This window comes from Poeciliopsis prolifica, unplaced genomic scaffold (genome assembly GCF_027474105.1).
Source record: "Poeciliopsis prolifica strain line A6 unplaced genomic scaffold, Auburn_PproV2 SCAFFOLD194, whole genome shotgun sequence".
Taxonomy (NCBI): Eukaryota; Metazoa; Chordata; class Actinopteri; order Cyprinodontiformes; family Poeciliidae; genus Poeciliopsis; species Poeciliopsis prolifica.
This window is the reverse complement of record NW_026562569.1, coordinates 1-56,263: the sequence shown is the minus strand read 5'-3', so window position 1 is coordinate 56,263 and position 56,263 is coordinate 1. Positions and strand designations below refer to the sequence as shown.

Below are 56,263 nucleotides of genomic sequence, written 5' to 3'. Positions count from 1 at the left end.
AACTGGATCTGGACTAGGAGTGCGAAGGTGGAGGATCTGTCGCTGTGAGTAACTGTTTGTGTTGTTGGTTAACTTTTCCAGATCCATAAGGAAACGTTTCTCTTTTATTTAACCTGATCGAGAAAAGAATCTGGTACATTTGCTTTGTTTCAAAGCGTTGCAGCGAACAGGGGCGGCTCTTTTATAACTGGTACCCTGGGTGGACAACCCCCCCACAAGCACTTTTTTGTTTGTTTTTGTTATTTCATTTGTTTTCTTACTGCTGCTCTCTCAAGTTAGTCTTAGAAATAACGTTTCATGAATTGCATTTATTTATTTGTTGTTTTGAATTCGCCGTAACTCATTTACAGACCCAATATCTAAATAACACTACTTTATTCTTTTCATTAAAACACACATGCTTATTGATGAGCAAGTAAAAAAAATGTTGATAAATATTTATGTTTTTTAATGAAGTATTTGTGTATTTTCACAAATTAAGGAAAAACTGAGCTGGAAACTGATGGGTAGATTGGTGTAACATCTGCTGTGATTCAGCTGCTGTGATGATCTATTGTGGTGGAGAGACAGTTTAGCCAAAAGGCAAATCTCTCAATTTACCAGCTGATTTACACGATCCTAGAATAAATAAAAGATGATAGAAAGATGGGTGTATAGGAATAATGATTAACGGGAATTTCTAATTAAGAACATGAAGCCATTTTGACATTCTGCACCGTTTGCTTTTGAAAAATTAGGTAATGCAATTATTTCACTGAGGAAGTTAATTATTGCAATGTTTTACTGCCATCTGCTCTTCAAGATTAGACATGAAATTCAGGTCTGGACTTGCCATTTGAACATGAAACGATGGTGCTTTAAATCTGTTTCTGATAAACACTCTGCAGAATCAGTCAGTGGGTTTCTCCGCTTTTCCTTTTGCTTCCAGCATAAAGCTATGTTGTTCGGTGGGGTGGTCAAGAAATCTTCCAAAACTGCACAACCATCTCCAAAAGCACAGGTAACATGTTCTTTATATAACTTTATCTTTCTTTTAGCTCTGCAAGCTTTAATAATTGCTGCCTTGAAGTTTTCACATTTTGTCACACATTTCTATGGGTTTTATTCAGATGATTTTGTATTTAAACTAGTGGTCATTAATTGCTTGGTCTGTAATCATTACTAAAGTTTCAATCAACAACTATTTAACAACATTTTCAACTCAGAAGACAATTTTTGCTGCTAAATTATTGAATAAATAGACAAATGAGCAATATTTATTGTTTTTAAATCTGTTGTTTGGGTTAATCTATTGTCAGATTGGTGCAAAGTGCTAAATGTGTTTCTGGAATCCTGATCATTCATGCAACTTCTTTGGGAAAATACTTAAGACACCTGGACTGTGGATATTAATATCATCCTCCACAGACCAGGATGAGGGAAACTTGTGAGCATTCAGATGCTACTTTAGGCTTGAAAAGCTTCGATGATATGCTAGCTCCTTTTAGCACAACGTGAACACAACAATAGTCTTTCCCAGCGTCCCGTCAGATAATTTTTGAGTCAAAAATTAACCCTCAGGTAGGTAAGAGAAGCGACTTTGTCTCACATCGCTATTTTGTTTGGGGATGCCGCTTGTGCGTCAGATTTACGGGCCTCCCGAAACACGTGATTATCAAGGTTCCGGATTGGAACTTTCGTATATTAAAAAATGCAAATACTTGTGTTAAAATTGTTAACATATTAAAATCTATGAAAATAATAAACACAAATAACAATATTAAAGTATGATTTCTTATTTAAAGCATTAAAAAGTAAAAAAATAAACTATTATGTCCATCCTGAAACCCATTGACGGCATTATGCTAACTCCAGCTAGCATCCTTCAACATTTAGCTGCATTATTTTTTGACAAATAAATGGCTCTACTAGATCTCTGAACATGCTGATGAGAAAACTAAGCGATAATTGTCTTCATAAATGTGAGACGTGTCACACAATTAAAATAGATGTAAAAGCTTGGCAGTTTTCTTGAAAAATATTTATTTTTTCTATTTAGATGTAGTTTTTATTAGATTGCACTCTGTTACAAGCACAAGAAAACGCCAAACAAGATGGAGACTTTTAACCCTTGTTTTTTTGCCAGAAGGCTTCAACTTCCTCACACCGCCCTGAGTTGTCTGCTAGCAGTGACAGCTTAACAGACAATAAATCATCAAAGGCACTGCTTTTGTTATATTTCATTTATTTTTATTAATTTATTTTTCATACTAGGCATATATCTTTTTCTATCTTTAAGGATAAATCAGGAATGTTTGGTGGGATATTGAAGCGATCGCCCCGACCAGAAAACACCCGCAGGCCGTCTCAGGTGAACCACTTTTACTTTTCATTAAAAGAAACAGTGATGATGATATTAACTCATTTCTGTGTGCAGTGAAATAATGCTATGTTGTCATCTTTTATCCAGGATCTCCTGGATATTTCAGCTCATGATGAAAACCACTCCGAAAGCACCAACACCAAGGTGAGTCTCATCCCATCGGACTGTGATTTTCTTTTCTGAATTTAGCATTTTTAATTAAACTTTTAAGACTACAAACTGTCCAAGCAGAAATTATATTTTCCCTAACTCATCAGTCATTTTAGAAGAGGAGTTTAACTAATTCAGTACACTCCTGTTTTATTGCTACTCACAGTTTTTTAATTTTGAGGAGTTCAGTGAAATACTATGCTAACATTAGCATGTTTTCACTCAATTTTTATATGCCCTGTTGATAATCTTGCTTATAAAGTATTATAAAGTATTTTGTTGTGGTTCATGCTAAAGGAAAAACATTGTATGTCTAAATTTTCATGTTGCTGCATCCATACTGAGATCATTAAGATAAATCCAGATTTATTAAGATTCTTGATGGTTTAACTTCACAGGACAGCTTATCAGCGAACGGTGAGCTCTCCGCAAGCAGCGACAGTCTCACAGAGAGCAGCAGCAGCAAGGTGAGCAATTTGAGCGTTTTAAAGTCTGAATCAAATCATTGTTTTTATAACTTAAATTGATGCAGTTGTTACTATTGCAGGAGAAAGGAGGAATGTTTAAAGGAATATTTAAGATGAACAAATCTACCAAAGACGAGGAGCCTCAGGTTTGTTTTCACCTTCTCAGTTTTTTTTCTCAGACCAGCAGTGCAGGCTGTTGATGATGACTAAATGTGTTGGTATTAACAGTCTTTTCATGTTGGTGAAGGTGAAAAATTTTGGCATCTTTTGCTTTTTAAATCTATTTTTAATAGATCCAGATCCAGATGCATGTAGCAGATATTTAACTTTTGTTTTTTCCCAGGAGGCTTCAATTTCCTCACAACACCCTGAATTATCTGCCAGCAATGACAGCTTAACAGACAATAAATCGTCAAAGGTTCTGCTTTTGTTATATTTATGTGATTTTCATGTGTTTATTTTCATACAAACAAGTTGGAAATGACGAACTTTTTTCCATTTAAGGATAAATCGGGAATGTTTGGTGGGATATTGAAGCGATCGCCCCGACCAGGAAACACCCGCAGGCCGTCTCATGTGAACAACTTTTACTTTTCATTAAAAGAAACAGTGATGATGATATTAACTCCATTTCTGTGTGCAGTGAAATAATGCTGTGTTATTATGTTTTATCCAGGATCTCCTGGATATTTCAGCTCATGATGAAAACCACTCCGAAAGCACCAACACCAAGGTGAGTCTCATCCCATCGGACTGTGATTTTATTTTTTGAATTTAGCATTTTTAATTAAATACAACACAAATTTTAAGACTAACACACAGCCAAAAGGGAACTGGTCGTTTCAGGAGAGGATTTTGACCAGTTCAATATGCTTCTTTTTTATGCTAAGGAATTTAGTGAAATGCTAGCCTAACATTAGCATGTATTCACTCAGTTTTGATATGACTCGTTGATTATTTGACTTCTAAAGTTTTTTTTGTCGTGATTTGTGGTTGTTTTCCTCAGTGATCAGTCAGTGTGATCAGTCCTAATCTGATACTTTAATATTAATTCTACCTAAAGTTTGAGAAGTAACCCAGTTTGTCAGTATTGTGATTGTGTCCTACGTGACACGCTCCACTGTAGCTGTGTTTCTATTGACCATGAAATAAAAATAAGAAAAAAATTAAGAAAATTCATTTGAACAGTGTTTCAGCAGCTCTCTAAAAAGGATATACAGGAATATTTGAGCGCACCTATGCACATCGTTATAAGGGTGAAAACCAGTTAAATCATTAGGGGAAGTGTAGATAATCAAAAAATGCCTTCACCAAGAAATCCATTACCTGTATGTACAATACAGCTAGATGAGAACATCACTGATTTCAGTTGTTTCCTGACGTTTCCGCTGCTTTCTTCGATCATCTACAGTGTTTTAAACCATTATATAGTCACATAATCTCACCAATATTAAGGTATCCAGATATATTTTGTTATCCAGCTGTGAGCGGCGCCTCTGAGCTTTTTGTTTTGGTGACTCAAATGTGCCAGCATCAGCGATTTGGAAGAAGCGCTGAATCAGCACATCTCTGCCCATCTATCCCACTGCTGCAACAGTTGGGGAAAAAAAAGTCTTTGTTATTTTCACTGTAAAACATAGCAACCGAAGCAAATGTTCTGGTTGTATTAACTCTTTTATGGTGTTTTTGTTCAAAGGAGTCAGCAGGGAAGGTGAAAAAGTTTCCTAAATTCAATGGGATGAGAGCAGCGTTAAAGGTACTTATTATGTATCTATTTTCTCTTCTAATGTTTTTCAGATTAATGTAGGCTGCTGAATTATTTTTAAAAATGTTCAATCTCTAGGAATATATGTCTGAATAAAGCGAGCTCTCGAAAAGCAACGACAGTCTTTCCAAGACAAAAGTAAGAATTATTTCAAATTAAAAGCAGATTAATTTAAATGTTCAGGATGTGTTAAAATCTAAATTTCTGTCTTCAGGAGTCAAGCGGGTTTGGTGCAATCTTTAAAAACCCTTTTGGAGCAAGAGCGCCATCTCAGGGGGAGCAGTAGCTATTAATGCATCTTGCTTTTGCAGTATTATTCCTAATAATAAGTCATTAATATTTCTGTCCTCAGGAGGATTTAACAGCAGCCAGTGAGGTTTCCGAAAGCAGTGAGAATCTGTCTGAAAACCACACAAAGGTGAAGTTTTTATCTGATAAATCCAGACTCAGACGCGTCAGTCTTTATCGGTCATAAAGCCGAGTGGCTGAGCATTGATTTAGTTTGTTGTTTTTCAGGAAAAAGGATTCTTTGGTGGCATGTTCAAGAAAAAAGTTGCAAGGTCTCAGTCTCAGGTAAATACAGTTCATTAGATGTGATATTATGTTCCAACTTTAGATCAGAGAAAACATTACTGATGCGTTCAGTTACCAAAAAATGTCAGAACTCTGATTTAAGAGCGACGCCCAGCTAAACGAGTCGCCAGTTATGAAACCAGTGGAGTCAGTTTGTTGATCTAGTGACCATTCAATCAGGTTACAGTGATGTAACCTGATGACTCTGTCATCCATTTTTCTCTCATGCACACTTGCACCTCTGAAGCCTTTAAATAAATAGTTTTTTATTAAACAAAGTCACCTAAATTTTCCCAGGTTGTTTTATGAATTTTAACTTGTTTTTCTTGGTGCAGGATGATTTGGATGAAGAACTCCGGTTAATCTCTCAGAGAAACTTTCCAAGGTAAATGATAAAATTTAAGTCATTATTCTTTTCTTGCTTCAGCAATGGATCAGATTTTTCCAACAAATGTGGAGAAATGTTTGAATTTTCAGAGTTTATTACTTGTTAAAAAAGCTTGAAGAAAAAAATTAAGCACTTTTTCCATTTATTTTGGTATTTAAATTATATTCTTATTGATTTACAACATCATAACTTTTTGTCTGATATTTTATTAATTTCACCTTAATTTTGTATCCAATGTATAAATGTGAAGTAATTAAAAACTCAAACAATGGTGTGGTTAGTTCCCAAAAAGAATGGTCACTTTTGTTTTTATTTCTGAAGTTTTATGAGCAAAATAAATTTGACACAAAAAGAAGCAACATTTAACATGTAAATCTATTCCACATTTTTCTATTTTAAGTATAAATTATGAAATTAAGTTGATTAAAGTTTGTTCAAATGTCAAAAAACTGTAAAAATATTTTATCACACATACAAAAGGTTAATGATTTACAGAACATAAAAAGTTGAGGGGAAAAAACAAGAAAATTTCAGTTTGGAAAATTGGGAAACTTGGAAAATTGATTCTTTTTTAAAACCTAAGTAGTAAATGGCCATTTAATAGTCTGTAAAACGCATCATCACTCATTTTCACTCATTATTTTGGATTTTGTTTTAGGAAAAGGGAAGAACGGAAAACGTTGGACACTCAGATGAAATCAGCTCTGCTGCACTGAAACCTAAAACAAAAAATGTAAGTTGTTTTTTTGTCTTGTATTTGATTTTAAAAGTATTGGTGAATAAATTCTTGATTTTTCCAGAGTGGTTTCAATGCGGTGATGAAGAGCACCTTCTACAGTGAGAAACAGGTGACACAGCATGTTTGAAACCCACAATAAAAACAAAATCCTGCACTACTTTTTACAAAATCCACTTTGAATTTGTAGTTTTATGAGGATAAAAAGTGTTGGAATACCTTCTAGCATCTCGTTTAAAGAGCGATCTACATTTTTTATTCTTGTTTGTGTTTGAAACTAAAATGGCCGCCTCTGCAGGAGAAAAGCTCAGAGACTGATGATGAGGAAACAGCAAAAGGAGATGGAGAAAATCAGCACAGTCACAAGCAGGTTTGTTAGGGAAATATGTAAATTTGAACTTATGTTTTTGGTCTTATACGCATTTCTCTTTTCTTTTTTAGAGCAAGCTGGTTGGGGCCATGACGAAGCTGAATCCATTCAGAGCTGCACAAAAAGTTTGAGATTTAAATTTCAGATTGTGTTTTATTTTTTTGTCTTGAAGTGTTTTTATTAAATGTTTTTATATTTTGTATTCAGCAGGAGAAACAGACAGGATCCGAGGATGAAGATCCAACTCTGAGCGGCGAGAAGTCATCAACTAACAAACAGGTGCATGTACATTTTCATTAGGGGTTTTTTCCAATAGAAAGTATTTATTATTAAAAATAATCCTTTTTATTTGTAAAACGATTAAAAACTTTAATCAACTTAATTTCATAATTTATACTTAAAATAGAAAAATATGGACTAGATTTACATGTTAAATGTTGGTTCATTATGTGTCAAATTTATTTTGCTTGTAAAACTTCAGAAATAAAAAATTGTGAAAAGATCTCATAAAGAAAAGAGATCTTTCTTGATGAGCTCATGGATCAACTGTTTTAAACTCCTCTGCTTTTCTAGGATAGCAGCTGTAAACAGGATGTCAGAGTAACATTTGTGCATCATTTTTAATGTTCCCTCCTTAGAGCTCCATGGTTGAAGCCATGAACAAACTGAATCCGTTCCGCTCTGCAGCTAAAGTAACTATCCTGACTGTGCCTAAATGTGCTGGTGGTGTTAAAGGTGGCGGTGAGGAAAAATCAGGGCTGGGAAAGTCTTGCTGATGACGATCGATGAAAGTTTTCCATCATAAAGCTGCTTCTTGCTTGTTTTCTTTTTTATTACGTGAATGTAAACATTAATAAAAGAAAAACCCTTTATGCAGGATAAGAGGCTCTTTTCTATGATGGAAGTTGGAAGGTGGAAGTTCCCAAGCTTCAGCCTCACAGAGCAACCCACACTCAACTCCTTCAGACTAGCCAGCTGCAATTAGCAAACATCTGGTGGAATTGCACATCTGCTGAGCTTTTTATAGTTACTTCTTGCTATAGAAATGCTGGTAAATGTTGCTAAAGGGTTAAGGCTAAAGAGGCTAAAGAGTCTCAGAAAGAAAATTAGTTTTTAAAGAGACAGAGGCCCAATTTCAAGGCATTAAAATACAAAGTCATATTTGATAGATGTAGCATTTTTCTAACATCTGAAAGTAAAATAGTTACTTGATTGTGCTATAAAATGGCAAAATGTTCATGCAAAATACAAAATACTGCCCCTTTAAAAAGGACTATTATATGCATATTCTATAGTAAGTACATAGAAAAAGACTTTGTGGCATAGCTCTTCAAATGGGAAATATAGCATTGATTTTATGTTCACTTTAGATCAGTAGAAAGTCTGGGAATCAATTTCTGTGCAGCTGAGAGAAATTAAATGTTTCTTCCTATTAAAAACAACAAAAAATGTCGAATTAAATGATAAATCACCAGCTTCAATAAAAGCTATGACAGCATTTCAGTGAAATGGAGTGGAAAAAAAACCCAACAAATGTCTTTTTGTCCTCTGCTCAGAAGGACACTGAGGACACTCAGACCTCTGCGGAGAACGGGAAGCAGTCGGAAAGCAAGGCGGATCTGGTGAGCCTATTTTTTCCTTTGGTCACAACTAATCAATGACCACAAACAGGCATGTGGAGCCGATCAACTTCTTACAAAAATACCCTCCAAACTGAAGCTCCTCCTCCTTCTCCACACTTTCTGCTGCGTCACTCGCGTTTCACTCCTGACGGCTATTAAATCTTCACCTCCTGTTCTGGACACAAAGCCATTTACTGTGTGTTTTTGCCCTTGGCAGGTCAAGAGTAATTTGATCCAGACAGAAAGGAAGGAAAAGGGTGAAACTCCTCCAGTCCTACGCAGACCAAGAGCAGAGGTTTGCTGCGGCCGTAAACATGTGGTTCTTATGAAAAACATTCTCGGTTCTGCTTTAAATCTGTGCTGGGACTCCAGGCAATGAAGACGACATCCCTGCATGAGATGGAAAAACCAAAACCAGAGGAGAAGGTGCTTTTTTTCCCTATCTAAACTTGTGCACTGCTCTTTTTTGAATAATGTAAGAGTTTCATTTTTCTCTGCAGAAAGAGAAACTCCCTAGAGAGAAGAAGGGAAAACCTTCAGACCCTCCCGTTGTTCCACCCAGACCATCCGAGGAGGTGAGAAACACGCTCTTATACTTTGGTGATATTTTTATTTTTTCTGTGCCATGTGTTGAAACTCCAGCTTATCTTGGTTTAAGAAAGTTGCTGTGGTTACATTTCAGGAAATGAGCAAAACTGTCAGACATTGCAAGAAAGATGAGCAAAAGGTTTGTAGAGAACGTAAAAATGTCTGATTATTTCTCTCTTTGGTTTCATTACAGTTTCATTCTGACTAGTTACATAAAACCAAGCTCCTTTTTACATTTATCTAACACTTTTGTGGGCATTTAACCTCATGCAAAAGCCTTTAGATAAACTTTACAATTAGTCTGCCCTTATAGATGCATAATAAATAGTTTATAGATGTGTTATTAAATCATCTCGGAACACTTTATGAAGCAATAATTAAAGCAGAGGAAGAGACAAAAATCTAGTTTTTTTTGCCAAATACTGAGCCAAATCTGTTCATTTATATATTTTTTCGTGTTATCTAAACATTTCAGACTACTTTGTAAGCACAGTAAGCATTGGTAAACAATTTTTAGCAATGCTTAATTAATGGAGAACAAACAGTTATTAATAATTTATGACGTGCTTATATTACATGAATAAACACTTTTTTCATCTGTATTATTTTGGGTTTTTTCATTGACTTAAAGATCTAATCTGTAGTTATAGATGGCTAGATATTAAAAGAAACTTTGCTCTATGACAATACTCTAAATTTCCAGTGAAGTACTTCTGCCCTGTGGATGCCTTCCAGCTCAAACACACCTGAATCAAACGGCTGAATTACCTCCTCTGCATATTAACTATGTATTTACTCAGGCTGGAAGAGAGAACAAGATTTTCAGCAGATAACAGGAAGGCTGAACACGATGCAGCAGAGTAGCTAATTTTCTCCTTATGAGCTTTTAACCACATGAAATACGATGGATAAGGAAATGTCTGGAGCTTTTTGGCAAATACACAAACTCCAACAGCCACATATTCACTCTGTTCAATATGAGACGCTAAAAACCGTGTAAATTGATAATGCTAAATTATTTTTGTTGATTTTTAAATCTACAAATAAAATAAACATCTGCTGAAGCTCCACTAATGAGACTATATTTTAGGAAGAGATGCATTTTTTTTATGTAAATTTATTTATTTTTTTTTTTAAATGAACAAAATTTCTTTTTATTTTATAAATTTACAGCAGAGCCAATCAGGAGAACAATCAAATGGGACCAAAGACAAACCAGTGAGTGAATCATCAGTTTCGGTTTGAACCTTGTTGCCCAAACAAATAAAATAATCCAAGACTTTTCTGAACTGAATAAAATATGTTTTTCTTCTGCAGTGTTCCTGCTGTCACTGTATGAAATGAATACATTGAGTATTTGCCATTGCCGTTCGGTTGTGTTCTAACTTTCTGGTTCCTGCTTCCTTATCGCCTGCGTCATGCCAAACCCATGCAAAACACATGTGACTCCCTCAGGTTGTTGTTGCTGCAAGCTCTTTGTCACACTGCAAAAACAAAATCTAACTGAGGATTATTGTGTAGGTTCCAGTAGTAATGTCTTAGGGCACTTGGAATAAGAGAAAACTAACTTACAAGTAACATTTCTGCAAGAAATAGGAGCTTGTTTTGAGTAAATAATTCCTTATATTGAATTTAAAAAAGACGCTACTTCCGCTAGCAGTTTTTTTCACTTACAAGGCATTTTACCACGTTAAAAGTAAAATAATCTGCCAATGTAACTAGTGTTTTCACACCAATATTCAGGAATTTGACTTAATGAAGCTCCTATTTTGATGAAGAGTTACTTACAAGTTAGTTGTTTTATTTCCAGTGTACCAAAATGTTTGCAGTGAAAACAAGACAAATACTTGGTAAGATTTATCTGTTCATATTAAGTTGCATGTTGAAAATCTTTGGACTTTTTGTTTTTGATTTTTCAAGCATGAACATGTGACTGTTCAGCTGATTTTTAATTGATATAATATGGATTTTAAAACCAGGAAATCTGAGTCAAAAGCAGAAAGTAGGACAGGACATTTGAGGGAATAAACAGGCGCATAATTGCATGTGAATGATGTTTTCTGATGAGTTTGTAGTCCAAGCTGAAAAACTGGAGCATGTTGGACTCGGATAGCAATCGTTCATTCAAGGGTAAACATCAGCAGTTTCAGTGAAATGCAGTTTTTTAGGTTTTGAGTGCGACTTGGACCAACATGTAATGGCTGTGAAAAAACAAAAGCATCATCATGGAAGAAGAAATAGATGTTAAAATAAAGATAAGAAATGTATCAATTGGCTGTAAACCAATTGATTTTCAATGCTGATTTAAAGGAAGCATCAGCTTCTGCATATCTCAGGTTTTCAGGGAGTTTGTTCAGTAGCTGAAAAGTAAATGTCAAACGTCAGACATTAAAAATCATGTTTTTGTTTTTTTAATTGTCAGGGTGCGTCTGATGATGAAGGGCTGAAGGAGGAAGATGAGTCTTCGTCTAAAGAGGAAATTAAAGATGACAAGGAAAAACCAGAAAAGGTCTGTTCTGTTTTGTTTTATGAGCAAATGTTAATGTTAATTCGACTAATAACTTGAGCATTTCTGTATTTCAGTTAAAAATAAAATAAAAACTTTATTTTTCTTCTAGCCCAAATTCAGAAAACACAATCCTTTCATGCCTCGGCCGACGGTGAATATCAAAATGTGACTTGTATAATTTGATCTCACAAATCCTCCCATCTGAAAATTATTTTAAAAATAATAAGGTGAGATGATTTTTCTTTCTGCTCAGAGAGTTTTTAGAAAACATTTTTCTGTAAATTTGCCATAATGGAAACATATCAATATGGTTTTCTTTTAGTTATTTTATTTTTTTTTTTACTAATTCTAGTCTAAACCTAAAATTGTCTCTTCATCAATTAATTTTACAAACACCATGTAGGTATCTGTTCAGGCCAGCAGCTAAATGTTTTGTTTTTGTAGCTAATTTTCTTTTTTATGTCAGGCTGCATCTGATGATGAAGGACTAAAAGATGAAGAAGAGTCTTCAATTAAAGAGGAAACTAAAGAAGATGGGAACAAGGAGAATATGGACACGGTGAGGTTTAAAATATTCATTTAACCCTAAAAGATGCAAAAGGAACTTTGTGTTTTAGTTTTACATTCACGGCCTGATCCTGTTTTTGTTTGTTTTTAGCCCAAAGTTAAGAAACCAAAGAAGCACAATCCTTTCATGCCTCGGATCAAGGTAAGAAAAACACCTGGGAGTTACTCAAACCTGTTTGTGTCCAATTCAAAAGTTTCATACACTTCTGATTAAAAATGATCCACTTTAGTTTTTATTGTTATTACTGGAGAGTGTATGTTTAAAAAGCCGTTCTGCACAACTCTAGGTAACTGTACTTCAGTAAGCTGATTCATCATCATGGCTTTCTTTCAGTTTCTTTGACTAGGCCGTGCCTGCATTTGGTCGAAAATAAAAGTAGGACACAACATTGCAGCATGTAGATTTCTCTGCAGCTTTTGTTTTGTGCCTTGTTAGCAGTGCATCTCAAGGTCTGTTAAAAGTTTGAGATAATCTATTTGCACCAATGCATCTGTAGGATGTAGTTCTGAAGAAACTGAGTGATATATTTGGTTTAAAACCACAGACAACAATTTTGGTTCAGTTTCAGTTGCATTTATAATTCAGACTCAAGAAATGTTCACAGAAGTTGGCAGTTGAAGATTAAAACCAAACAGAGAAGTAATTAACTTCATAATAAGTAGCATTTGTTTATGGAAAATGTGTTTTAGGTTTCCAGTAGTTGGCGTGTCATGTTTTTGAGGAGTTTTCATGTCAACTTTCCAGTAGATTGTCTGGTTTCCAGTGGCTTGAATGTGATGAATCCAGAAGGTTTATATCGGTTTATATGTGCAGTTTGTGTTTTAAGGTTTCTTTTACTGTTTTTCACATCAGGTTTAAGTTCTTCGCATGTTTCAAGTGTCCCTTGGTTATATGTAATTTGCCCAATTAACAACGATGTGTTTGTTTTCAGGCCAAAGTCATTCAGAAGAACAGACCAGACGGAGCTGCTGCAGAGGTGGAAAATATTTCCTTTATAAAATAAGCAGTTTTCAGTGTATCTTTTGTTTGTTTCTCTTTTTCCTATCTGCTGCATGAAACCCACATCTGAAGTACATGTATTTAGTACATGATATGTTTCTTTTCAGTCTAACTCTTTGTGTTTCAGTCACTTGACTCCCACCCTCCACCCTGAAAACAACCTCCTATTCTCCCATCACACTCTTCGCCTCCAGAGTAAACGCTCAGTTCCCAACAGACTATTGTTGTCAATGTGTTGTTTTTTTTTGGTTCCTCTCTGACACTGCTGACATGAAAAACCCCCACACCGTCATGCGTGTTTGTGCGTGCCCGCGAACATGGGAAGATGAGAAGATTAGGCTCAAATGTGCCCAGACTTGTTTCTCCACTTCTTGTTTTCAGCGGCTTCAGGGAAGCTTTTGGTCCTTTTTTTACTTCTGCAAACAGCCTAAAACTGTCTGCAGAGTTAAAATTGTTGTAACTCAAACTTCCTCCCTTTTCTCTGAACAGAAATAGCGAAACCATGAAAACATTATTCTTCACATGTTGATTTTTAAATTTACAAATGTCTACTTAGCATACACCTGTCACTGTTCTTCTGTGCAGAATTGTTTGTAAACTTATGCTTATTCCTGTGTTTTTAATTTGTTTTTGTCTTGTTTTCTCAGAATGAAGAACCCCAAAGGTCTTTATTTGCCCAGCTGGAGGATTTCCGTGTGGAGCCGTCAAGGCCAGATGAAGCCCAGGTTGGTTTCTAAATATGTTGACGACTCAGAGTCTGTTTGCCCCTTTTCCAGTTCCGTCCCAACAATACATCATTTTAATATCTGTAAACAAACCTGGTAGCCATTCCTACACTTGCAATTAGTTATTGTGTATTGATTTATGTCTCTTTTCAGTCAACTTTATTATGACTATAGAAGTTTCAAGAGATTCTGAAATCTTTGGTGTAAGTTTTGATTTTACTGAACATTTTGTGGTTGCAAGGAGGAACTGTGATTAGCACTGTTGCCTTGAAGCAAGGATTGAATCCCAGCTGGGCTCTTTCTGCATCGTGTATTTATGTTCCCTGCATGTATGTTTGGTCTCTCTGGGTTCGTTTGTGGAGGGGAGAATGCACAATCAAACTCTGGTTCACCTTAAAACCTTAAAATCCTTGGTCTCGGCACGGTTGAAGTGAACTCTGGTGGATTTCGAATGCATATCTGAACACCAAGCGGACAGGAGACCGCTCCAAAGACAGGAAGCACGCTACAGCGCAGGGCATTCTGGGTAAATACAACCAAAACAAACATAAGTCTAGCCAATGAAAGAAGAGGAATTCTAACATTGCTAAAATCTGACGCTACTCCATTTTTGTTTGCTTTTTGTGAATATGAAAGTTGTGCTCAGTGTCTTCAAAGGTTTTTATGTCATTTCCTTCTGTGCTCCTTGGCGCAGCGCCCCCACAGGCGAGGAGGTGAACAGGTTTTTCAATTGGTTTTGTCGTTTGACACAGTGCAGTGTAAAAGTGAACCACAGCAGCTGAAAATTTAGGAAATGTTGATCGCCAATCAAACCGGGTCTACTGGACTATTAGATGTGAAAAGATCCTTAAGTTAATTGATTAAATTGGCCTTAGGTGTGAGTGTTTATGTGCTGGCAACCTGCCCAATAACTATTGGATCTGAGCACCAGTTCACCTTCAACCATAAGCATGGCTGAATATTTAATCTTGTTTCAGCCTGTTGATCTCTAAATTATGAGAATAACTCCAGTCTCATTGTAGCATTGCAACTATGTCACATAATCATCTTGAGGCACCATGATGCGTTTGGAAGTGAGGAACAGAACGGCTGATATTGTTTTCTGAAGTTGTTTCTTTCCCATTAGCTTGTTCAAGTCAAGCTAATTTGTCAGGAAGTAGCTATATGTACCTCGTTGGGGTACATATAGATGGCGCTATTTACAAAAGTTGGAAACCGACCCAGACCTTCTCGCTCCTGACATGTTTGTTGAGTTGATCAAATTTGCCTGAATTCACACCACACAATTTCTACTAGTAAGTCATGAACGGTGTTTCCCATTAAAGCGGAGCAACATTAAAAACGTAGAAAAGTCTAGATGCTAATCAGTTTATTTCATTCATGGTTACTAATTTCTTCAAATTCAATATTTAACTGCATCTTCATGTGAAGTATATGAACCTTCATCTTCAAACCTTGTATAGAGTATTTGCTGCAAATCTGCAAATGCATGGAGGGTTGCCGGTTCTTATGGCTGCTGTCCATTGCCACCATCATTGAAAGTTGTCCAATAAATGGACCAGTTTGGTTTGTCTCCTGGTCTGTTTGTGCAGCATCCTGTGACCATTTTCACTGTGGAATAAACTAAATAAAGCGATTCTAGGTGACCAACTGTCTCTGTCTCTTTTAGGATGTGGAGGATCTCATGGACTGGTGGAACAATGTTGAATGTGAGTCTTTTTTCTATCTGTTTTAAAATCTTAAAATGTGAGGAAAAGTGTTTTAATACACTAGTATTGTTTCCATTTAAGTATTTAACTCACTTGAGTAAAATCAAAATACTTCCAGTTGTCCATTTGTAGAAAAGAGACAATTTCCTGCTTTAACAAACCAAAATCTTTTAATAAACCTGCTATAAAACCGTTACGTGTCCCTGGAAATGTTTGGGAACAAAAGGCTGACTTTGCTAATGTTCACCCAGTCCACTGGGAGCTATGGTCACATGCTGTTGTCTTTGTGCTACCCATGAAGTGACTCATAACATTACTCTTTATTGCTTTTTTTTGTAGCATGGGAGGACACGCCTCAAGATGATGACATGACAGAAAAGGAAGAGGCCAAGTAAGTTGAAGCAGAAATGGACGTCAATTAACTCTTTTATTCACTTACTATCTATAATCACGCCTATTAATAAACTGCTCCTGAATTTATTTACAGTCTGGAAGTTGATCACTTCCGTAGTTTCTACAAAACTTAAAAATCTGTCTTAGCATGTTCAGTCTTCATAGAACATCAGACCCGTCTGGCTCGCTGTATTTATTTTTTCTAACAAGAGAAACATCAAGTTGGTGGTTAACATCAAGTCCTGCAGCTTTTTAAATAAATAGAATAAATAACCTTTAACTACAGAGCAGCAGCTAACAAAACAGTTAACAGTTGTACAATTGAAAATGTGAAATTCACAACATTAATTATAAGTTAAATGAAACATGGCAAAATTAAAAATGCATAAAGTATCATACTAGTTTAGAAAACGCTGATCCTGTTGCATACCACAGAGAAAGGGGGCGGAGCTGGCGGGTACTGCTTGCTATGGTGACCACCAACCAGAACCGAACTGGTATCAGTAAAAATCAGGAGAAAATTATCTTCTGACTGAACAAAAAGAATTTGAAGAATAAGTGAACAATAAGTAAAGAGATTTGGATAAATTTCCCATCTTTAATATTAGAAATAAATTCTCACAGAAATTCGATGAAAGTTCTGTTGTCGTTCTCAGTCATCATCTTCCTCTTTTGTCAGAGCCTTCGCTGTCACTGCAGATAAGGTCCAGAAGGGAATCCGAGTTTTCAACAAGCTGTTCTCCGAGCGAGCCGAGAGCCTCTGGCAGCACGTCATCGACCTCAACGCCATCGCCGACGGCCTGGACAAATTCAAGAAGACAAAGATCGCACAGATCACCGGCGGCTCCACCAGCGCCATCGGGGGCGTCGCCACCATCACCGGCCTCGCCCTGGCTCCGGTCACCATGGGGACCTCTCTGATTGTCACGGCCGTCGGATTAGGTGTCGCCACGGCCGGTGGGTTGACCTCGGCCGGGGCCGGCATCTCCAACCAGGTCAACAACTCTTTGGACCGCAAGAAGGTGGAGAAGATCGTGGAGGACTACCAGGAAAAGATCGGCGACCTCAATAAGTGCCTGAAGTTCATCAAGCAGGGAATAGAGAACCTGCGCAAGTTCGACCTGATCAAGATGAAGAAAAGCGCATACAACCAGGACTTCCCCGCGCTCACCAGCCAGTTCTACGAGGACGGCGCCATGGCGGGGAAGGCCATCCTCATCAACGCCAACGAGATCATGCGCGTGGTGCAGATCGCCAACGTGGCGGGCAGCACGGCCGCCAGGGCGGTGCAGATCGCCAGCATGGCCACTGGCGTCCTCACGGGGCTCTTTGTCGGTATGGACATCTACTTTGTAGCTAAAGACTCTAAGGAGCTGAAGAAAGGGGCAAAATCAGAGTTTGCAGCCAAAATCAGGGAGGTGGCCACACAGCTGCACGACGGGCTGGTGGAGCTGAACACCATCCGGGAGGAGCTGCACAGCACCACACCAGAAGGCAACGCAGGCGGCAAAGAGGGCAAGGGCAAAGAGAAAGAGACAAGGGAGAAACATGATGAGACCGGATTAAAAAAGCTATAAAAAAGGACCTTGAGAACCGGGAATACGTCTGACTCCAGCAGGTTGTTATTGGGTGCTGCTTGTAAATGTTGCAGTAAGAAATTAATAACAATATTTTTGGTTTATTGAGCCTGTCATAGAGGAAACAAATCAGGGATTCAAAGTCATAATCCTGTAAAAATCCATTTTTTTCTGTGTGACAGACTAAATAAGCCAAAATATTGCTGTTAATTTTTATACTATGTAACTTTATAATCCGCTCCCCGTAGCAGACTGCGTTAAACGTTAAAGTTTCAACAGGACTCTTTAAACTTTACCCATTTAAAACTTCCTGCTGCTGTTTCCTTTCCGACTTTCACATTAAAACTGACTCGTTCGATCAAAACACTACATCAGTAGGAGACCAACCTGAAACTGCATTTTATTTTTCACCTCAATCTGGGATTTTTACGTTACAAGATGATGGCTGTCTTTTTTTAAAACTGTAAGTCAATGGGTGTAATTTTTATACTATCAGTAGTGAAATTATGTTTCATAGAAACTGGTGGATATGAATCTGAATTGATGAAAAATAGTTTCAGGCTTGCTAGTTGAAGATTTTGAATAATCTTCAACATTTTGCTGGGTTTTGCAACATCTAAATCTGCCTCCTTATTTCATTGGTTTTTAATTACATTTTAGGGTCAAAACCGTTAACAGATGAGGTCATATGTTGTTTCTTCACCAACAAATTCAGGATAAAGAAGTCAAAAACTTAACTGCTAATCATTTAATACAGATTATCGTTTTATTTTAACGCACTTTGTTAAAATATGAATCAGAGTTTAGAATTTTTACACCATTTATTTAGTTTAGTTCATGTTCTTAGCCTCTTCTTGTTCTCTGTTGTCATTTAACGAGGATAAATCTATAAACGTTTTTATCTCAGCAAAATCTTATTGATCCAGACTTTTTTATGAAAAGCTAGCCGGTAAATTTCACCCTGAATAAATGTCACTGGTTTCCATCATTGGATTCAAACCTGTGAGGTTTTTTAAAAATATAAATTCATCTTATTGAATTGTTTAATATCACTTAGCTGGTACATTTAACTAAGCTAATTTAAACCAAACAGACAATAGTATATCCACTATGCGAGGTATAGAAATCATGATATTTTCCTCTAATTATGCTGTTACTTAAGAGTAAAATGTCTTCTGGTGTCAGCTGCTCTGTTGTCTGTTGGAAGCAAATGTTTATTTATTGGTCTTCTTTGTTCTGTAAAGGCTGTTTTAGAAATACTTCTACGTGCAATAAACTGGCAATGTGAGTTCAAATACAATTTTATTATAAAATGAACAACTGGCAGCGCCACGACTGTACATTTTACAGGTTTTGCTATTGAACAAGCACTTTGATGCCTCATCTAGTTTAAGTCAGTCAGAAAAAGTGTATTAAGGGTTTTTTGAGTTTTTCTTTTTTTTTAAATTAATTACAGTAATTAAGCTGATCCTTGATCAGATACTGTGTGGCCCAAACCGAATGTCAATAATCTCTCGTCCAAAATTAGCTGCCTTATCGTCTGTTTTATAAAGATGTCTGCGAGGGAAGAAGTGCATGCAAAGTCCAAGATTTTTTTATTATTTACTGAAATTACATCATATGCATGTATTTTAATTTATGCAGTGGTTCAAGCTTTTTTGGGACTCTAAACATATTTTCATTTGGAACCTCCCTGACCAACATGTCAACACCAGATGCTTCATCAATCTTAAGCTACTTTAGTTGTGTGTAGCGTAACATGCTAGCATTAGCATCTTTAGCTCACATCACACCATTGTGATTGGTGTGATGCAAACACACCATTATACTATAGGTCTTCCATCTGTGTTTTATTTTTTAAATCTGTTGAACAAATTTTCCCTTTTCCTGCGGAGTGATAAATGGACGAATCCCAACTGATAAACATTTGTTTATCAGTTGGGATTTCCAAACAGTCATCAAAACTGGTTTTGTAAAAGATGAAGGAGGCTTAAAATATTCCCTCCACCTGATTACTGTAATAGTTTTGTGAATTATAAACTAAATATTAAAGCTGCAAGCAGCCTCGAACGGCCCTCGCAGCCAAGCGCCGCTCCGGCCTATTGCCACCGCGGGGTACTAGCAACCGTCGCCTCACGTCAGCCACCACAGAAGCTCTCACGCAGTTTTCAGCTCCTCCGCCCGCACCGCAGAAGCTGTTGCTCAGTTTCCATCAACGCTGGCCACGTGCTAAGACAGAAGTTGTTGCGCAGTTTCCGCGCCCGTCCTCCAGGCGGTACGCACTGATGCGTTCGGAGTCGCTCCTTGACAATGCAAAAAATGTGGTGCAGATTCATTGGTTTAGCGAGGAAATATAGCTGGCGGATTAATGTAGGACGCGCAGTGGAGTCAAAATATATTTCAATGCTGTTGTTCTTTTTAGAGGTCAACAAAGGTCATACGTATCCAATTTGGCGTCAGTCGGATGATCCACGTGTCATTTACAGCCGATCGTATGCACATGGCGAAGTACTACAGTTCGTCATTTTTCATCATTTTCAGCTGTGTTTCTAAAGCACTCTATTTCATTGTTGGAATAATACTTACTCAGAGTGGCAAATTACTGAAATGGTTTGGAAGAAGTAAGAAAACGCTACATTTACTGCATGATTTAATTCCACAAAAATTATCTGAGACATTTCTATCCTTTTAGAAATTTCATGGCAACGCTCTCAAAGTTTTCGCGCCCATCCGCCCGTGGATCTGTTTGTCATTGGTGGAGGAACACTGACACCTACTGGCGAAATACTGATATTGTTCTTCATCCTGTTTATCTGCTGTTTCATTTGTGGAGCAATACTGACCCCAAGTGGCAAATTACTGAAATGGTTTATAAACGCCAAAAATGGGATCAAAATCTGAACTTCAATCTAAAATGGCCGACTTCCTCTGGGGTTTAGACCATGGCTCCAAGAGACTTTTTTGTAAGTCCTGACATGGTACACGTGTACAAAGTTTCGTAATTGTAGGTTAAAGCATGGCTTGGGGCTGATAATTTAAAATTTTCTAGGGGGCGCTATAGAGAAATTAGGCCACACCCTACAAATATTGTGATGGATTCCTGTCGGGGAGTGGATGAAGATCCATCCTTGTGAGTTTGGAGCAGCTGCGGCCAAAAATGTGGAATTGAGAGCCAAACGTATGGCGATGGCGTTACAGGTCACTTCGCCACGCCGCCACGCCCAGCTGCTCCATCGAAGCTGGTCGGGGTTGGAATCCTCAACACACCAACATGTCTTCTGTGTCTGGGCACAGTTTCATGTTGATGAGGTCAAAGGGGTCAGATAGCGACCGTTGACAGTAAAACATGACACTTCCTGTTCTCATGGGGCGTGGCCTAAGTGATGTCATCATTCGACCATAGGGTATTGTAGGACACCCGATGATGATCAATCACAGAAACTTTGGTGCCTCTGTGAGTTTCTGTGTAGGAGATATAGCAGTTTATTTTTTTATGGCGAGTAGGTGATCTTTGACCCCTGCCAACCCCCCTTCAACATACTCAAAACTCACCGTTTTGATAACTTTAGATGGGACATGCCTTATGAACAGACTGACCGAGTTTGAAGCCGATCAATCGAAATCCCTAGGAGGAGTTCGATCAAATACGAAGGCTGTAAACGGCAAAAATGGGTCAAAATCCAAACTTTAATCCAAAATGGCTGACTTCCTGTGGGGTTTAGACCATGGCTCCAAGAGACTTTTTTGTAAGTCCTGACAAGGTACACACGTGTACAAAGTTTCGTAATTGTAGGTTAAAGCATGGCTTGGGGCTGATCATTTAAAGTGTTCTAGGGGGCGCTATAGAGAAATTAGGCCACACCCTACAAATATTGTGATGGATTCCTGTCGGGGAGTGGATGAAGATCCATCCTTGTGAGTTTGGAGCAGCTGCGCCCAAAAATGTGGAATTGAGAGCCAAACGTATGGCGATGGCGTTACAGGTCACTTCGCCACGCCGCCACGCCCAGCTGCTCCATCGAAGCTGGTCGGGGTTGGAATCCTCAATACACCAACATGTTTTCTGTGTCTGGGCACAGTTTCATGTTGATGAGGTCAAAGGGGTCAGATAGCGACAGTTCACAGTAAAACATTACACTTCCTGTTCTCAGGGGGCGTGGCCTAAGTGATGTCATCATTCGACCATAGGGTATTGTAGGACACCCGATGATGATCAATCACAGTAACTTTGGTGCCTCTGTGAGTTTCTGTGTAGGAGATATAGCAGTTTATTTTTTTACGGCGAGTAGGTGAACTTTGACCCCTGCTAACCCCCCTTCAGCATACTCAAAAACTCTCCGTTTTGATAACTTTAGATGGGACATGCCTTATGAACAGACTGACCGAGTTTGAAGCCGGTCAATGGAAATCCCTAGGAGGAGTTCGATCAAATACGAAGGCTGTAAACGGCAAAAATGGGGTGAAAATTTGACCTTCAATCCAAAATGGCTGACTTCCTGTGATACTTGCACTATGACATTAATTGTAAATTTTGAGCATCTTGGGGAGCTCTACAAGTGTACCAAATTTCATGTCTCTAGGATAAAGTAAGTGAATAGCAAAGGGTCCTTTGAAAATTTCTAGGTGGCGCTATTTAGCCATTTCTTATGGGATTTTTGCAATGACCTTAAAATACAAAATTTTGAAACTCCCTTTATGCGTCCGCCAAGTTTGGTGAGTTTTTGAAAATGATAAATCCCCCAAAAAGGCCCCTCTTTAGGGGGGCAGAATAATAATAATAAGAAACAGTAGGAAAACAATAGGCCTTCGCAGCGCTTAGCTGCTCGGGCCTAATAATTAAAGCTGCAAGCAGCCTCGAGCGGCCCTCGCAGCCAAGCGCCGCTCCGGCCTATTGCCACCGCAGGGTACTAGCAACCGCCGCCCGACGCCAGCCACCACAGATACTCTCAGCAGTTTTCAGCACCTCCGCCCGCACCGCGGAAACTGTTGCTCCGTTTCCATCAACGCTCCCCACGTTCTAACACAGAAGTCGTTGCGCGGTTTCCGCGCCCGTCCACCAGGCGGTACGCATCGATGCGTTCGGCGGCACTTCCTGACGACGCACAAAAAATGTGGTGCAGATTCGTTGATATAGCGAGGAGATATAGCTGGCGTATTAATGTAGTTGGCGCAGTGGAGTCAAAATACATTTCAATGTTGTTGGGGTGTTTAGAGGTCAACAAAGGTCATACATATCCAATTTGGCGCCAGTCGGATGATCAACGTATCATTTAGAGCCTATCATATGCACATGGTGAAGAACTGCAGTTCGCCATTTCTACACCCCAATGCGGTTTGGTCAGCAGCCAGCATTCACAGAGTTCATCATCTTGTCGTTTTAAGTCAGTGTTCACATGATGAAACCCATATATATGATAGAATAACAGTAAAACTCACAGGAGAAAAAACTGGTGATTGCCTTTGAAAAGTGGGCGGGGCTAGGGTGATTTCATCAAGTGACCATGGAAATGTGTTCAGGACTGTTCTATAGAGAAACACAGGAAGTGTGATGCAGCTGTGATCTTGCATTTGGAAGTTTTTTAATGTTTATGTTTCATGGCAAATAGTGAAAGTTTTACACTAAGCCACACCCACATGCTTTGATGTTAACTGCAACTGAGATCTAAATGCAGTGCAACTTTAACATTTTCCTAAAATGAGTCAGGAAAATGGTAAAGGTTAAGATGTATCATTTTAATAAACCCTTCTGGTCAGTAACAAACCAAGGGCAATGCACATTCAGAGAGCACAGTTAACTTTCAGTACATTAGAACAAAAGCACAGGTTTAATCTCTCTCAATAATTAGGTATTAATCACAGCAAGTGGTCCAAGTAAATATTACAACCCCAATGTATCAGTCTTAAGAACTCAGAACGTTGTAAGATTGTCGCTCTCAACAATCGTAACCGATCATCCTGTAGTGTGTGGTGTGTTACGACCGATCGGGTCCAGTCGGTGGAACATCGGGACCGCTTTGATCTAAAATCGGGGATATTGACTGTCTTTAATCATCTTTGCTCATTCATCCAATCTCTGTGGTGTTCCTCCGACTTTTTTTTAATCTTTTAATGAAAGATAATTATAAAATTATTGCACAGAGTACATCTGGTTGAGAAGCACATTCCAATCTTTGGTTGAAATGGCGCATTTGATTTTATTCTGCAGTCATAATACAATTTTAAACAATATAATAAGTTTCAATTAAAGGAGATGGAATAGGCTACGTTAAGCTTTCGCGGTCAGTTGGGGAGAAAGGATAACTCCCATTTGATTTTCTAAAAACATTGAAAACAGTATTTTTTATGAAAAAAAAAACTCACCTCCATGTTGCGATGCAACAAATATAATCCTTGCTTACGATATCTCCAGTTCTTAATCCAAGGCTTTGATTTTTGGTTACGTCTTTTTTGGGTTAAAATAAGTCCGCAAACTAAAGTTACCAATTCAACGTCATTGTCCATGTTTGTTTGTTTACTCCAAATTCAGCTGTGGTAGTGCAGAATTTTAATTTGAAGGTATTTCGTAGCTGGTATTAGAATGTGTTCGAGTGAAACCTCACACTCTTAGAACGAACCCGTTACACCTACGATTTTAAATAGGCTAGTGTGTGTTCTCTCACGTTTTCAGAATTGGCCGACTTTTCTAAAATCGTGTAGTGTGAACTGAGCTTCACTCACCGCATCTCCAGTTACCACTTTTAAGACGAACGGCAATAAAACTCGTCTCCAACAGACAGTTCCGGCTCATGAGCGTCATTCGGGTCTGCAGCTCCAAAACCGAAGCAAACGTTAGCGTGGTCCGGTTCTGTGGCTCCATAAACCAGGCATAATGTTCAGGAAAACTTAGCTGCTCCAACAGTTTAGCAAAAAAAATGTACAGTCCACAGCGTAATGCGCCGAACCTCAACCATGTACGATCTCCTGCCGACTGCCAGTACGTACAGTAAGTATTAGCACAGCTACAGTACGTGCAGTCCTTCTCAACCAATCAAATTGCTTAAATTTGTTTTTGCCCTTGACTGGCCATTAAGGCAGAGACGAGGGAAATGATGCATTTACTTGCGGTAGGAAATAACAGTCATTAACAAAACGCTACATTTACTCCGTGTTTTAAGCCAACAAAAATTATCTTAGGGCTTACATATAACATTTCAGGTTAAATGTAATCGCTGTCCTTTTGGAAATCTCACGGCAGACGCACTGGAAACGTTTTCACGGCCGTCCGAAAAAAACCGAACTTGATTTTGTTTTCTCATTGATGGAGTACCAGTGACTCCTGCTGGCGCAATAATGGTATTGCGCCAGCAGTACCAGTATTGCGCCACCAGGGGCCAGTCGTACTCCATCAACACTGACCAGAATGTGTTACTCAGCGGAGCTGAGTAACACAATAAAGGTTTTGCTGAATGACGATGTTTGTATTATTTCTAGCCAAAATTAATGAATGTTTGTACTCTAACCCACAAAACAAAATTATTTAAAAAAATAAAACTTTAAAAATAAAATTGAGAGCCAAACGTATGGCAATGGCGTTACAGGTCACTTCGCCACGCCGCCACGCCCACCTGCTCCATCGAAGCTGGTCGGGGTTGGAATCCTCAATACACCAACATGTCTTCTGTGACTGGGCACAGTTTCATGTTGATGAGGTCAAAGGGGTCAGATAGCGACCATTGACAGTAAAACATGACACTTCCTGTTCTCAGGGGCGTGGCCTAAGTGATGTCATCATTTGACCATAGGGTATTGTAGTAGACCCGATGATGATCAACAACAGTAATTTTGGTACCTGTGTGAGTTTCTGTGTAGGAGATATAACAGTTATTTTTTTACGGCGAGTAGGTGAACTTTGACCCCTGCTAACCCCCCTTCAGCATACTCAAAAACTCACCGTTTAGATAACTTTAGATGAGACATGCCTTATGAACAGACTGACCGAGTTTGAAGCCGATCAATCAAAATCCCTAGGAGGAGATAGATCAAATATGAAGGCTATAAACGGCAAAAATGGGGTCAAAAACCGAACTTGAATCCAAAATGGCCGACTTCCTGTGGGGTTTAGACCATGGCTCCAAGAGACTTTTTTGTACGTCCTGACAAGGTACACATGTGTACAAAGTTTCGTATTTGTAGGTTAAAGCATGGCTTGGGGCTGATCATTTAAAGTTTTCTAGAGGGCGCTATAGAGAAATTAGGCTACGCCCACCAAATATTGTGATGGATTCCTGTTGGGGAGTGGATGAGGGTCCATCCTTATGAGTTTGCAGCAGCTGGGCCCGAAAATGTGGAATTGAGAGCCAAACATATGGCGATGGCGTTACAGGTCACTTCGCCACGCCACCACGCCCACCTGCTCCATCGAAGCTGGTCGGGGTTGGAATCCTCAATACACCAACATGTTTTCTGTGTCTGGGCACAGTTTCATGTTGATGAGGTCAAAGGGGTCAGATAGCGACAGTTCACAGTAAAACATTACACTTCCTGTTCTCAGGGGGCGTGGCCTAAGTGATGTCATCATTTGACCATAGGGTATTGTAGTAGACCCGATGATGATCAACAACAGTAATTTTGGTACCTGTGTGAGTTTCTGTGTAGGAGATATAACAGTTATTTTTTTACGGCGAGTAGGTGAACTTTGACCCCTGCTAACCCCCCTTCAGCATACTCAAAAACTCACCGTTTAGATAACTTTAGATGAGACATGCCTTATGAACAGACTGACCGAGTTTGAAGCCGATCAATCAAAATCCCTAGGAGGAGATAGATCAAATATGAAGGCTATAAACGGCAAAAATGGGGTCAAAAACCGAACTTGAATCCAAAATGGCCGACTTCCTGTGGGGTTTAGACCATGGCTCCAAGAGACTTTTTTGTACGTCCTGACAAGGTACACATGTGTACAAAGTTTCGTATTTGTAGGTTAAAGCATGGCTTGGGGCTGATCATTTAAAGTTTTCTAGGGGGCGCTATAGAGAAATTAGGCTACGCCCACCAAATATTGTGATGGATTCCTGTTGGGGAGTGGATGAGGGTCCATCCTTATGAGTTTGCAGCAGCTGGGCCCGAAAATGTGGAATTGAGAGCCAAACATATGGCGATGGCGTTACAGGTCACTTCGCCACGCCACCATGCCCACCTGCTCTATCGTAGCTGGTCGGGGTTGGAATCCTCAATACACCAACATGTTTTCTGTGTCTGGGCACAGTTTCATGTTGATGAGGTCAAAGGGGTCAGATAGCGACAGTTCACAGTAAAACATTACACTTCCTGTTCTCAGGGGGCGTGGCCTAAGTGATGTCATCATTCGACCATAGGGTATTGTAGGACACCCGATGATGATCAATCACAGAAACTTTGATGCTTCTGTGAGTTTCTGTGTAGGAGATATAGCAGTTTATTTATTTATGGCGAGTAGGTGAACTTTGACCCCAGCTAACCCCCCTTCAGCATACTCAAAAACTCACCGTTTAGATAACTTTAGATGGGACATGCCTTATGAACAGACTGACCAAGTTTGACGTCGATCAATCAAAATCCATAGGAGGAGATAGATCAAATACAAAGGCTGTAAAAGGCAAAAATCGGCAAAAATGGGGTCAAAATGGGAACTTCAATCAAAAATGGTTGACTTCCTGTGATACTTGCACTATGACATTAATTATAAATTTTGAGCGTCTTGGGGAGTTCTACAAGTGTACCAAATTTCATGTCTCTACGATAAAGTAAGTGAATAGCAGAGGGTAAAAAAGGGTGTTTTTCCAATTTCTAGGTGGCGCCGTAGAGACATTTCTGTTGCAATTTTTGCGACGACTTTAAAATACGTAAATTTTAAACAGGCTTAAGGCCTCCGCCAAGTTTGGTGAGTTTTTGAATATGATAAAGCCCCCAAAAAGCCAATTCATTTGGGTGGAAGAATAATAATAATAATAATAATAATAATTAAAGCTGCAAGCAGCCTCGAACGGCCCTCGCAGCCAAGCGCCGCTCCGGCCTATTGCCACCGCGGGGTACTAGCAACCGGCGCCTCACGCCAGCCACCACAGAAGCTCTCACGCAGTTTCAGCTCTTCCGCCCGCACCGCGGAAGCTGTTGCTGAGTTTCCATCAACGCTGGCCACGTGCTAAGACAGAAGTTGTTGCGCAGTTTCCGCGCCCGTCCACCAGGCGGTACGCACTGATGCGTTCGGAGGCGCTCCTTGACGATGCAAAAAATGTGTTGCAGATTCATTGGTTTAGCGAGGAAATATAGCTGGCGGATTAATGTAGGACGCGCAGTGGAGTCAAAATATATTTCAATGCTGTTGTTCTTTTTAGAGGTCAACAAAGGTCATACATATCCAATTTGGCGTCAGTCGGATGATCCACGTGTCATTTACAGCCGATCGTATGCACATGGCGAAGTACTACAGTTCGTCATTTTTCATCATTTTCAGCTGTGTTTCTAAAGCACTCTATTTCATTGTTGGAGTAATACTTACTCAGAGTGGCGAATTACTGAAATGGTTTGGAAGAAGTAAGAAAACGCTACATTTACTGCATGATTTAATTCCACAAAAATTATCTGAGACATTTCTATCCTTTTAGAAATTTCATGGCAACGCTCTCACAAATTTTTCGTGCCCATCCGCCCGTGGATCTGTTTGTCATTGGTGGAGGAACACTGACACCTACTGGCGAAATACTGATATTGTTCTTCATCTGTTTATCTGCTGTTTCATTTGTGGAGCAATACTGACCCCAAGTGGCAAATTACTGAAATGGTTTATAAACGCCAAAAATGGGATCAAAATCTGAACTTCAATCTAAAATGGCCGACTTCCTCTGGGGTTTAGACCATGGCTCCAAGAGACTTTTTTGTAAGTCCTGACATGGTACACATGTGTACAAAGTTTCGTAATTGTAGGTTAAAGCATGGCTTGGGGCTTATCATTTAAAATTTTCTAGGGGGCGCTATAGAGAAATTAGGCCACACCCTACAAAATTGTGATGGATTCCTGTCGGGGAGTGGATGAAGATCCATCCTTGTGAGTTTGGAGAAGCTGCGCCCAAAAATGTGGAATTGAGAGCCAAACGTATGGCGATGGCGTTACAGGTCACTTCGCCACGCCGCCACGCCCAGCTGCTCCATCGAAGCTGGTCGGGGTTGGAATCCTCAACACACCAACATGTCTTCTGTGTCTGGGCACAGTTTCATGTTGATGAGGTCAAAGGTGTCAGATAGCGACCATTCAAAGTAAAACATGACACTTCCTTTTCTCAGGGGGCGTGGCCTAAGTGATGTCATCATTCGACCATAGGGTATTGTAGGACACCCGATGATGATCAATCACAGAAACTTTGGTGCCTCTGTGAGTTTCTGTGTAGGAGATATAGCAGTTTATTTTTTTACGGCGAGTAGGTGAACTTTGACCCCTGCTAACCCCCCTTCAGCATTCTCAAAAACTCACCGTTTTGATAACTTTAGATGGGACATGCCTTATGAGCAGACTGACCGAGTTTGAAGCGATCAATCGAAATCCCTAGGAGGAGTTCGATCAAATACAGAGGCTTTAAACGGCAAAAATGGAGTCAAAATCTGAACTTCAATCTAAAATGGCCGACTTCCTGTGGGGTTTAGACCATGGCTCCAAGAGACTTTTTTGTAAGTCCTGACATGGTACACACGTGTACAAAGTTTCGTAATTGTAGGTTAAAGCATGGCTTGGGGCTGATCATTTAAAATTTTCTAGGGGGCGCTATAGAGAAATTAGGCCACGCCCTACAAATATTGTGATGGATTCCTGTCGGGGAGTGGATGATAATCCATCCTTGTGAGTTTGGAGCAGCTGTGGCCAAAAATGTGGAATTGAGAGCCAAACGTATGGCGATGGCGTTACAGGTCACTTCGCCACGCCGCCACGCCCAGCTGCTCAATCGAAGCTGGTCGGGGTTGGAATCGTCAACACACCAACATGTCTTCTGTGTCTGGGCACAGTTTCATGTTGATGAGGTCAAAGGGGTCAGATAGCGACCGTCCACAGTAAAACATTACACTTCCTGTTCACATGGGGCGTGGCCTACGTGATGTCATCCTTCGACCATAGGGTATTGTGTAGACCCGATGATGATCAATCACAGAAACTTTGGTGCCTCTGTGAGTTTCTGTGTAGGAGATATAGCAGTTTATTTTTTTATGGCGAGTAGGTGAACTTTGACCCTGCTAACCCCCCTTCAGCATACTCAAAAACTCACCGTTTTGATAACTTTAGATGGGACATGCCTTATGAACAGACTGACTGAGTTTGAAGCCGATCAATCGAAATCCCTAGGAGGAGTTCGATCAAATACGGAGGCTGTAAACGGCAAAAATGGCCTCAAAATTGGACCTTCAATCCAAAATGCTGACTTCCTGTGATACTTGCACTATGACATTAATTGTAAATTTGAGCATCTTGGGGAGCTCTACAAGTGTACCAAATTTCATGTCTCTAGGATAAATTAAGTGAATAGCAAAGGGTCCTTTGAAAATTTGTAGGTGGCGCTATTGAGCCATTTTTTATGGGATTTTTGCAAAGACCTTAAAATACAAAATTTTGAAACTCCCTTTACGCGTCCGCCAAGTTTGGTGAGTTTTTGAAATGATAAAGCCCCCAAAAAGGCCCCTCTTTAGGGGGGCAGAATAATAATAATAATTAAAGCTGCAAGCAGCCTCGAACGGCCCTCGCAGCCAAGCGCCGCTCCGGCCTATTGCCACCGCGGGGTACGAGCAACCGCCGCCTCACGCCAGCCACCACAGAAGCTGTCACGCAGTTTTCAGGTCCTCCGCCCGCACCGCGGAAGCTGTTGCTCAGTTTCCATCAACGCTGGCCACGTGCTAACACAGAAGTTGTTGCGCAGTTTCCGCGCCCGTCCACCAGGCGGTACGCACTGATGCGTTGGGAGGCGCTCCTTGACGATGCAAAAAATGTGGTGCAGATTCATTGGTTTAGCGAGGAAATATAGCTGGCGGATTAATGTAGGACGCGCAGTGGAGTCAAAATATATTTCAATGCTGTTGTTCTCTTTAGAGGTCAACAAAGGTCATACGTATCCAATTTGTCGTCAGTCGGATGATCCACGTGTAATTTACAGCCGATCATATGCACATGGCGAAGTACTACAGTTCGTCATTTTTCATCATTTTCAGCTGTGTTTCTAAAGCACTCTTTCATTGTTGGAGTAATTCTTACTCAGAGTGGCGAATTACTGAAATGGTTTGTAAGAAGTAAGAAAACGCTACATTTACTGCATGATTTAATTCAACAAAAATTATCTGAGACATTTCTATCCTTTTAGAAATTTCATGGCAACGCTCTCACAAAGTTTTCGCGCCGATCCGCCCATGGATCTGTTTATCATCGGTGGAGGAACACTGACACCTACTGGCGAAATACTGATATTGTTCTTCATCCTGTTTATCTGCTGTTTCATTTGTGGAGCAATACTGACCCCAAGTGGCGAATTACTGAAATGGTTTATAAACACCAAAAATAGGATCAAAATCTGAACTTCAATCTAAAATGGCCGACTTCCTCTGGGGTTTAGACCATGGCTCCAAGAGACTTTTTTGTAAGTCCTGACATGGTACACACGTGTACAAAGTTTCGTAATTGTAGGCTAAAGCATGGCTTGGGGCTGATCATTTAAAATTTTCTAGGGGCGCTATAGAGAAATTAGGCCACACCCTACAAATATTGTGATGGATTCCTGTCGGGGAGTAGATGAGGGTCCATCCTTGTGAGTTTGGAGCAGCTGCGCCCAAAAATGTGGAATTGAGAGCCAAACGTATGGCGATGGCATTACAGGTCACTTCGCCACGCCGCCACGCCCAGCTGCTCCATCGAAGCTGGTCGGGGTTGGAATCCTCAACACACCAACATGTCTTCTGTGTCTGGGCACAGTTTCATGTTGATGAGGTCAAAGGGGTCAGATAGCGACAGTTCACAGTAAAACATGACACTTCCTTTTCTCAGGGGGCGTGGCCTAAGTGATGTCATCATTCGACCATAGGGTATTGTAGGACACCCGATGATGATCAATCACAGTAACTTTGGTGCCTCTGTGAGTTTCTGTGTAGGAAATATAGCAGTTTATGTTTTTATGGCGTGTAGGTGAACTTTGACCCCTGCTAACCCCCTTTCAGCATTCTCAAAAACTCACCGTTTTGATAACTTCAGATGGGACATGCCTTATTAACGGACTGACCGAGTTTGAAGACGATCAATCAAAATCCCTAGGAGGAGTTCGATCAAATACGGAGGCTGTAAACGGCAAAAATGGGGTCAAAATCTGAACTTCAATCTAAAATGGCCGACTTCCTGTGGGGTTTAGACCATGGCTCCAAGAGACTTTTTGTAAGTCCTGACAAGGTACACATGTGTACAACGTTTCGTAATTGTAGGTTAAAGCATGGCTTGGGGCTGATCATTTAAAATTTTCTAGGGGGCGCTATAGAGAAATTAGGCCACGCCCACCAAATATTGTGATGGATTCCTGTCAGGGAGTTTATGGCGATCCATCCTTGTGAGTTTGCAGCAGCTGTGCCCGAAAATGTGGAATTGAGAGCCAAATGTATGGCGATGGCGTTAGAGGTCACTTCGCCACGCCGCCACGCCCACCTGCTCCATCGAATCTGGTCGTGGTTGGAATCCTCAACACACCAACATGTCTTCTGTGTCTGGGCACAGTTTCATGTTGATGAGGTCAAAGGGGTCAGATAGCGACCGTCCACAGTAAAACATGACACTTCCTGTTCTCATGGGGCGTGGCCTAAGTGATGTCATCATTCGACCATAGGGTATTGTAGGAGACCCGATAATGATCAATCACAGAAACTTTGGTGCCTCTGTGAGTTTCTGTGTAGGAGATATAGCAGTTTATTTTTTTATGGCGAGTAGGTGAACTTTGACCCCTGCTAACCCCCCTTCAGCATACTCAAAAACTCACCGTTTTGATAACTTTAGATGGGACATGCCTTATGAACAGACTGACCGAGTTTGAAGCCGATCAATCGAAATCCCTAGGAGGAGTTCGATCAAATACGAAGGCTGTAAACGGCAAAAATGGCCCCAAAAATGGACCTTCAATTCAAAATGGCTGACTTCCTGTGATACTTGCACTATGACATTAATTGTAAATTTGAGCATCTTGGGGAGCTCTACAAGTGTACCAAATTTCATGTCTCTAGGATAAAGTAAGTGAATAGCAAAGGGTCCTTTGAAAATTTGTAGGTGGCGCTATTGAGCCATTTTTTATGGGATTTTTGCAATGACCTTAAAATACAAAATTTTGAAACTCCCTTTACGCGTCCGCCAAGTTTGGTGAGTTTTTGAAAATGATAAAGCCCCCAAAAAGGCCCCTCTTTAGGGGGGCAGAATAATAATAATAATTAAAGCTGCAAGCAGCCTCGAACGGCCCTCGCAGCCAAGCGCCGCTCCGGCCTATTGTCCACCGCGGGGTACGAGCAACCGTCGCCTCACGCCAGCCACCACAGAAGCTCTCACGCAGTTTTCAGCACCTCCGGCCGCACTGCGGAAGCTGTTGCTCAGTTTCCATCAACGCTGGCCACGTGCTAAGACAGAAGTTGTTGCGCAGTTTTCCGCGCCTGTCCACCAGGCGGTACGCACTGATGCGTTCGGAGTCGCTCCTTGACGATGCAAAAAATGTGGTGCAGATTCATTGGTTTAGCGAGGAAATATAGCTGGCGGATTAATGTAGGACGCGCAGTGGAGTCAAAATATATTTCAATGCTGTTGTTCTTTTTAGAGGTCAACAAAGGTCATACGTATCCAATTTGGCGTCAGTCGGATGATCCACGTGTCATTTACAGCCGATTGTATGCACATGGCGAAGTACTACAGTTCGTCATTTTTCATCATTTTCAGCTGTGTTTCTAAAGCACTCTATTTCATTGTTGGAGTAATACTTACTCAGAGTGGCGAATTACTGAAATGGTTTGGAAGAAGTAAGAAAATGCTACATTTACTGCATGATTTAATTCAACAAAAATTATCTGAGACATTTCTATCCTTTTAGAAATTTAATGGCAACGCTCTCACAAAGTTTTCACGCCCATCCGCCCGTGGATCTGTTTGTCATTGGTGGAGGAACACTGACACCTACTGGCGAAATACTGATATTGTTCTTCATCCTGTTTATCTGCTGTTTCATTTGTGGAGCAATACTGACCCCAAGTGGCGAATTACTGAAATGGTTTATAAACGGCAAAAATGGGATGAAAATCTGAACTTCAATCAAAAATGGCCGACTTCCTCTGGAGTTTAGACCATGGCTCCAAGAGACTTTTTTGTAAGTCCTGACATGGTACACACGTGTACAAAGTTTCGTAATTGTAGGTTAAAGCATGGCTTGGGGCTGATCATTTAAAATTTTCTAGGGGGCGCTATAGAGAAATTAGGCCACACCCTACAAATATTGTGATGGATTCCTGTCGGGGAGTGGATGAAGATCCATCCTTGTGAGTTTGGAGCAGCTGCACCCAAAAATGTGGAATTGAGAGCCAAACGTATGGCGATGGCGTTACAGGTCACTTCGCCACGCCGCCACGCCCAGCTGCTCCATCGAAGCTGGTCGGGTTGGAATCCTCAACACACCAACATGTCTTCTGTGTCTGGGCACAGTTTCATGTTGATGAGGTCAAAGGGGTCAGATAGCGACCATTCAGAGTAAAACATGACACTTCCTTTTCTCAGGGGGCGTGGCCTAAGTGATGTCATCATTCGACCATAGGGTATTGTAGGACACCCGATGATGATCAATCACAGAAAATTTGGTGCCTCTGTGAGTTTCTGTGTAGGAAATATAGCAGTTTATGTTTTTATGGCGTGTAGGTGAACTTTGACCCCTGCTAACCCCCTTCAGCATTCTCAAAAACTCACCGTTTTGATAACTTTAGATGGGACATGCCTTATGAACAGACTGACCGAGTTTCAAGCCGATCAATCGAAATTCCTAGGAGGAGTTCGATCAAATACGAAGGCTGTAATGGCAAAAATGGGGTCAAAATTTGAACTTCAATCTAAAATGGCCGACTTCCTGTGGGGTTTAGACCATGGCTCCAAGAGACTTTTTTGTAAGTCCTGACATGGTACACATGTGTACAACGTTTCGTAATTGTAGGTTAAAGCATGGCTTGGGGCTGATCATTTAAAGTTTTCTAGGGGGCGCTATAGAGAAATTAGGCCACGCCCACCAAATATTGTGATGGATTCCTGTCGGGGAGTGGATGAGGATCCATCCTTGTGAGTTTGGAGCAGTTGGGCCCGAAAATGTGGAATTGAGAGCCAAACGTATGGCGATGGCGTTAGAGGTCACTTCGCCACGCCGCCACGCCCACCTGCTCCATTGAAGCTGGTCGGGCTTGGAATCCTCAATACACCAACATGTCTTCTGTGTCTGGGCACAGTTTCATGTTGATGAGGTCAAAGGGGTCAGATAGCGACCGTCCACAGTAAAACATGACACTTCCTGTTCTCATGGGGCGTGGCCTAAGTGATGTCATCATTCGACCATAGGGTATTGTAGGAGACCCGATAATGATCAATCACAGAAACTTTGGTGCCTCTGTGAGTTTCTGTGTAGGATATAGCAGTTTATTTTTTTATGGCGAGTAGGTGAACTTTGACCCCTGCTAACCCCCCTTCAGCATACTCAAAAACTCACCGTTTTGATAACTTTAGATGGGACATGCCTTATGAACAGACTGACCGAGTTTGAAGCCGATCAATCGAAATCCCTAGGAGGAGTTCGATCAAATACGAAGGCTGTAAACGGCAAAAATGGCCCCAAAATTGGACCTTCAATCCAAAATGGCTGACTTCCTGTGATACTTGCACTATGACATTAATTGTAAATTTTGAGCATCTTGGGGAGCTCTACAAGTGTACCAAATTTCATGTCTCTAGGATAAAGTAAGTGAATAGCAAAGGGTCCTTTGAAATTTGTAGGTGGCGCTATTGAGCCATTTTTTATGGGATTTTTGCAATGACCTTAAAATACAAAATTTTGAAACTCCCTTTACGCGTCCGCCAAGTTTGGTGAGTTTTGAAAATGATAAAGCCCCCAAAAAGACCCCTCTTTAGGGCAGAATAATAATAATAATAAGAAACAGTACAGAAACAATAGGCCTTCGCAGCGCTTAGCTGCTCGGGCCTAATAAGAAACAGTAGGAAAACAATAGGCCTTCGCAGCGCTTAGCTGCTCGGGCCTAATAAACAATAGGAAAACAATAGGCCTTCGCAGCGCTTAGCTGCTCGGGCCTAATTAAGATAAACTAGATCTTCTGTCAAGAAGAGTGACTACATTGAACTTGATGTCACATTATGACGTCTCTTTGCATGTTGCTGACAGGCATTTACCCAAATACCAGTGTTTTTTTTCTATTGCACACTGTAGAAAGAGTAACTAAAATTTCAACATTTATGCGAGTGATAAACTTCTCACAGCAACTATATGCTACTCAGACAAAGCTACACTTTAACTTTTTTAATATATTGTGTTCGAATACAACATATTTTGCCTTCTAATTCTCTTTTTATCTTGGTAAAAATAAACTACATTTACAAACTTTCGCTGCATGTTTTTAATTAATTTTGTTGGACTCAACATGTGACAACAAACTCAGTAACCCATGTGTAGAAAAGCTGAAGCTGAAGGTGAAACAAGATTTTCAGCTACATGATCTGTGAATTCCTCATGTGATATTCAATGCACGCTGGTTATCGAGCATTTCAACTCCAACTTCTGCCTCTCTACCCCGCATCCTTTTCTAACTTTAGAAAATCACTATTGACATGCAAAAATCATGACTGTTGTGAAACTTGTGAGTTGCATGCAGACACATGTAGCCACCAAACCTGACCACGCCCCTTGTCCCAGGTGAGTTCACAGCCAGAAACCAGAGGAGGCAAAGGTTCTCCAATCATCTTTTCATCCCAAAGAAGGTGAGAAACTTGAAACACTGATGCGTTTGCTCAGTGGGCTCTTTTTGCTGGTCAGGAAGTGTTTTTCTCATGCAACAAGAAGTTTCACCAAGATAATTTTGTAGCAGAGAAGCTCTGCGGGTGTGTTTGAGTTTGTTTAAAGATGCTTTGCTCCACAGGTGAAGTCACCTTTGGGTGGTGTCGGAATCTGCGGATTACCAGACGTGGAGATGAACACAGCTTAGCAAACATGAGGACATGGGATGGACAGGCAGCACACATGAATAGACTAGCTGCATCATTGTTTCACTGACAGAGACATTTGTGATGACAAATTTTAGACATGTACACACAACATCCGCACTGAACTATTATTTACATTATTTAGTGTCACTCCTAGCACTAAAAGAACTAGTAAATTCATAGCTTGTAACTTATATTTGATAGAAAATAATACACATATAAATACTTTTGTAGAAAAGTTCAAACAGCACAAAATAACCATTATTTATAAAAATGTATATTTATAAGCACTTCCACAGCATTTAACGCAACCTAAAAACATGCATAAAAAGGATATACAAATTAATGTAAACAAATAGCTTTTTATTGAATAAAATTAAAAATTAAAGGAAAAATACAACATTAAAAAGTCAACCACTTCAAATCCAAGATGAAATTGACAAAATATAAACACTGAAGTTTTTTTCCCTATAAACTGAGAACATTAATAAATAAGAACAAAATCTGTTTTTTTAAATAGTTTATTATATAAAGGAAGTAAAATGACAAAAATTAAATGTTCAAACCTTATGATCTGCATACATGCAGTTTATAAATCAATATATACATATTATGTTTCCTAACCTGCATAGCAAAAAGAAATAAAAAATAACTCTGATATCAATGTCCATCTGCTGAACTACTCGTTAAAATCCCTTGAACATTAATAAGTGGAATAAATACATAAACATTTGAATGATTTGTCAAGTAAGTGTTGTTTTCCGTGTTTTTCGGACGGCTCCTGAACGCATCTTGAGTGCAGATGCTGCAGAGCGGGGAGTGGCGAAGTTTTAAAACTGCTGGGAGTCTGATGACGGTGAAGGAGCCTCCCGTTTGTTTTTATTTTTTTTTTATAAATCAATCATTGTTGAAACTCTGAGGAGAGGATCGCAGAGGGATCTCTGAAGGATCTCCGGTAGGTTCAAGCTGATAGGCCTCACTTAACTTCGGTTGGTTTCATCCGTTGATGGTTTTAAACGTCAATTTCGTCCATCGACGATCTTTGTGGAGCTTCTAAGTTTGCGCGAGCGCTTTAGCTAAAATGTACCAACGGCTATTTTCAGATTTCAGTTCAACACAATAAAAAGGATACATAGCTGCAGACAGTTAAATGGGTTTATTGTTTAATTTACGAACATATGTCAGAGATGTCACTGTCAAAGTGAAATACAGTGGTGATTGTACAGAAAGTGTGGGATGAAATTCTGTTTAATTATGACAGTCGGGTGAATTTTTAGCTTCATTCATCCTGGTTTTTGATTTATGAATTCATTTCTGCTAATGTACGAAGACAACTTATCAGGAGATTAAAACTGTTTCCTCACTCGCTCCTTTCCATTCTTCAACTTTTGTTCCTGATGTATAGATTTTCAGTTGCTCTTCAGATGTGTATCTTTAGATATCTACATGTTTTCATAGGGTATATTTATTTATGAAGTATTACTACTCTCGAGTGCAATTTCTGGTCACTGAATCACGAATAAGAACGTCTTAACCAGAAATGCACCAGACACAAACGCACATCTACAATTTATGTTGAAGTGAGACCTCCTGTTTGAACACAATCTGTGTTCTAACGTTATCTTCTATGTTCCTTCTGGTGTATCATTTGGAAATTATATATATATATATAAATTTTAAAGATTTTTTTTCATTTTTCATCTGCCTTTTCTTCCTCATTTTCTTTCTCGTATAATTATTTTTTTGTCCTACATTCATTATGATCTTGAGCTTTTCTTTCTTTATTTTCATCTTTTTATTGATTCTCATTTTCTGTAACTTTCTGCTCACTGAATAAATATCAAGTATAAATTGAATACTTGTATTTTATAAAGTGTGAAAAAAATAATCAAAATTTAAAAATTTTAAGTCTGAAGATTTATTCTTTCTTTATTGTTTTAGCCAAAAAAAAGGTATTTTTTTTCTTCAATTCAAATTCAGTTCGATAATATTTAATTAATCCCAAAGGGAGATTAAATGTTGTTTTAACTCATGTCATCTAAGGTTCTTTGGAGGATCTACTGCAGCAGTCTGTGTTACAGTGGATCTGAAGAGGCCTCTGACTGTAGACACTCTGTTGGAAAGCAGTTTAAGGAAGAGGATGCTCAGGAATGTCGATAATTGTCTTGATTTTTGTTCTCCTTTGGCCTGTTGTCTCCAGAGGATTAGAAGATTTGAGTTTTGTTTAAGTTAGTTGTGGAATCTAGTGGAAACTGAATCTGTCCACATTTTGCTCAAAATTTTAGCTGGTAGAAAAGCTGATAAAAAAACAAAACTTTAAGCCAGTAATTAAAGTTCTTTTCAGTTCATTTTTATGTCTTGCAGTAATGCATGAAATGAAAGTTTAATGATTATTCAAATTAGCATAAAATGACCAGTGTTTTCCTGATGATAATGATGTTAATCCAAGTTTATTAGGTTATTCAGCGACCTCTGAATACATTAGCGAATGTATTCAGAGGTCGCTGGTTTCTAACTTTTATATTCTTCTCTTTATATGAATAATTCTCACTCACAAACCCAAAAGCTTCCTGCTGAACTGTCTTTGTGTTGCTCCTGCAGGCAGGATGGAGGCCTGCATGATGAAGCCAGAGGTCAAAAAGAAGCCGAAACCGGTGAGGAAACCTGCAAACATAAAACATGATCAGTTTATATTTATACAACATAAAAATGACTTCAACCGAGGTTATGATAGTTAAAAACAAACAAAATAACCGAAACGTTTTTATTAACTGAAATGAATAAAAGTGGCAATAAATAGGGAAAAACTATAATTAACTGTAACTATGTTGTGTATTTATACAACTTACTAAAACATACTCGAATTGCAGATATATGATCCTTCATTTATGTGTTTATAAATCTATTTATCAACCTTTTGAACTAATGTGACACAACTAGATTATGTTAGATGTTGGAAAATTGCAACGCTCTGTAATTCTGCTGGCGACGCTTATGCTAGTCTGCAAAAACAGCAAAAACGCCAGAATTATTTGTTGTTCAACAACAATGAAATAATTTTTTTGAAATGTGTGTTTTGGTGAGTATTCACCACCCAACAATTGTAAACATGATGACAAAACTTTGACCTGTTTGAGATCTGCACCCATAATTAACCAAAGTATGAAAAAACTAAAACTACTACTATAACTAATTACAACTAAACAATATTTAGCTGATAATAATACTAAAAACTAGCAAACACTCTAAAAAGAGACAAAAGTTACAACAAAATCAAACTGAACTGTAATGAGAAATTATCAAAACCCTGCTTCCAACATCATGATGTAATAAAAATGTTAATCTGAGCTCTGCTTCTATTAGTATTTTTTAGATTTACCATATATATTTTCAGCAAATTGATTAGTATAAGCAGCCAAAAAAATAATTTTTTGGAATAAAGAAAAATAATTTTTCAAAAAATAAGTTTAATAAATTATTGTAAGCTTGTTCTTTACAATAAGTGTTTGTTTTATTGCTTTCCACAATGTGAATTATAAACAATGATTTGCACATAAAAGCATGAAATACATGCATAAAATGAAACCTTAGCTAGTACGTAAAATATCAATTATAAACAAACTCTAATCTGTTGGTAAATAATTTAAGAAAAAAAATTGTTTTAAATATTTGCATGTCTATATTAAAATAAATGATTCCATTTTCTGTTTTATTAACAGTTTTTACTGTTTTTAATGTGTTTGCTGAACCTTCAAGTGGAATAGTGTGTCTCTGCTGGCAGCTTGGTGGCTTATGGCAACTAATAAAGTGTCACATTTCAGAGCAGTGATGAAATATCTCACAAATCAAACTTCCTGAACATGCCTCATGTGAGAGTGAGACAAACAAATCCTGGCTACACTAACATTACTCAAACTGAACCGACAGGTTTCTGGGATGTTCTGCATTCCCAGAGCCATGCATGTTTCTGCATGAACCTTTACAACATCAACGCCATTTCCTTTTATTTGTTCCTCTGATATACAAAGTTCACCCTTATTTTAAATGTGTATCTGTAGCTGGCTTTTCATTTTATTCACTCAATAATAAATGAATAGTTCATGGAATAAATAAAAGTATAATGAATGGAAAAGGGCAGAAAGAAGTATGAACATATAGCTGACCTATATTCACATAAAAAGAAAAAAGCTGTTCAGCTCAGAAGACAATTAAATGCATTTAAAATAGAAAATAACAAAAATGCAAAATAAAACACCAGTTTATCCAGTGCTGTATTGCTTCATCATAATTTTTTTTTTAAATGCAGAAAGATATTTAGATTCACTAACATCTTCAATTTAAATTAATTTTTCCACCATTTTCCTTCTGAATTTGTTTTTCTTTTCAGCTGCATGAGCTTCATACAAGCAATATGAACATTGCTTGGTAAAAATATTAGATGCCCTTACAATGTTGTACATTATGAATTGATAAACTTATATAAATATATTGGGTTATGACTCTTTGTTTCGCGATAGAGGGCTGGGATCTGAGAATATTTGAAATCAAACCGACACAACTCATTCAGTGATTTTGTTTTGTTTCCTCCAGCCTAAACCTCCTCCAAAGCCCTCAGAGGTAGAGCAATAAACTCAAGTCTTCCATTAACCTGTAATAATGAAAGAGCTTCTATAAATGGGCTTTATAATAAATCCCAGGATGTTAAAACCCTGAAACTTTGTTTTCAGGTCAAAAGAAACGAGGCAGAGAGAGACGTGAAGCCAGCTCCTCTGATGCCTCCTCGACCCAAAGATGCTGTGAGTTCAAAGTTTTACTCAAAGCTACAAAACACTTACATATGCTTGTTTCAATTTTAATTCTGCTTTATTAGAGTTTGTTAAAATCTGTAAACATGTGATTCAGTGACCGGCGTTGGAGCTTAAGTTGAATCTAAAACTAATCAAGCCTAAAGGAGGGTTTATGAACTCACCTGTAAAATCCATTGCTTATTCAGAAAAAGAACATTAACTTTAACAAGACATGCTTTATTTTTTTGTTACATCCTGATTTTAGTTTTTATGCAAAAGAGCAGTGAACTCAACCTACGCATCTGGACAAAGCATCCTATGCAAAATTAAACTCCACTTTTAGAGCTGACAAATCTTTTATATTTCATCACAATTTATCGTATGAGAATAATAGTTAACTCACAATTATTCTCATAGACATTACACATTTTTCCCCCTTTTTACATATTTTTAACAATAAAAACAGGAAGTTTTCAATGTAGATTATTCAAAAAACATGTCAGAAGTCTTACAATAATCCACTTCCTGATGACAACGTGACAGTACCAAGTTATGGTTTGTTCATTAAGGGAAAATGCTACATAAACCAAGCTGTCCCTGTGTGAAAACATAATCCTTCTGCCTTGCAAGTTGACGCAATTTGCTTTTTGTAATTTGTGTTTTAACAGCCAACAGAGTTCAGATCCACTGGTGACAAAAGTGACATTATCTAGATTTTCTTCATAAATATTGAAGTATTTTCTTTTATTTCTTTAGTTTTAAATTAATTATTGAACACTTTCTATAAAAATGTAATTTCTTACAAAATAATGACCATTTAGTGGATTAGGTTTGTAAACAGTGTGTTTAAAAGAACAAAATAAGGTGTTATTTTGTTTAAAGATGCTTAACAGTAAAATTAAAGTTAGAATGTTTAAAAATCTCCAACTGGGATTATTAATTGACCTATTAGTTATTTTTCTCTGCAGGAGCTGACTCACACAGAATACAGAATAAAAAAAGCAGCAGCCTCAAACAGCGAGGTATTTATAACTTTTAAAATAAAATATTTCAAGAAATTTTATGTGAAGAGAAAATTGTGTTAAAACTGTGAGACGCACTGATATAGTCTAAAAAATATCTTATATTTATGTATTTCATTGAGTTTAATTCTGGGTATGTATATTCATGTAAAACAATTTGAATGCTGCTAAATATTTTGATATTTATTATCAGTTCAAATAGTTACAAAAATATGGGTATAAATTTAATCTCATTTGAATAAAATGCGCTTTATGAGAACGTTATTTCTGGTCATTTTGAAGGAAGTTTTCCTGTTTAAAACTCAGGCGTTTACAATGTTTTGCACCCCTGAGAGTCAAAGTGAAAGTGAAGACTCCAAAAACCCACCAGTTACTCTTTCATCACAGTGTGCAAGGAGAAAGGACTTGTCTCAAACAAATATCGACTTCTCATCTTTAAAGAAATGAGAATTTCATTGTTTAGACAGCATAACAGACAAGATGTTTGGTGCAAATCAGATACAGAGTTCCTGGGAAAAAAAGCTCATGGAGGTAGAAATGTCTTGGCCTGGATTTGCTTTGCTGCAACAGAATTTATGATGCTTCTCAAATCAGCATCATAAAATTCACCATGCACACACTGTCTGCAAATCCTTATAAAGTCTTTTATTTGGCATTAAAATGTCTTTAAAGAAGTAAGCTGGTCTTAAATTTAGTCTTTGTAGGACTGTTTAACTGTATAAACTATACACTTCTTTTTCTAGTGGGACTTTTCTATCAGGCATAAGGTTGAATCACATGTAAACGTCCTCATTGCGTTCTGTAACTCACTGCTAACATGCTGTTGCTAGCTGGCTAACTAGCTTGTTTTTGCCAGGTGGCTGGACCAAATTTATGCATTTCTTTGGAGATTTAGTTCTTACATTTCATTCATAATGCTCTTTAAAAGGTCTTTAAAAGTCTTAAATGTGTTTTGGGAAAACCTGCAGAAACTCTGTCTTCAGTTGGAAAACAGATTTTTGTTTATATCTTTGATTTAAGAAAAAGTTAAGTCAAAAGAAATTTACCTGCTTCACGTCACTTTTCAGGCATAACTTAACAGGTTACATGTCAATATTCTGTTATTAACTAAGTGAATATTTAATGGACTGTCCTGATTTCTTTCATGACTGTATAGTCTTGCTATAATAATAATATTAATCTTGAACAATATCCAGAAGATTCTTATTTTTGTTTTTTTTTTAAATATATTTTATTAGCTGAATGGCAGCATCCAGCAACAATATACCAAACTAAAACCGTCTGAAACTGCTGCTGCTTCGCAGAGACTCGCAGGAAATGTATAAAACAGTCAGTTCATTCTTAAAAAACAGCTTCACAACTTCAGATTTAGACTTATTCCTATTTTTATTCTTATTTACATGTGATTCAGCAGTTTGGTGAAGGAGCTTCTTAAAGTTTCACATATCTTCCATCTTTTATTTACTCTTCTTATTTGGGCAGGAACCAAAAGCAGCAACGAGACCCAGTGAACCCAGAAAGGTATGAATTTACCGAACAGAGGCGCATTCATATCAAATCCTGACTTGTTTATTTAATAACGTTTTAAATAAAATGTCTTCTTCTTTCCCACCAGACTTCCAGACAAACTGACCAAACAGAAGCTGCTGCAGATGATATGGATTTCAAGCGGGTATTTACCTGCAGCTTCAAAGCGCCAGCTCCCAGCTGTCTTACAAACAGCATTCATAATGTCTTCTTCTGTGCTTTTTTTTGGTAGAGCAATAAGTGGGAATGTTTCGACGCAGCCAAAAAGAAAACGCCAACATTTACAGTAAGCACATGTTGCTTACTGTAAACAACATTTACAGTAAGCAACATTTGCTTACTGGAAATTCACAAAATTTCCTGTTTGTGAATTAAAAAGAGGGCATTGATTTATATAAGCATTATGTTTTGTGAAAGATTGTGTAGTTGAAAGCACTAAAATTAACTTTTAAGATATGAAAATAAAAGAAATCTGCTCAATACTACACATGCAAGATTTTAAGCAACAAAGAAGTCCTTGTTTTGTTTTAGAAAATTAATTTTGTTTATACAAGATGATAGTAAGTGTATTGCACAATTGCATTGTTAAAAGACAGGCATGTACTTTCCACATTTAGAGGTTTAGAGGTAAATTGTTCTTCTTTTTAGGGTAAGTAGGCCAGCTCTTTCTTTATTGGGCCAAGGATAATTGGTGGCAATTAAGGTACAATAAATCTGAGTGGAAAAGCAGAAACCTGGATTGTGTTTGAAAATCTCTTTCAAATAATTATAATAGAAAGTGTCTATCTGGGTCTTTGCTGTCAGGCAATAATTACTCATATTTTTAATTTATGGTCAGGGATCAAAAACAAACCTTCAAACGACTGCAAGCCTCGTTTTGGACACCCTGGTTTTAGGATAACCCTTTTCCTGGCATTTAGGCTTTTTTGTACTTCTTTAACACATCTTTTAAACTTTATTGATTCTTGCAAAGTATTTATTTATTTTTTGGTTTGGAGACTATTTTACTCAATTTTATGTGGAAAAAGCATCTGAACTCTAAATAAAAACACTCATGACCAGTGGTGATTTTTGCATGAATGTTGCCCTGGGCAGGCCCCGCCTTCTGCTGCCTCCTAACCAATCAAAATGCAGGAAACCTTTCAAATTCTGGGTCAGATCAAAATGTTGTTCAAACCTGCACAAAACATGTATAATAACCTCCATAATCCCAGCCCACACATTACTAACTTCACGCATTTAAAAGGTTTTCAAGACTGACAAATAAATATACTTTAGAAAAAAGGTTTTATCCCTCCACCTGTTTTAGTGCCGCCCTGGGCAACAGCCCAAACCAAAAATCGCTACTGCTGATGACTGGGATCTGCTCCAGGGAGACAATAGCAAAGAGAAACACAATGCAGAACACAAACCGGTACAGTCCAACACAAACCAGTTCTGCTTCCGCTCTTTCAAAGTCTTCATGTCATATTGATGACAAGTGAAGGGGAAGAAATGTCTTTTTAAAAAACACGACTGGAAAGAGATATAGATCCCACTTCTTCCTTTTTTTATAGAACACAAATATTGATATTATCCTCAAATTACCTTGTGTGGAAACATTAAATATAACTGTTTTTTATTCTCTGTGTTATCAGGAGAACGGAGGTCTCCTCGCTGAAATGTTTTGCAAAACACCCAAGGAGAAATCATCCTCTCCTGCCCTGAAGGTAAAATCATGAATGCCAAAATATAGCCTTATTATGAAGTCGTTTATTTAAACCTTTCACTGTAAAGTCTATTTCTTTAAGTTTAAGAATATGCATCACATCATAAGTGATGTAAAAAGTTACATCGCTTCAGTTTTGTTTCTCCTTCTTATAAGCTGTTTTCACTTCTATTCATTCTCAGGTCAGAAAAGCAGAAAGTGATTCTGAAGATGTGGAGAAAGAAGAAGAAGAGGAGAAAACATGTGAACCAACCCACGTAAGCACAGGTTCAATAACTGAGGCAGTATGTTTCATCAAGCATTTTATCACTTCATTAAGTAAATTCATGGAAAAAGGCCAGAGCTCCTTGTGTTTATCTATAAAATACAAGAACATGTGTTTTAAACCTGCAGAAGGTGGAATTATGGTGGAAATGTGTTCAAATGTGTAGCTGTGATTAAGACACACAGTGGCGTTTTAAACATGCAGCGGCTTTATGATTCTCTTCCTCTGAAAGAAATCTTCCAAATTTTCCACATTCCCGACACTTTTTAACCCGTTGAGGATGTTGTATAAAGTTGAAAATGATTTTATTCAATATTTGAATTTAATTCAGATATGCTTCTTGTTTTCCCTTTTTTTTGTTTTTTTTTCTTCCTTGCTTGCTTTTTTGCTCAGTTTTTCTCTTTGCTTCCTTTCGTTCTTTCTTTTTATGCTCCTTTCTTTCTCGTTTGCTTTTTCCTCCGACAGTTATTTTAGAAACTGATGGGTAACATTAACCCGTCAAATCAACATGTTTCCTCTCTCACCGATTCCCTGCAGGATACCGTGGCTGTCGGTCTGAAAGTCTCTGGTTTTTGTTTCCAGGATGCCGTTTCCGACTCTGACATCTCGGCCAGCACCGAGAACTTATCTGACAACAAGCAGGTCAGTGAGGGAAAAACCCAGGAAACAATAAACTCACATCAAACCTCCTGGTTTATCCTCAAGCTTTTATTCTGACGTTTCATCAGGAGAAAGCTGGAGGTCTGTTCAGTGGACTCCTCAAAAAGACGCCCAAAGAAGAAAAGACTGAGACTCCAGTAAGCGGTTGTTGTTGTCCAATGTTTTATAAAGTCTTATAAAACATATATAAAACCTTTTGAATGACTTTCTGTTTCAGGACAGAGAGGCTCAGAGGGATCCGTCAGCCAGCTGTGAAGACCTGGCTGAGAATAACAAGGTCTGGATCTCAACACCTTCAGTCTCCTCATCTCAAAACGTTTACTGACTTTCAGTGTCGTATTTATAGGAGAAAAACATTTTCAGCAACAAGTTTAAGAAAACACTGAAGCCAGCAGCAGAGGGCGCTAAAGCAGAGACACAGGTACTGCAGCGTCATCAGATGTAAACAAAACTCCTGATTCTGGGTTTTTCTTCACCGTTTTCTGCTTCTGCCTGCAGGACATGGACACTGACAGACGACTGTCCGCCAGCAGTGAGGACCTGACCGGCCCAAAGGTTTCCATTTCATTAAACCACTTCCTCTCGTTTTTTAACGTGAACATGGGCTGAAAACGTTTCTTCATTCATTATCTGAACAGAAACTATAAACGTTTGCAGTTTTCTTTAAGCTTTAAACATTTAATACACTGCAAAAACACAAAATGTTACCCACTAATTTTGGTCAATTTTATTACACTTGAAATAAGACAAACTAATTAAACCTAACTTTTTATAATGATTTGAGTAAACAAGACATTTTTCACATTTTAAGTTAATCTATCTGCCAAGGGAACTAGTTTTTTTGTTTTTTTTTAACAAATATTAAGAAATTATTTACTTAAAACATACTTCTATTTCTTACTGAAAAGTTACTTTTAAGTTAATCGTATTTGAATTTTTTCTAAGATATTTGCACTAGAAACTAGACAAAAATGACTTGGTCAGATTTTGTGTTTTTGCGTTATTTGAGTTGTACATTTTTTTACAGTTGTATGTTTTATGAGATTTTTGACTTAAACCTCATAAAACACATTGAATCCACATAATTATACGATTTATGTCATAAATCTCATAGCTACTGAGCAGCTTTTACCTTAAATACTAAATAAACTAAATTATTGTAATGTGGATGAGACCAGCTGCTGCTAAAGCTGATTTAATATCCTAAGTCTATTAATATTATTGGATTAATAAATGTGACAATGTTGCTCTTGCACCTCCTATAAGCATAAACATGAATATGGGTCACATTAATCATTTCAGCTGTAGTTTAAATTGCAGCAAATAGTTGAAATTGGAGAGTAGTAGGAGAAAGTGATCAGTTTATCCTCCTGCAGTTTAAATATGTGGCTACAGAGATAACTCCATGATTACTGTTGAGTCCAATTCAGTTTTTCATTAAATTAATAGACAGAAATTATGTTTGTCTGATTGCAGGAGAAAAAAGGAGGCCAGGCTGGAATATTCAAAAGATCTTCAAGCTTTGACAACCTGCTGGACGAGGTCAGTTAAACGAACACCTGAACTTCACTTCTTCTCCTTTTAAAACCAATCAATGTGTTTTTCCTCCAAAGTTTGAAAATCAAACACGCTTCGCTTTGAATCCACCTTCTAGATCTGGTTGTTTTTTTCTATTTTTAGGACAAAAATATTTTCAGCGGCATGTTTAAGAGAAGTCCGAAGCCTGCAGAGGAGGTAGAATAAACATTTTTGTTTCTTCATCCAGATTTTAATCTCTGTTGTGTCTTTAGGGCTCAAATGCGACCGGCGAAAACGGAACCTTGTTTGGCAGCACTGAAGATCTGCTGGAGGCAAATCCAGCAAAAGTAAAAGAAAATTTAATCAAAATTAAAAGTTTGACTTAATTTAGTTTCTCATCACAAATATTCACTTTCTTTTTATATGGAATTATCTTTTGCTGCAGGAGAAAACGGGAGGACTTACAGGCTTCTTTAAAAAGTCGCCTAAACCGTCTCCGCGCTCCGTTGCTACTGAGGTGATGAAATCATTTAAAGCAGCAAAAGTGTTTATTTTATTCGTAAAACCTAAACTGTTCATCTCTGATGTTCAACATATTTATTCTTCTTTAAAATAGACACTTTGAGCTCAACGGGGAAACAATCCTGCCAATATAAAGCCAGATTTATACGTGATATTCATGAAAATATTGAATTTCTATTGTATAATCTGTAACATGGGAAAATATATTTTTATAAGTGAAATAATCTGCCAAAAGAACTCGAACTTTTTTTTAATCAATATTAAGAAATTATTTTCTTAATAAAGTTTCTATATCTTGCTGAAAAGTTACTTATCAATTAGTTTTCTCTCATTTTAAGTTTATAAAATGAGCAATATATTATAAAAAAATTTAATGTTGAAATGATTTTTCTCTTTTCCAGGATCCGCTGACGAAGCAGCTGTCGTCCAGCTGGGACAGCCTGACTGAGGCTGGGAACGTAAGAGCCAGAGCCTGAAACCTTTGACTAGACCAAACATTGACAATCCCTTTAGTCATTTCTGCTCCTGGAGCTTCACAAAACATGTAGCTTTATTTTCTTAAACTGTTCAGATCTGAGGATTAAAGTGAGTTTAAATCCAAACATTTAAACCAGAGTTAAGATATTTTCTGAGCTTTTTCATGAAAACTGTATTTTACGTTTGTTAATTCACTAAAAATATACAAATATTTGAGTATAATCTCAAGGTTTTGTCTATATTGTATCATTTTGTTTGAATTTTACTTAAAATGATTAAATGTTTCTTTTTAAAGGACGACAGCACCTCTCAACAAGAATTATCAGCCAGTACAGATAATCTTTGTACCACGAAGGTAAATCCCTTAGATTTCACATCTTAACACTTTTTTCCCTCTTAATTTAAACCTTCATGTTTATGAAACAGGAGAAAAAAGCCGGGCTGTCTGTGATGTTCAAACGAACGCCTAGAAATACGGAGCAGCAGGTAAAAACAACCTAATTCTATAAATAAATATAAATATTCTGCTACTGCTAGTAACAATCGAAATGTTTAAAACTAATGATTTTAGTTTTAAATCATTAGTTAATTAGATTCATGCCACATGGAGTAATACAAAGACCCGGCTGTTCATGATCAGTTCTGTCTATTTATATTAATGGTAAGTTGAGTGGAAGGAAAAAATGTGGTGGAAAAAGTTGTACAAACAATGTGGCAAACAGAGTTTATAAAGATAAAAAACATTTAAGAGTTTTTGTATTAAAATCCTTTATTGCTCTTTGACAATATTTTTTGGTTTGGGTTTTTTCATTATCTGTAAACCTTGATGATCAAATTAAAAAAAATTTACACCTGAAATTAATTTACATAAGATTTTAGTTTTGACTTTTTGTTGAATTTTGAGAATCTCGAGTTTGATTTGAATTGCAGAAAATAAAATAAAAACAAGTTAATATTGAATAAAATCCTATATAAATCTAAAATTAAGCAGTTTTATGTTCCAGTTACCCGATGATGTTTTTGTTTCTTTTTTTGTTGGTTTGCAGGAAGGTGAAGACGCGGCGCCACCTGCTGGACGCGGACTGAGTTGCAAGAGAAGCATAAAGGAGAAACGAAGAGCAAGTTATTTTTTACTTTGTCATTTCTAAGTTGCAGAACAATAAACTGAGTTTGGAGTTATTTATAGTGACGAAATGTAAAATTTTCTTGAAGTTTTATTTTGTTCTTGTTCACGTTTGATAGGTTGTGTCTTTTCGAGTCAAGAAAACTCTTCCCAGAATGTCCAAAGAGGTATTTTCTGCTTAATGTTGGGTTTGCATATGAAACTGACTTAATTCGTTCCTACAGACAGATTAATTTATTTAACAGTTTTATTTTTATCTATTCAGGAATCCAGTGAAATGCCTCCTATTGAGGAGAGCGTCGAGATGGAGGATCTGAACTCTCCACAGGTCAGAATAAATTAATTTCCATAAGTTATTAATAAATAAATGATTTATTTTCTCATCTTTATTATAATATTTACATATAACTCCACATCCTAAGCATCTTTAAAGGATTATTTTCTTATTCTGGATTTTATTGCCACAAATAAAGAATTAAAAAGGAGGTTTTTTCAGTAGACTGATGGATTCCTTTACTGATTAAAGGATGTTGGAGTTTTTAGCTGAAATTATTTCAAACTGAAAGTTCCTGTTTGACATTATGAACCTTTAAAATGTTTTACTGTTTCTTCCTGCATTATTTCAGTATTGAAACAGAACTTAAACAGCATCTCTGATTGAATGAAAATCCAGATTGTCAGAGCCAAAATATTTTCCTTTTATGAGAATAAGACATATTTGTGTGTTTTTCTGATTGAAAACAAAAGAACCTCCATAAACTTGAACTATTTGTAAATCAGGAGAGCACGGTGGAGGTGGCCGGTGGAGATGGCAGCATATCCCACTGAAGAAAGCGTGACCAGATGGAGCAGGTGGGATTAAACCAGGGTGTTAAATAACGGAGCAGTTTGTCTCCAGATTAACAGAAGCTTCTGCGTTTGCAGGAGAACAACGAGCTGATGGAGTGGTGGAACTCGGTTGAAAGGTTGATATCAGACTGGTTTGAATTGAACATAAATCTGGTTCCGTGTTTGTTTCTTGTTCTCTGATGGATTTGAGCCGCTGGTTTCCAGGTTGGACCGAGTGGAACGAGACCTCAAATTTCCAGGAGGAAGATGAGCAAATGTAAGAACTTCAAAGGAAAAGACTTATTTTACTGGGATTACATTTACAGGCTTTATTCCTTGTCCCATTTTTTAAAATGTTGCATTTCTCTGTCCATTTGTGCATCCGTCCATTCAGAAGTTTAATTTACAAAAATGATTGTATTAGGGCCAGGATAAAAAAATGTAAAAAATGTATAAAACTACATGAATAAACTCATGATATTACAAGATTTAAGTCACACAACTACAGGAATAAAGTAGAAAAAAAAATACCAAAATAAAGACAAAATATTATGAGAATAAAGGAAAAAATAATAATAAGGGAATAAAGTTTTAAAAATTACAAGATGGAGTAAAAAAAGAATAAAGTTGTGTTATGACTATTCTCATCAATACTCCGTCATTTCTGAAGACGCTTCAAAAACATAAAATTTACTGAAATCTATAAAGTAGTGATTCAGTCCAACCATGTGATCAGATTCAAAGTGAGTTGAATTCATTTGTTTTTTTAAGATAAATTCATCAACAAAAACAACCTATAAAAATAAGTGTAATATTTTGATCAGAAGCTAAATTAAGTCAAAATGTTCATTTTATTGGCCAAACAACAAAATAATGTGTCAAATCTGCAGTTTTGATTTATTTGTTCCTGTGAAACTCCTTCCATTTCCATCCTGATGTTTTGATTTGTACTTTCTGTCTGCAGTGCGATGGAGCAGGCAGCCGATCGAGTTACATGGCAGCCCGTGTTTTCGTTCACCTTTTCAACCAGCGGGGGGCGTCCTTGCAGCACCACATCCTGGAGCTGTCGATGGCCGACGCCGCAGACGAGTTCCACAAGAAGACGGGACGGCCGCTGTGGGAGGGGGCGTGGCCAGCGTGGCGGGCAGCGTGGCGACCATCACCGGCCTCATCCTGGCTCCGTTCACCTTCGGGGCGTCGATCATCGTCACGGCGGTGGGGATCGGCGTGGCGACGGCCGGCAGCATCACGTCGGCGACGGCCAACATCACAGACACCGTGCACTCCAACATGGACCGCAAGAAGGTGGAGAAGATGATCCAGGGCTACCAGGAGGAGATCCAGGACATCAGGAAGTGCCTGGAGTTGTTCAGGTGAGGAAATTATTTTAAAATATCAAAACGGAAACTATTCCCCTGAAAACATGGTGGGAAAAATCTATTAAAAAGTCCATTAAAACTCTGAAGACCTCCAGAAAACTGAAGAGCAATCGCTTTTCTGGAAATGACACGAAGCTTTTTATGAACTGTGTGATGCTGTGATGGAGCCGGCTGCAAACCGTCCAAACAAACAAATATCTTGTTTATTGACACTTTATGACAACTAACTTTTCATCAGGAAATAGCAGCTTCTCTAAGTAAATTATTCCTTAATGTGGACGAAAAAGTTCCAGTTCTGATTGCAGGTTAATTCATTTTTCCTGCTTTAATTGAAACAATCTGCCAGTTGAACTAGTTTCCTTTTCATCAACACTAGTTGATGAAAAACTATTGAAGCAACGATAATCGCTTCAAATTATTGTGGAAACAATCTCCGTATTTTGCTGAAATACAAATGATAAGAATGTTTTTGCGCTCAACTTTTTATGAACACTCATGAGTGTTTCCATTAAGATGATTTATTTTCATTTCATTTTTCACATTTCTACGGTTAAAGGAAACGCAGCTGCTAATCGTCTGGTGTTGTTGCTTCCCGTTGCAGGAGGGCATGAACACCCTGGAGGAATGGGATTTTGAGAAATACTCAGAAAGTGCCGCCAAAAAGGCTCTAAACCACAACATCAAACACGTGATGAAGGAGGGCGGCCGGGCGGGGAAAGCCCTCATGATCAACACCGATAAACTCATCAGCACCGTTCAGGTTCTGGGCGCAGCCGGCGGCGCCGCTAAGGCCGTCCAGGCCGTCAGCGTCACCACGGGCGTCATGTCCGCCCTCTTCCTCGCCCTGGACATCTTCTTCCTCGCCAAAGACTCCCACAAACTCCACAAGGGAGCCAAGACCAAGTTCGCCGCCAAGATCCGGCAGGTGTGCAAAGACCTCCAGGAAGGCCTGCTGGAGCTGAACAAGGTGAAGACGCAGCTGCAGAAGACGATGGACGGCATCGAGGTGGAGGAGTACGAGGACGTCGAGGAGGTGGAAGACGAGTTTGAGTCCGACCCGAAGAAACTGGCAGAGCTAGAGCAGGAGATTGACTTCCTGGAGGAGAAACTGGACAAAAAGGAGGAAGAGGTGGAGCCGAAGAACAGCAAAGAGACGACGACGTCGGATATCTTTAAAATAAAGAAAAAGGAAGAGAAGATTGTGGAGAAAACTGAAGAAATGGAGGAGAAAAAGGACGATGAGGAACCAAAGAAGAAAGAATCAATGTTGGACATTTTTAAAATAAAGAAAAAGGAAGAGAAGAGCGCGAAGGAACATGAAGTGGAGGAAAAAGAGGAAGAGGTGGAGGCGAAAAAGAGCAAAGAGACGACAGCGTCGGATATCTATAAAATAACGAAAGAAAAAAAAGAGGAGAAGAGCATGAAGGATAAAGATGTGGAAGTAAAAAGGGAGGATGAGGAGCCAAAGAAGAGCAAAGAGTCGGTGTTGGACATTTTTAAAATAAAGAAAGAGAGAAAGGAAGAAAAGAATGCAAAGGAACAAGAAGTGGAGATAAAAAACAAAGGTGAGAAAATATCTGAGAAGGAAAATGAAACAAGTGTGAAAGCAGAAAAAGACGTTTAAAAAAAACAATTTGAGAAAGGAAGCAAGAAAGAGAAAGAAACTGGGACCCAAACGTCACCTGGAAAGACTAAAGAAGAACCGAACAAAACCCCAGAAATCAAAACGAAGCCTGAAAAAGAGCAGAAAAACAACGATCCAACATGCAGAGGAGGAGAAAACCCAGAGGAGAACTGAGACATCAAGGAGACACAGCAGCCGGAGCGAGAAAGACAGAAAAACACGAGAAAGGAGGGAGGAGAGGGGAAATCACCACAGAGACAGAGAGAGCTGGAGGAGGACAGGAGGGGAGGAGACGGGACGAAAAGACTCGCATCGAAGCCACAGAGACCAAGAGTCTCCGAGGAAGACGAACCATCGTGTTAGGGAGAATGAAGAGCGGAGCGGCAGAGTGGAGAGCGCCCGGAGACGCTTCGATAGAGCCGCCGGAGACCAGCAGCAAGAGGAGGAGAGGAGAGGAAGTGGCAGGGAGCCGGGGCACAAAGGATCCAGGTCCAAATACTACGCCCTGAGGCACGACGGCCTGAACATCTAAACCAGAGTTTAGAAGAAATGATCACACTAAACCAAACTTTCAATAAATATGTAATAAATATTTTTTTTTTTTAGAAAAGTTGCGTACTGCAGCTTTAAGGGCAGCGGGCTTTTTGACTGACTTAAACATTATGTGTCGACACTGAACTTCTACAAAATACTGAGGCTTTTTAACACTTTAAATTTTAAAGTTGTTTCAGTTCCTCAGAAAAACAGTTTATAAGTAAAAATCATCACTTTTTTTAAAAAATTCATAATATAACAACGGTTTAATTTCAGTTTTAAGAAACGGCACCGGTGAGGTTATATTATGAATCTTCAGACACAAATAAAAACCAGAAACATTTTTAATAAGTCTTCAAAGGTTTTTTTTTACAATAACAAAGTTTGATCCGCCACAACTATGTTTGAGTTTTTCACTTTTTTCCACTTTTCTCTGAAAATATTGTTTTCAAGACTTTCAAGACGTTTGAGTGAGAAACATGGAGTCTGTTGCTGTTTGTATCGCTGCTGCTTTTGGGGTAAAACTACAAATATTTAAATGCTTATTTGTAAACAAAATGCTGCTTATAGGTTCATATCCTAGTTGTGTTTCTTTTATATTATTTTCACTGTCAGCTGTTTTATATTCGGTTGCTATAAAAACCGACCCGAAAGCTTCAACAGGTTGAAACAGGTTTAACCAGACATCGCTTTTTCATTTCAAATGGGATTTCTGCTATTTTAAAATGTTTTTATTCAGTGTTTATATATCCATATATATATAAATTTGTTTTTATATGATGCTGGTTACTTACTGAACAAATAAAATATGTTTTTTAAAAAATTGTTCGAGGGGTTTTTAATGTCTATGAGCAGTAAAGTAAACGGCCGCTAGGGGGAGCCAGAAAGCTTAAAATTGACGAGACAGACTGGTTGGTGGTTTCTGGGCTTTTCAATGCAAACAGCTGTCAAATTCAGATTATAAATAATAATTTTAATTTTTTTTCTTAATCTTAACCATGCTAATTCTGAAATTATTTTAACTATTTTCCCCAGAGTTTATTTCTTAAGAGCTAAATAAAACTTGTTCTGTTGATCACCGTCATGTTGCACTTCCTTCTGCCAACACAAGAGGGTGCTGCTGCCCCGCATTTCAAATCACAATCATTTTCAAACATGCGGAAAAATGATCTTTACTTTAACTTAAAATAATGGTAAGAAAATTATTATTTAAATGTAAATTATTTACATTTAATAATTATCTAAAAATCATATCAAAAAAGTTCAGATCAAGTTTAATAAAATATAATTGATCACATCTGTATATCTTCTTTTATGATCTTGTCAAGAAAGCTTCTGAAACAAACCAACCATTTGATCAGATAATCTTATCAGATTATTTTGTTTGTCCTCCACTTTAAAGTCATCTGAACTTCTAATCAGAGTGTGTAAATATGGGCCCTGAAGGAACAAACAGGGGAAACTTTCTTTACATTCAGGTTGGGGCTTATTTACTAAAGGTGATGCTTTTTTTACTTTTTCTTATCTCAGGAAAAGTTTTAGCGCTGC

General features: G+C 38.3%; 2 protein-coding genes and 1 pseudogene across 2 annotated transcripts; all 3 read left to right on the top strand.

Moving 5' to 3' along the window:
* The first annotated feature begins 5,652 nt into the window (after window positions 1-5,652).
* On the top strand, window positions 5,653-18,821 carry LOC129356798 (muscle M-line assembly protein unc-89-like; annotated as a pseudogene).
* Window positions 18,822-37,595: 18,774 nt separating this feature from the next.
* On the top strand, window positions 37,596-51,178 carry LOC129356795 (uncharacterized). The gene is made up of 25 exons (XM_055026345.1): window positions 37,596-37,696; window positions 39,343-39,395; window positions 41,332-41,358; window positions 41,469-41,537; window positions 42,497-42,550; window positions 44,033-44,071; window positions 44,166-44,222; window positions 45,715-45,786; window positions 45,968-46,042; window positions 46,633-46,692; window positions 46,779-46,847; window positions 46,928-46,987; window positions 47,057-47,131; window positions 47,209-47,265; window positions 48,187-48,252; window positions 48,391-48,444; window positions 48,501-48,575; window positions 48,674-48,745; window positions 49,152-49,208; window positions 49,523-49,582; window positions 49,654-49,713; window positions 50,274-50,345; window positions 50,470-50,517; window positions 50,616-50,678; window positions 51,131-51,178. Exons 2-25 carry the CDS (start codon window positions 39,348-39,350, stop codon window positions 51,176-51,178), a joined length of 1,437 nt encoding a protein of 478 aa, XP_054882320.1. The 5' UTR covers window positions 37,596-37,696; window positions 39,343-39,347.
* A 968-nt stretch (window positions 51,179-52,146) lies between these two features.
* LOC129356788 (apolipoprotein L6-like) lies at window positions 52,147-55,517 on the top strand. Its single transcript, XM_055026337.1, is given in 5 exon segments — window positions 52,147-52,168; window positions 52,171-52,281; window positions 52,284-52,545; window positions 52,725-52,737; window positions 53,162-55,517. Coding segments are annotated over 5 exon segments (1,428 nt in total). The 3' UTR covers window positions 54,182-55,517.
* Window positions 55,518-56,263: the final 746 nt, after the last annotated feature.

Excerpts from the sequence above, each read along its gene's own strand:
- LOC129356795 (XM_055026345.1), top strand. The coding sequence starts at position 39,348 with ATGGAGGCCTGCATGATGAAGCCAGAGGTCAAAAAGAAGCCGAAACCG. Across the intron at positions 42,551-44,032 it reads CAGCAGCCTCAAACAGCGAG|GAACCAAAAGCAGCAACGAG; the intron begins GTATTTATAACT and ends TTATTTGGGCAG. Across the intron at positions 50,518-50,615 it reads TTCCCAGAATGTCCAAAGAG|GAATCCAGTGAAATGCCTCC; the intron begins GTATTTTCTGCT and ends TTATCTATTCAG.